Genomic DNA, 68,080 nt, shown 5'->3' with positions numbered 1-68,080 from the left:
GGGCTGGCAGGGGTGGAGGGGGCTGGGGCTGGCAGGGGTGGAGGGGGCTGGGGCTGGCAGGGTCGGAGGGGGCTGGGGCTGGCAGGGGTGGAGGGGGCTGAGGTTGGCAGGGGCGAGGGGGCTGGTCCTGGCAGCAGCAACATCACTACCAACCCTCCCACCCTGCCCCGTCACGGTCTTGACCCTGGTGACCCTGAACAACCCCCACCCACCCCACCCCTACCTAGGAGTTTGTTTAGTTTGGGGTCACACGGGCTGTGCCCAGGGCTGACTCCTGGCTCTGCACTCAGGAAGGACTCCTGGTGGTGCTCAGGGGACCAAATGGGATGCTGGGGCTTGGACCCGGGTTGGCCACATGCAAGGCCAGTGCCAGCCCCTGTCCCCGAGTTTGGACCCTCAGGGGCTGCTCTTGGAGGGGCAGCGAGGACTCGCCAGCCCAGGCCTGTATCAGGCACCGTTGGAGGAGCCGGGAAACAGCATTGTGGGGACAGACAGATGTGCCGGGCTCCCCACAGACACAGACAGATAGACAGACAGACAGACAGACAGACAGACAGACGAGCCTGGCTCCCTACACGAAGACAGAAGACAGACAGAGAGACAGAGAGACAGACAGATAGAGAGACGGACGTGCTGGCCTCCCCACAGACAGACAGACAGACGTGCCTGGCTCCCTACACAGACAGCAGACAGACAGACAGACAGACAGACAGACAGACAGTCAGAGAGACAGACATGCCGGGCTCCCCACAGACAGACAGACAGATAGAGAGACAGACAGACAGACAGACGGACGTGCCGGGCTCCCCACAGACAAACAGACAGACGTGCTTGGCTCTCTACACAGACAGAAGACAGACAGACAGAGACAGACAGAGAGATGAACAGACAGACAGAGAGTCAGACGTGCTGGCCTGCCCACAGACAGACAGCGTGACCGGCCCTGGGTTCCGGAGCAAACCAGGCCCTGCTCCCCTTCTCAGGGCCCGCCCAGCCCACTCCCATGCTCCTGGGGTCCTGGTGACCCCCCTCCCACCCAGGCTGTGACACCCCCCCACAGGCAACCGCGGACCCCAGAAGCACCTCTTCACCCTAATAGGGGGTCCATCCCTGGAAATGGTAGTCCTGGGGTTACCTCCAGGCATGGACAGAGCAGGGGACCCAGAGGGTGTCCCCATCACCCCAGGGACTTTGGGGGGACAGCACTGGGAACTGGACCCAGGTCTTCACATATGCCAAGCGAGTGTGTGACACGGAGCCACCTTGCCTGGGACCCTGGGCCCTCCTGGCACCCTCTCCAGCCAGCGTTCGGTGTGTCCTGGCCTCAGCGTCCCCGAGGACACATGGCGGAGCTGGTGGTTTCTCTGCAGGCAGCGCCTGGGACCCAACGGAACGTGGAGCCTGCTGGGTGACCCGAGCCAGGCCCCGGCCCTCTCTGAGCCCGGCGCCCAGCTGGGCAGCATCTCGTGCGGGAAGTTTCGGTAGGACGCGCAGGAGGGTCCCCTCCGTCCCTCCGTCCACGGGGCGGCGTTTGGTCCCAGGAGGGGACCCCCGCTGCCCCCCCATGATGAGTCAGCTCGAGACGGGCGGGGAGTGTCCGTGACGGATATGAAACGTGACTGATTTAAGAGGAAGCGCTTCACCCTTGTTGCAAATGAAGAAGCGGGGCTGGAGTATTCTCAGCCTTAAATGCTGCCCGTATTTCATCTCGGTAGTCATAAAGTTAAAGGTTAATAGGCTGTACAAATGACAGGGTTTAAAGGGAGCCGGGAGGGGCGGGCCCTGCGGGTGCTCTCCGCACAGGTGGGGCTCACCTGCCCGCAGGAAATACGGGGGGCGCGGCCCCTGCTCCCTCCTGCTCCGAGAGTGCTTTCCCGCTCAGGACCCTGCTCCAGGCAGGGGGAGGGCGCCCAGCGCAGGGGGGCTGGGGCTGGGGGGGTGGTTAGAACCCAGTTTGAGGGGCCAGAGCGATAGCACAGCGGGGAGGGCGTTTGCCTTCCGCGTGCTGACCCAGGTTCAATCCCGGCATCCCATAGGGTCCCCCAAGCACCGCCAGGAGTAATTCCTGAGTGCAGAGCCAGGAGTCAGCCCTGAGCATCGCCGGCTGTGACCCAAAAAGCAAAAAGAAAAAGAAAAAGAAGAACCTCCATTTGTCACTGACTTTGCCCCCTCCCAGGTGACTCTGAGACACACTTTGGAAACCCTGAACCCGCAGAAGCAAACGTGCTGGGGTCAGGACCTCAGTGAAGTGGAGTCCTGGGGGGTCTGGAGGCAGCGCTGCCCCCATGGAGTGACTCTGACTCCAGCCTTTAGGGTTTTGGTTTTTTTTTTTTTTTGCTTTTTGGGTCACACCAGGATGCTCAGGGGTCACTCCTGGCTCTGCACTCAGGAATCACTCCTGGCGGTGCTCGGGGGAACCCTATGGGATGCTGGGAATCGAACTCAGGTCAGCCGCGTGCAAGGCAAACGCCCTCCCCGCTGGGCTATCGCCCTGCCCCCCAACTGCAGTCGAGGCAGCCACCTACGGGGATCCCAGCGACCCCCCCCCCCATCCCGTTCCGCAGACACACGCCTGCAGGAGTGGCCCCCCCAGCTAGGCCACAACGTGCTGAGCCGGCACCTGGCGAGCCCCATGTTCCCAGGGGGTGTGCGTGCCCGCCCTCGCTCAAGGGGGAGCCTCGCCCCCCTTCTTCCTAGGCTCGGGGTCAGCTCCCCGGGCCGCCCTCTGCGGATGGATGGACAGAGCTGGTGCGGAGGCCTCCCGGCTGCAGGTCCTCAGAGAGGAGGCCCAGGACTCACAGCCGCCCCTGATCTGGCGTTTCTGCTGGAGCAGGAATCACAGAGGCTGCTTTGGCGGGGGGGGGGCGGGGAAGGGCTGTTTCCACATGTCGGCGGAAGCTGGGGCTCGGGGCTCCTCCGTGAGAAGACTTGTCCGGGATTTTCTCAAACGAACTGGAAACATCTTCAAAACGTTGCGAAGTGCTCAAGGAAGGATGTCGGTGTCTGTGTGTTCAGAGCAATCACAAGAGGAGAACAGAGTCCACCGTAGTGGGCAGCCTCTGACCGTGAGGAAGCCGGGGCCTCCCACTCCTCGGACCCCTGCTTTGGCCGGGAGGGACCACCGGAGTTCCTCGTGGGACAAAATGTTTGGAGCTCGGGTGTCTGTGCTCTGCAGGGTTACTCCGAAAGCCAACGCCGACGGGTGCAGGGGTGAGGAGGGGCGGGGAGAGAGTACCGGGGGGAGGGCGCTTTCCTTGTATGCGGTCCACCTGGGATCAGTTCCCAGCATCCCCTATGGTCCCCTGAACCTGCCAGGGTGGTCCCCGAGTGCAGAACCAGGAGTCGGCCCTGAGCATCGCCGGGTGTGGTACCCCCCCCACCCCCCGAATAAAAGAGATGATGGCCAGAAGGGATAGTGCGTCGAAGGGACAGGAACCGCTAAGCCACCTCACCGGGTCTGGGGGAGACCTGAAGGCACGCAGCACCCCCACAGGCACCTGGCTGGGTCCCGCACACCCCCTTTTGGTCTTCGGGCCCGTGGTACCGCGGCCGAATGAAGATGTCTCATTTCGGTCACTAAAACATGTGGGAGCCACAATACTGCCTGCACTGTCATCCCGTTGTTCATTGACTTGCTCGAGCGGGCTCCAGTAACGTCTCCACTGTGAGACTTGTTGTGACTGTGTTTGGCATATTGAATATGCCGAGGGGAGCTTGCCAGGCTCTGCCGTGCGGGCACGATACTCTCGGTAGCTTGCCGGGCTCTCCGAGAGGGGCAGAGGAATTGAACCCTGGTCGGCCACGTGCAAGGCAAACGCCCTCCCCACTGTGCTATCGCTCCAGTCCCGAGCCACGGCACTCCCACGAAAGAAAAGTCGAATTGAACCCACGGTTGCTCGCTCCCCAAGACCTGAGTTGGAGGGGCCCGGCCAGGCGAGGGAGGCCCACCCAGCTCCATCTTCCTCTGAGAAAGGAGTGGACAGCCCTTCCTGGCTCCAGCTCGCCTCTCCTCCCGCCGCCAGCCCCGCCTCACCCCTGCAATACTCATCCTTGGCCAAACCCCACCTGAGAAGTGGGGTTTGCCCTTTCCCCCCTCCCCCCTGCCAGCCGGTGTAACGGGGACCCCCGGGGACAGGCAGGAATCCAGGGTCCCCTGCCCCCGCCCCGTCTCGCTGCTCAGGCCAGGGGAGGAGGGGGCCGGGCTGAGCCCCCCCAAGGCCTCGGGCTCTGCCTGGAGGTTCCAGAGCGGGCCGGGCAAGGAGCTTCTCGCCATCAATCTTGCCCGGGTCTCCATGAATTTTAAATCACGGCGGCGCTGTTCATTCTCGCAGGCTCCTGGGGCGCGCCCGACTCCGCTTTTACAAGATCATATTTCTTCACATTTTCATACAATTATTTTAAATGGACAAGATAACGTTGAAATTCTTATTTAAAATGTATGCAGGTAGAGACTGAACCTTCCTGCTTTTGATAGTTAACAGCGGCCAGAGCCGCCGGGGGGTCGGGGGTGGGGGGGAGTTTTAACAACAGCAGCGCCCGGGCCTCGGAGACCGGCCGGCCCTTGGAGCCGCGGGTTTTCTTTGATGAATAAATAATCGCACCCAAAATAGATAGCCGGCCCTTATTAATCTCATTTTCAGACTGCGCACATTTTATTGATTCTTAAGTACAAGAATTTCGCGATTTTCACCCAAGGGGCACTTTCTTAATTAAAATGTAAGTTGAGGGTGGGGGGGTCCTGTCGGGCCTCAGTTCCTCTGGGATGGATCTTTCCAGGCTAATCGCCCCCCTCTGCCCTCTCAGAGCCGTTCCGGAGCCAGCTGATCCTCGGAGCACCGCCAGGCGAGCAGAGGGTCGGCTGAAGGGGGCTCACGGCCTCGCTGCCCGGGGTTTCTGGGGACCCCAGAGCCCAGGAAGGTTTGTCCCTCCCCTCCCCTCCGTCCCCTCACTCGCCTCACCCCTCGCCACGCGTGGTAACTCTGCTCCGGCTCGGTCACTCCTCACCAGCGTCTGCGAGGGAACGCCACACACATCTCGCTAACCCGATGGACAGGCGCTGCTCGTTCACCATTGGAGAGTGTTGTTCCCTACTCTGGTTTGGGGCTGCACGGCAGTGCTCAGGGATGAATCCTGGCCCTGTGCTCCGGGATCACTCCTGGCCGGGCCTGGGGCTTCTTCTGGGGTGCCGGGAATCGGTCCCAGGTGGGCTGAGCGCAAGGCAAAGGCCCTCCCTGGTTCTCTCTCTCCAGGCAGCATTTTAAACTGGCTACTCGGGAAGTCCGTCTAAAGCACTCACCTGGGTCTCAGAAGAACTGTGCCCGGGCCCAGGCGGGCTCAGAGAGGGTCGGACAACCCGAGGGCCGTCTGGGCGTGACCCCCAGCACCACCGGGCAGTGGCCCCGGGCACCCAGAGGAAACCCAACATTCCCGGTGAGACTCCAGATAAAAAAATCATACGCAGGGTCCGAGCTGTAGGACAAGAGGTGGGACACAGGCCCTTAGCATCACCATGGTGATCTCCCCTCCCCTCCCTCTCCTCTCTCTCTCTCTCTCTCTCTCTCTCTCTCTCTCCCCTCTCTCTCTCTTCTCCTCTCTCTCTCCCTCCTCTCCTCTTTCTCCTCTCCTCTCTCTCTCTCCTCTCCTCTTTCTCTTCTCCTCTCTCTCTCTCTCCTCTCCTCTCCCTGCCTTTGCCCTCTCTATCCTCTTGTTCTCTCCTCTCTTCTCTCTCTCTCCTCTCTCTCTTTTTCTCTCCCTCCTCTTTCTCTCTCTTTTTTTTTGTTTTGGGCCACACCCAGTGGTGCTCGGGGTTACTCTTGGCTCTATACTGAGGTCACTCCTGACAGTGCTTAGGGGACCAGAAGGTATGTGATGCTGGGGTTCAAACCCAGGTCTGCTGCATGTAAGACAAGCACTCTACTACTATACTATCTTTCCAGCTCCTCTTTCCTTCCTACCTTCCTTCCTTCCTTCCTTCCTTCCTTCCTTCCTTCCTTCCTTCCTTCCTTCCTTCCTCCCTCCCTCCTTCCCTCCCTCCCTCCCTCCCTCCCTTCCTTCCTTCCCTATTTCTTTCTCTTTCTCACTCTCTCTCTTTCCTCCTTCCTTCCTTCCTTCTTTCCTTCCCTCTTTCTCACTCTCTTTCTCACTCTCTCTTTCCTCCTTCCTTCCTTCCTTCCTTCCTTCCTTCTTTTCTTCCTTCCCTCTTTCTCACTCTCTCTTTCCTCCTTCCCTCCTTCCCTCCTTCCCTCCCTCCCTCCCTCCCTCCTTCCTTCCTTCCTTCCTTCCTTCCTCCCTCCCTCCCTCCCTCCCTCCCTCCCTCCCTCCCTCCCTCCTTTCTTTCTTTCTTTCTTTCTTTCTTTCTTTCTTTCTTTCTTTCTTTCTTTCTTTCTTTCTTTCTTTCTCTCTTTCTCTCTTTCTCTCTTTCTCTCTTTCTCTCTTTCTCTCTCTCTCTTTCTCTCTTCCTTTCCTTCGTTTGGGGCCCTATCCCGTGGTGCTCTGTGCTCTGGGCTCACTCCTGCGTGTGCTCTGGAAACCACCTTTGGTGCCAGGGATCAAACCCGCACACACATCAAGTGCCTCATGCCTGTACTCTCTCTCCAGCCCACAGGCCAGTTTTTAAATGCAGGGACAGGGACACCGCGTAGATGGCAGGGCGCGGGCCGAGCATGCCCGAGGGCTTGAATTCCGTCCACGGTACCCAAGCACTCGTCTCTTCCAGAGAGAGAAGGGACGCCTGCAGCGCCGAGAAAGCCCGAACAGTAGCGTCTTCAGAGGCGTGAGGCCGCAGTTTCTTCGCTCTCGGTAAACGCGGGTTTGTAGGGACTCCGGCCCTGGCTGTCCCGGGGGCCTCTCTTAGTGCTTTCATGCTGGGGGGGCGTGTTCGCCACACAGATAGCAAACTCACTGCTGAGGCAAGTTGCCGCGAGAGTCACAGGGCATGTCCACTGCCAAACCTCACCTTCACGAGCGAGCATCACCCCCAAGCAGGGGAGGCCCCCCATGGCCCCCCCACCCCCCAGAGATGGCCCCATCACAGGTCAGCCTAGCTGGACTCCGGGGACGAGAGGGACAGGAGTGAAAGGATGAGGCTCGCTCGGACGTGAGCCTGAGGAAAAGCGGCGACACCACCTGGGAAGCTCTTTCATTTGGGCACATTCACCCGCCCCTCGGGACAGACCTGCCAGGTCCCCGCCCACCCGGCACAGGTACCAGGTTCCTCTCAGGCCTGGCAGGGACAGCGCGTCATCCCAGAGCCATCCCAGGTTGACCCGAAGAGCCAGCGATTCAGTCACGGCCAAAAGTCAGAGCGTCGCATTCAACGTGAGCGCAATTCTCATCTCTGAGAGCGGCACGGAAACCCAGCTCTTGTAACAACACACACACACACACACACACACACACACACTATTGCATGGACCCAGGCCCCCTGCAGGTAGAATCAGCCTCCGCTCTCTGGCACAAGGCATGCTGTATCGGAAGGCGTGCGTGACCCAAGAATTCTTCTGTGATGGTAAATGACCACGGCTCTGCCCAGTTGCCAACAAATTTTTTTCCACTGAAAAATTTCAATGGGGGGGCTGGAGCGATAGCACAGCGGGGAGGGCGTTTGCCTTGCACGCGGCCGACCTGGATTCGATCCCCAGCATCCCATATGGTCCCCTGAGCACCGCCAGGGGTGATTCCTGAGTGCAGAGCCAGGAGTAACATCTGTGCATCGCCAGGTGTGACCCAAAAAAAATGCAAAAAAAAAAAATTCCAATGGATCACCCAATCTCCCCTTCCTAAAGGGGGCACCTCAGGGTTCCTCTTCCTGTCGCGCGATTTCCCCTCACTCTTCGCCCTCCCGAGAGCCAGTGAGCCAAGGGGCCCGTGGCCAGCAGCTGACCGGCTCTCACAGCCGCCCGCAGAGCTGGCGGAGTTCTGTGCCGCCATCGTTTCTCCACCCAAGGTGCCATCTCCAAGGACCAGGATTTACGGCTGATGCTGACCAAAGTTCAGTGAACTTGGGATGCTGATGGCTGTTTTCCTTTGATGGAGAATCAAACACGTGACTTGAGCGACACTTACCTTTTATTCCCCAGCCCCATCTATAAAATATCTGGTTTATGTGCCAAGAAAAGTATCAACATATGGCTCCGTATCGGCTTTTCAGTAACTTGGTGTAAGCCAAGGGGGCGGGGGGGGGGGGAAACCCCATCCTGACACTATTTATGAGACAATTAATGTCGTCCACGGCCTGCCCTCGGCCGAGGCACACATGGCTGCCGGGGCCCCGACGCCTGCTAGAAGCACCCACGATTCTAAGACGAAGCCGTGGAAGCAAATCCATTGGGAAAGGACTTATTCCGGCGACTTATAAAAGGTGCTGATGGATAGCTCCGGGCTGTGGGCGCCCGTGTGTCCTGTGCTCCGGGAACGTCACCTCGTCATAAAGCCAGCGGACAGCCCAGACGAGACGGGCTGGCGTTTCCACAAACAGGATCTTCCCATCTCCGACTTCAAAGCCATCGACCACCGGGCCGCGGCAGTTATTACCAACTTCGTTCATCCTGAGGACACACAGTTTTCAGGGAGGTCAGGCAACATGTTCAAGGTTGCATCCAAGGGCAGGAGTTGGGCGGCCGGAACAACACACCACAGGCTGGGGCTGTGACGGGGCGGGGCGGGGGGGGGTCACTTACGGATGGTCTGTGGTTCTGGAGACCGCACCTTTGAGGCCAGGGGGGCCCCAACCAACCTCATGGCCTCCCAGAGATGACCCTACCCCCCGACCATCGCGTGCCGGTTTGTGACGTTGTGTGTTGTGTGATGCTCTGGGTGGGTAGGTTGTGTGGTGCCAGATGTGGGTCTTTCAACAGGCAGTTGAGGAGACAAAACATCCCACTTGAATCTGACTCCAAGCCTGTTCCTTGGGTTCTAAGCAGGTCACCCAGAGAGATTGGCGGCTGAGGGTCAGAGGGACAGTGGGTAGGGGGCTTGCCTTACACTCAGCCGATCCAGGTTCAATCTCCGGCATCTCGTAGGTCCCCCGAGCACCACCGGGAATAATTCCTGAGAGCATCGCCGGGTGTGGCCCCCAAATAAAACCCCAAAGAGGCAGGGACTTGAGCCTTAGCTAAATATGTCAGACATCGAGCCGGAGCGATGGTACAGCGGGGAGGGTGTGTGCCTTGCACGCGGCCAACCCAGCTTCAATCCCCGGCATCCCGTAGGGTCCCCCAGCACTGCCAGGAGTGATTCCTGGGTGCAGATCCTCACCTGGTATAACCCAGAAAGACAAAAAAAAATGAGGTTGACAAGGGTTCGAATTCTGGGTTTGCTGCCCCTCTGCTGGGTCTGGGCTGTGTCTCATCTCTAAAGCAGAGGACACTGCGACTTTGGGACCAAGGTCAAGTTTGTGTGAAGCCTGGTGCTCAGGGGCTCAGCAAGCAGCTCCTGGCTGGATCTTGGGTTCCAAGCTCCGCTCCCCCCCACACCTGCCCAATTTCTGGGCCACAGCAGGAGGTGGTGGTGCTCGGGGGCCATATGGGATGCCGGGGATCGAACCTGGGTCGGCCGTGTGCAAGGTAAGCCTTCCTGAGTACTCAGGACTCACACCCAGCGGGGGGGATCCTGTGCAGTGAGGGGGGTCGAACCCAGCCTCCGAGCCCCTTCTCCGTCTCATTCTGGAGCCACAGGAAGAGTCACCTTCAGGATGCCCCTGCTCGGACCCCTTCGCTCACTAAGGGGGCAGTCCCGTCCCCTCCCCGCTGCCGACAGCTCCTGGTTCAGTTCTTACTCTGTGCTGGTAAGGGGGATGTTTTCCGCCTTATTTAGTACAAACCCCTCCCCCTTCTCCTTTCTTTTTTTTTGTTCGTTTGCTTTTAAATCACGGGGGAAATGTGCGTGGTGCCTCCCTCCGCTTCTCACTGCCAAGTGCTCCGCTACTGTAAATCATAAAAGAAAAAATTATGGGGGGGGGCTGGAGTGATAGCACAGCGGGGAGGGCGTTTGCCTTGCATGAGGCCGACCCGGGTTCGAATCCCAGCATCCCATATGGTCCCCTGAACACCACCAGGGGGTAATTCCTGAGTGAAGAGCCAGGAGTAACCCCTGTGCATCGCCAGGTGTGACCCAAAAAGAAAAAAATTATTGGGGGCTGGAGCAATAGCACAGTGGATAGGGCGTTTGCCTGGTACATGGCCGACCCGGGTTCAATTCCCAGCATCCCACAGGGTCCCCTGAGCACCGCCAGGAGTTAATTCCTGAGTGCATGAGCCAGGGGTAACCCCTGTGCATCACCGGGTGTGACCCAAAAGCCAAAAAAAAAAAAAGCTAAAAGCAAAAAATATTTTGGAGGGTCACACCCAGCAATGCACAGGGGTTACTCCTGGCTCTGCACTTAGGAATTACCCCTGGCAGTGCTTAGGGGACCCTATGGATGCTGGGAATCGAACCCGGGTCAGCCGCGTGCCAGGCAAATGCCCTACCCGCTATGCTATTGCTCCAGCCCCCATAAAAGAAAAATTTCGAGAATAATATTCCTTCTTCAGCTCATGCATCAAATAGATGTCATCTTCCTTGCTTAATTGACACATTATTCCCCCACCCCATAAGATACAAGTAGAAATAAATTTCCTCTCCCTGTAGATGTAATTTCATTTTGATCATACGTGTCAGGGGAAACCTTAAAGCATCAATTAAGCCATGGATTCCCGATGGCTACATGGCATTTGATGTCTAATTATTCCCAACCCCACCCCCACCCCGCCTTCGTCTCACCCCCCAGGGCCAAAGCTTCCTGAACCCCTTATGCTCCCGTGTCACCCTCAAAACACCAGCAGGAAAGTCCTGATCCCCCCCCCTCCGAAGCCCTGGGGATGGGTGTCTGGGCTGGCGGGATCTTGTGAGCACAGAATAGTCTTGACTCAAATCTGGAAACAGACTGAGACTCTGTGGGACCCTTTGTGGATCAAGTTGAAATTTCAACCAACTCAAGAGATTCCTTTTCTCTCCTCTCCTCTCCTCTCCTCCCCTCCCCTCCCCTCCCCTCCCCTCCCCTCTCCTCCCCTCCCCTCTCCTCTCCTCCCCTCTCCTCCCCTCCCCTCCCCTCCCCTCCCCTCCCCTCCCCTCCCCTCTCCTCCTCTCCCCTCCCCTCCCCTCCCCTCTCCTCCCCTCCCCTCTCCTCTCCTCCCCTCTCCTCCCCTCCCCTCCCCTCCCCTCCCCTCCCCTCCCCTCCCCTCCCCTCCCCTTTTGTCTTCTTTTCCTTTTTCTTTTCTCTCTTCTCTTCCCTTCTCTTTCCTTCCATATTCTTTCTTTTCTCTCCTTTCCTTTTCTTTTCTTGCTTTTTGGGCCCCACCCAGTGATGCTCAGGGGTTCCTCCTTACTCTGCACTCAGGAATTACTCCTGGCAGTGCTCAGGGACCATACAGGATGCCGGAGATGGAACCCGGGTCGGCCACGGGCAAGGTGAGTGCCTTCCTGCAGTACTAACACCGACCCCCAGGTGATTCTTTTTCTGGTGCACATTGTGAATGCCAGGGGCCTAGGGGCCCTGGGAGAGGGCAAGGATGGAAAAGAGAGACTCAGGAAGCTGCGCACGCATGTCAAAGGTTCTAGAAAAGGGGTAGGTCTGAGAAATGGGCACGGGGGCACCCAAAGGTGGAAGGCAGAGAAGCCCCCACCGGTGCCCTAAACTGGGTAGCACAGGGGGCTTTTTTCAAAGGGGTTTCTCACATCGGTGCCCGAAACTTCAGACCACGGTGGTCCCGGCCCACAGTGTGCGGGGAGGGGGCAGGTGGTGGCAGGAATGGAACTCAGGGCACACCAGGGTGTGAACTTTCTCCCCAGCCCCTGCAAGTGGCTGAGGGAACTGGAGGGCCTGAGCTCTGCCCGGGGGACAGGCCCGGCTCCGAGGGGCCAACTGTGGGGTGAACCCCGAGGGAGCAGAGGAATCGGGGGAGGAGGGCGGGGAGGAGGCAGGGGACGAGGGCGGGGAGGAGGGCGGGGAGGAGGGAGGAGGAGAAACTGGCACCATCACTCCACGTGCATTCAGGGAAGAGTGGGAATTCGATTTCAAGAATTGGACCCGGGATTGTTGGCCGGAGGAGCCGGCCAGAGGCCTCTGCAGGGGGATTTGCTCCCTGGCCGGGCGGGCCGGGCGGGCCGTGGGCTCCTGGCTTCCGAATGGCCGGCCCTGCTGACCCCAGGAATGTTAAATGTTTGGGGAGCCTCGCCACCTCCCGGCGCCCCGCGGTGACTCCTCTTTTCAGGCAAGGCGGTCACAATTGGGCGCTGGTGTCTGGCGCGGGGTGAAATGGGTGCTGAAGTGTCATTTAAGGGGATGTTTAGCTTCCACTCCCTGTTTCTGAAGAGTCATTTTCTGCAGAGACATGAAGAATAATAGGAGGAACTTGGCTCATTTTGGCAAATTGCTCCCATTTTCCCACAATCTCGGGCCCTGGATCACCCGCCCCTCCTGTCTATTTGGGCTACTTCTCCGCTCTGCATTCGGCCCTGATAGAGCCTGTTTGTTTGGCCCCGGCCCAGAGGCTAGGCTTGTTTTCAGGACAGAAGCTGCAAGGAAAACCAATCTGGACATCTAAGTCCCAGCCAGGACTCATTACAGAAATGATATATTTACACAATTGATCCCTTTGCAGCGGGGTAATTAATCCGGCGTGGAGCGCTTAACGATTTAATTGTCATATGTTTAAACCGAAACGCTTGCCACAAATTCCCAAAGACAAGGCGTCGCGCGGGGAGAGGGTCTTAGGGGTCCTCGGAGGAGGGGTGACATCCCTGGTTTCCACCCTGCCACCACGACGGGGGCAGGCAGCACGCCTCCCCCCCACCCCCGGCCACTGGCAAGGGCAAAGACACTGGCCGTGTGTCCAGCTGCACTCGGGGTGGAGGGACGCCAGGGTCCCTGCCGACGGGACCGGGATAGCGCTGTGGCCGGGCCAGGGACACTGAGGCAGGGACACTGAGGCAGGGACACTGAGGCAAAGCTGACATGTTGCCTCAGACCGCCCCACTTCCTGCCCTTCCCTGTGTGCTGTCCCTGGGCCCTGTCCACTGCTGTCCACCCCTTGGACACTCCACGTTGGTGAGCAGTTCTACCACCTCCCTCTCTCCTGGAATGGGCCCCTGCGGTCTGAGGGCGCCCGGCGGGCTCAGCTGGCCTCTTGGGTCTTGGCGCGCCTGTGCTGAGGGCCACAGGACCTTGCCCACAGGGGAGCAGAGAGCACTGAGTGCGGAGGGCCAGATTCATGAGCACACCCAGGGGAGCAGGGGAGCACTGGGTGCTGAGGGTCAGACTCGTGGAGCACACCCAGGGGAGCACTGGGTGCTGAGGGTCAGACTCGTGGAGCACACCCGGGGGAGCACTGGATGTCGAAGGTCAGATTCATGGAGCACACCCAGGGGAGCACTGGGTGCCGAGGTCAGACTTGTGGAGCACACCCAGGGGAGCACGGGGTGCTGAGGGTCAGGTCATGTTCCACCGGTTGAACCTCTTCCCTTGGGGGCTGCTTTGGGGGCCGGGGCCCGAGTCCGGCCGAGCGACTTGTCCTGTACCCAGGCTGCCCCCAGCCCAGCCTCAGGCATGTGGGCACGGGGACCCCCAAGCCCTCCACTCATGGAATCTTGTTGGACGCTCCAGCTGCTCCGAGGAAAACACTCCTGTGGTCCCCAGGGTTCCAGGTGGGGACACTGAGGCACAGACGGGCCGGGAAGTGGCAGAGGGAACCTCAAAGCCATGCAGTCTGGCTGCAGGGGCCCTCTGCACCCCCCTTTGGGCAGACGGCAGCCCCCCCAGCGGAGCTATGGAGGAGGAGGGTGTAGGAGGGGTGGAGGGGGCCGAGGGTCAGGGCCATGGAGCAACCCTCCCTGCACTTCAGTTCACCCGAGGGGGGATGGGCGGGTCTCAGGGGCTCATATGCTGCTGCACTGCCTCCAGGCAGGCCTCCTGGACTAGCAGAGAGTGGCCGGGGTGCCCTACTCTGTATGGCTCAGGGACCATGCGTGCACACACGCGAGCACACACACACATACGCACTCCACACACAAGCACACCACACATGATCACTGTATACACACGGCATACACTCCGCTCACCAGACACACACATCCACATCCCCCACCACTTATAAACACAGACACATACACAGCACATCCCACCCCCACACCACTCACGACACACACCACGTGCAACACCACCACACATGCACATGTGTCACACGCATCAGGCACACCACACGCATGCACACACACGAATGCACACATATGCATGCACACACATGTGCACACACACACGCACGCCCACACACGCACGCACACGTGCACACACACACACACATGCACGCACGCACAACACACACACACGTGCGCACGCACACACAGCCTCCCAAAGTAGCCAGGCCGGCCTGCCCCGCTCTGGGCTAAAAGCATCCGGGCACCTAAGGAAGTCGAGGTCCCCCCAGTGTCTGACCCTGAGACTTGCCCGTAAGGAAAAGCGACCTCGGGCCTCTCAGCTGGGCCCTCCATGGCAGGGGTGCTGAGGATAAGGGGGCCCTGGCGGACTCTCCCTGCCTGTCCCTCCAGGACCCCCAGCCCCAGCCAGCTGCCGAGGACACCCCGACTTCAGGGCGCTGCCCCGAGCTCCGTGGAGCTCAGGCTAAAGGCGTGGCCCACGGGTAGTGCACATACAGCGCTGACCTCCGGAGCCACGGCCCCCTGGGGAGGGCGCCGCCTCACGCACGGCCAGCCCAGCTTCCATCCCCCGCATCCCCCGGGGTCCCTGAGCCCCACCAGGAGCGACCCTGAGCACGGCCGGGTGTGGCCCCAAAACCAAAGGGAGGAGATCAAGAACCCAGGACTGCTCCTGATCTCCAAGCAGGCGCCCCAGGGCCCCAGGGAGTGTTTGCCCCACCTTCACGTCAGTCAAACCCGTGCAAATGGACGGACGGGAGCGTTCTCAGGCTGGCCCCGGCAGGAGGGACCCCAGGGCCCGAGGCCAAGAGCGCAGGCGACCTCGGGGTGAGCAGAACCAGGCCCGGGAAAGTGGTCAGGGACCACGGTGGCAGCTCTGGTCCACGGCGCAGTTCCACGCCACTCTCCCCACGCGGCTTCTGGAACAGAGGAGGGGGGAGGAGGGAGACGGGTCCCAGGGATGGAGGCGTGTCCTCGGGGCTCAGGACAGGCGCACGCACAAGGACAAGGACAGGACGCTGGGCGGGAGTCTCCCCTGGGCCGGCCCCGGGGAGGACGGGGACTAAACGAGACAACAAGACAATGTTCCTTCAGCCCTGACACGGGAGCTGCGGTGGGAGGGTGACCCGGCAGGCCAGGCTTGTGCCTGACCCCCTCCCCCCCTCCATCCCCCCTGTGTCTGACCCTGACACCACGGTCTCTCAGAGGGGGCGTCGCTGGGGGCGGCTCCGGCCAACCCGCCTTCTGTTCAGTTTGCTCTTCCTGACCGCTGGGTCCCCAGTTTGCTTCTGCCCTGGACAGTCCCAGAGGCCAGAGAACCACTCAAACCCCATGCCACTGTGAGGGAAACCTCCTCACCACGCGGAGGCTCCTGTGTTAGCAGAAAGTTGGGGAAAACCAGAAAGTTGGGGTGCCCTGGCATGGCCCCTTCCGGCTGGCAGGTTGCAGAGCCAGGGCGGGGTGGGGGGAGTGGGGAGGAGTCCCCAGTGCACTGTGGGTCTGGGTTCCTCCCTCCCCCTTCCTCCTCCCGCCCTCACCCTTCCCTCCTTTTCTCCTTTCCTCCCTCCCTCCCTCCCTCCCTCCCTCCCTCTCTCTCCCTCCTTTCTTCTTTCCTTCCTCCCTCCCTCCCTTCCTTCCTCCCTTCCTTTTCTTTTCTCTTTTTCTTTCTTTCTTTCATTTTTTTTAAGTTTTGGGGTCATATCCGGTGATGCTCAGGGGTTACTCCTGGCTCTGAACTCAGGAATTACTTCTGCAGTGAGGGACCAATGGATGCCAGGATCTAGCGGCGGGGGGGGGGGGGGGGGGGGGGGGGGGGGGGGCGGGGCGGTATTCCTGAGGCAAGCGCCCTCCACACTGGGCTAATCTCTCCAGCCCTTCCCATTCTGTTAATCCCACTGGAACCCACGAGAAGGTGGAGTTTTCTCCCTGATGTCTCCAAGGAACCCTGTGGCCTCTGTGAAGACTCACTTCAACTTGGAGCCTCTTGGCAAATGAGCTCTGAGAGTTCTCCCTCTCCCTCTCCTTCCTCTGCTGCTCCCTCTCCACTTCCTCTCTCCCTCTCTCTCCCTCTCCCTCCCTCTCTCTCTGTCTGTCCCTCTCCCTCTCCCTCTGTCTCTCTCTCTCCCTCCATCTCTCTCCCTCTCCCTCTCTCCCTCTCCCTCTCTCTTTCCCTCTCTCCCTCCATCTCTCTCCCTCTCCCTCTCTCTTTCCCTCTCTCCCTCCATCTCTCTCCCTCTCCCTCCATCTCTCTCCCTCTCCCTCTCTCCCTCTCTCTCCTTTCTTTCCTCATTTCTTCCTCTCTCATCGCAGTGTTGGGGTCACACCCAGAGGTGCTTGGGAGTTGCTCCTAGTAGTCCCTGGGGACCCTGTAGTGACCTGCCTCTCCTGTACGGATGTGAGTCAGGGTGGCAGGAAGGGTCAGTCCTTGGCAAGCTGAAAGGCAGCTGCCGACTTCCCTGTTTTCCCCCACGGGAGGGGCGTGAGGACCAGCTCAGAGCAAGCGCCCCCAGGGGTGGAACCCACGGTCCTACACTTACCCTGGTGCTGCCTGAGCCACTGTGCCCGGGGCTCACTCCTGGCTCTTTGCTCCTGCTCACTCCTGCTGGGGCCCACGCGTGATGCTGGGCTCAGCTGTGTGTGTGCGTGGCAAGAGCCTTTACCTATCTCCCCGCCCCCTCCCCCGGTGTTTTTACGGGACCCACAAACCTAAGGGCTCTCAAGGCTCGGCCCAGTAGTGTGGGCCCAAAGGTTCTGGGACCTCATGAAGCGAGGCTAGCTCTCCTTTCAGGTTCTGTAAAATGTGCTGTCAAACGGCCTCGGGTTTGGACGGGGCCACTGCTGGAAGCTCGCCACAAGCGGGGACACGGGAGAAGGCAGTTAGGACCAAGACGGGACCACTAGGACTCTGACACTCAGAAATGATCACTCTGACAGGAACTGCACGCTGGGCGGAGGTAACGGGATATACATGCTAACCTTTCAGTGTTGCAAACCATGAAGACGAAAAGGGAGAGAGAGAGAGAGAGAGAGAGAGAGAGAGAGAGAGAGAGAGAGAGAGAGAGAGAGAGAGAGAGAGAGTGAGGGAGAGAGGGGGGGTGAGGGAGAGAGAGAGGGAGAGAGTGAGGGAGAGAGAGAGAGGAAAAGTGCCTCCCAGAGGAGCTAAGCTGGCGGGCATTGGTAGGAGGAAAATTGGAGACATTGATGGTGGATATTGGTGAAGGGACAGTGTTGGAACATTGTATGAACGAAACCAAATCATGAATAACTTTGTAACAGTGTATCCCACCCATGATTCTATTATAAATAAATAAACAAATAAGACAGGAAGACCTCAGGTTCTCATTAAACTTAAAAATCACATTGGGGGGCTGGAACCATAGCACAGCGGGTAGGACATTTGCTTTACACACGGCCGACCCGGGTTCGATTCCCCAGCATCCCATAGGGTCCCTCAAGCACCGTCAGGAGTAATTCCTGAGTGCAGAGCCAGGAGTAACCCCTGTGCTTCGCCAGGTGTGACCCCCCCAAAAAAAACAAAATCGCACTGGGGCAACAGACTGGAGAGCCCCATGAGAGCGGCCAACCGTCAGCCGGGAGAAAGGTGGGTTCCTCCAGAGTCCGAGCAGGCGCGCATCTGCTCCTTGGTTCACTGGAGGCGGGGGTCCTGCGTGCAGACCCTCCCTGAGCCCGCTGGCCAGTCCTGGGAAGTAGGACCCACAGTTCCCCTGTCTTCCGCTCCTGCAGTGCACAGGCCCGAGCCCGCTGCCAGGAGGGCGCCTGTACCCTCAGGGGCACCCCAGGACCCCAGAACAGGAGTGGAGCAGAAAGAGAGAGAGAGACAGAGACAGAGACAGAGAGACAGAGAGACAGAGAGGAGAGTGAGGGGTGAGCAAGAGAGGCCACTTGCTCTCAGTGGCCAGGTAGAGACGGGCCGAGATCCGAGGCCTTTTCTTTCTCCAAACCTCCCGGAATCCAGAGAAAATGAGCCTTTGTCCTAGGCAAGGGTCAAACCCAGCTGCCTAAAGGTTCTGCGCAGGGCCGGCTGCAGCCCGGCCAAGGGCTGCGGTCTGCGGATGTCCCTTAGAGGGCGCTGTTCGCCTGACTTTGCTGGGAATCTGGGCAAGCGGCAGCAGAGGCCAGACCCTCCGCCAGGGCGCGAACTCAGGGCTGCCGGGCCCGGGAGGGCTCCCCTCTCCGACGCCAGGCCAGCATCCCTGAAACCCAGGGGGCTGGCATGCTGACACGGAGAGATCCCTCTCCTGGTGCACACGCACACGCTCGCACATGGGGGGGGCAGATGTGGGGATCCCCCCTTCCCAGCCAGCCTGAGTCCCTCCCACCCGGGTGCCAAAGTTGCTATCCGCCCCGGAGCCTTTTCCCAGCTAGAACTTTCCTGCTGGAGATGCCGGCCAGGCCGGGGCCCTCTTTCCCACCAGAGAGACGGAACCTTTCCTGCTTGCCTTAGTGGGAAGGCGGCCCTGGGCGCCGGCAGCTTGGCTGAGTTTGCAGGAGCGCGCAGGGATGGGAGGGGTCCCAGAACGCTCACAGGCAGGCCTGCTGACAGCCCAGCCCACGCACCTGCTCCGGACCGGCCGTTTCTGAGTTGGGAAGAAAACGAACTGGGCTGGGGGTGCGGGTGGGGTGAGGGCGAAGGCCCAGTCCCCGAGGCGGCCAGAGGATGGGCCCCTCTCCAGAAAAGCCTGTTTCCGGGCTGTCACTCGCTCCAACTCAGACTCTGAGTAGCAGTCGTGCTTTGCATTCCAGAAAAACCCTGACCAACTCCAGGGAGTAATGAGAATGAGAATAACAATAATAATTGTTTACGGAAGCACCCTTTACAGTAACTCCAGGCTGCCCAGTCAGGGCGAGGTTCCTAACTGCAGATGAATGTTTGCAGAGAGGCTTGAAACGCATCCCCTGCAGGTTGGGTGGGGGGGGGGGGATGAGACGCCCCAGATGGGGAAATAAAAACACCCGTCCTCAAGCGGGGAGCCAGAGCCGGCCACCTGGAATTCCGATTCTAACCCGAGAAGGCAGTGGGGGCGCGAAGGCCGCAGGAGACGCTCGTTCGGGGGCCGGGGGGGCACTGCGCGTCCTTTGACATTGGCCCCTAGCCCGGTCAAGGGACGCCAGGAGCAATTCTGATTCGCCCCCTGCCTAAATCTAGAGTCCGTCCTAAGCAATAGCTGACGGGCTTCGCTCCATCCAATGCGATGATGTCCCGCGACCCTCAGAGGCCCAGCTGGGTTCTCGAGGAACCCGGTGGCAGCCGGACGCGCGTCGGGTGCCGCGGCCAAGGAGGGCGCGCGGTTGGCGCCTTCGCGTCGCCCTGCCCGCATCTGGGCGACGGGCAGCTCCAAACGCGGACGGGAGACGGGAGACGGGAGACGCCCCAGAGTGGGGAGTCCCGGGGGTCTCCAGCTTGAAACGGATCCTGGGCGCGGGCCGGAGCGGAGGAGCCTTGCCCGGACGCCGCTCCCCGGGCCGCCCCGCCGGGGGACGCGCGGGAGTCGTTCCTGGGGCGCGCACACGCGGGTACGCGGGGTGCGCAGAGACCCACGCCCACTCGGTGGTGCGGAGCGGGTGGGGCTGAGGCTCACCGTTCGCTTTCCCCGGGGCCAAAGGCCAAGGCCAGGCGGATCGCTGAGCCGTGAACCCCCACCCCCTGCCTAGTGACTAGACGGCGGGTGGGGGCCCGAGCCCCCCGCTTCCCCCCCACTACCCCGGTGGGGTCCTTCTCCGCAGGCTCCGGGGCGAGAGCCGAGGCCGTCAGAGTTGCGGAGTCCGCCGCGGGCCGAGGTCGCGTCCTGCGTCCCGGGCTGGCGCGGCCGGGCGCTCCAGCTGCGTGGGGGGTGGCGGGCCCCGGGCCAGCCCCGGGGGGCGGGGGAGCGGCAGCTGCGAGCGCGTGTAACCCCGAGGTGACCCGGGCGGGCCGGCCCGCCCCTTCCCCCCTCCCGCCGGCCGAGCGGGCCGGGAGCGGGTCCCGGAGCCGCAGGGGGGAGAGCGCGGCGCGGGCGCGGGGCGCCGCGGCTGTCGGAGCGCTCGGGCCGGGGGCGCCGCGGGCCCCGCAGCCCTCGCTCGCCTCCTGCGCTCGCCGGCGCGCTCCGAGTGCCTCTTTAGCGGGAGCCAATATCCTTTTGTGCTAATAGGCTTGTCCTCATTTGCTGCCTAATTGGACTATATAAAGCCAATAACAGGCGGGCTCTTATAGCCCGAAGCGAAAGCGCCAAAATCCGCGGGCCGGCGAGGAGGGGGCGGTGGCGGAGGCGGCCGCGGGGCCCCGGCTCGGCCGCGCCTTCGCCCGCCTAATCCCATTTGCCATTGTACGCGCCCAATCGCCGTATACTCTCCGCATTTAACTTGGATGACATTTTGATTTCATCATTAGCATCCGGCGCCGGATTGACGCAGCCCCGAGCCGGGCACCGCTCCGGCCGCCGCCGAGCCGCCGCGCTCCGTCGCTGCCGCCGCGGCCCGGCCGCTCCCCGCCCCTCGGCCCCCCTCCCCCATGCCGGCCCGCCCCGGCCCGGGCCTCACCCCGCCCTCCCGCCGCGGGATCTGCGCCTGGGGCGGCCCCCGACTTCGCGCCCCGTAGTTGGGTTCCGCTTATGGTCTGATTTCCGGCCGCCCGCCCGCTCGCCCGGCCGCGCGCCCGTCCCGCGCCCTCCCTCCCTCCCGGGGACCCGGCGGAGAGGGGACCATGCCGGAGCCCGGGCCGGACACCCCCGGCACGGCCAGCGCGCAGCCCCCGCCGCCGCCGCCCCCGCCTCCCGCGCCCAAGGAGTCGCCGTTCTCCATCAAGAACCTGCTCAACGGGGACCACCACCGGCCGCCCCCCAAGCCGCAGCCGCCCCCACGGACGCTCTTCGCCCCGGCCTCGGCCGCCGCCGCCGCTGCCGCCGCCGCCGCTGCCGCCGCCGCTGCGGCCAAGGGGGCCCTGGAGGGCGCGGCGGGCTTCGCGCTCTCGCAGGTGGGCGACCTGGCTTTCCCCCGCTTTGAGATCCCGGCTCAGAGGTTTGCCCTGCCCGCGCACTACCTGGAGCGCTCCCCGGCCTGGTGGTACCCCTACACCCTGACCCCCGCCGGCGGCCACGTCCCGCGACCTGAAGGTACCGAGCCCTCTTTGAACTTTTGGGGTCCTCCCCGCGCGCCGCCCACCTCCTCCCTCCCCGCGCGGCCTCCCCGCCGCGGCCCCGGGACCCCCCGCGACCCTCCCACCCCGCGCGCTCTGGTCAGTTTCCTCGGTTCACCCGCTGCCACCTCCGGCCGGGCGCCGGGACACGCAGCCCGGGAAGACAATCCCACTTGGGGAGAAAAAGACGTAGCCTCGCTGCCCCCCACGGGCGCGGTGCTCCCCGGGACGAGTGCTCTGGGGCCGCGATGGGGAGGATGCCCGCGGCCGGGCCTGGAGGGAGGGAGTGACCCGTGCCCGCCCCAGCCACGGTGCGACTCCGCGGAGGGGGCCCCTGCCTGGCCTGGGAGCGCCAGGAAGGAAAAGAAGGTGGGCGCGCGCCCCGGGCCGGTTCTCTCCCCACCAGTCTCCCCCGGGAAGAGGGGATGAAGGGGGACCCCACGGCCTGAGCCCCTCCCGTGGCCGGGAGGGAAGGAGAAGGCCCGCGGGCGTGGGGAGGCTCGGAGGCCCCAGGCGGGGAGACCGGCGCGGACGGAGCGGTGCCGCCCGGTCCCGGCGTCGGGCCTGGCTGAATCCGTGTGTCCGTGTGCGTGTGTGTCCGTGCGTCCGTGTCTCTCCCCCGCAGCCTCCGAGAAAGCCCTCCTGCGAGACTCGTCCCCGGCCTCGGGCACCGACCGGGACTCCCCAGAGCCTCTGCTCAAGGCCGACCCCGACCACAAGGAGCTGGACTCCAAGAGCCCGGACGAGATCATCCTGGAGGAGAGCGACTCGGAGGAAGGCAAGAAGGAGGGCGAGGCGGCGCCGGGCGCGGCCGGGGCGAGCGTCGGGGGCGCGGCGGCCACGCCGGGCGCCGAGGACTGGAAGAAGGGCGCCGAGAGCCCCGACAAGAAGCCGGCGTGCCGCAAGAAGAAGACGCGCACGGTCTTCTCGCGGAGCCAGGTGTTCCAGCTCGAGTCCACCTTCGACATGAAGCGCTACCTGAGCAGCTCGGAGCGCGCCGGCCTGGCCGCCTCGCTGCACCTCACCGAGACGCAGGTGAAGATCTGGTTCCAGAACCGCCGCAACAAGTGGAAGCGGCAGCTGGCGGCCGAGCTGGAGGCGGCCAACCTGAGCCACGCCGCGGCGCAGCGCATCGTGCGGGTGCCCATCCTGTACCACGAGAACTCGGCGGCCGACGGCGCGGCGGCCGCGGCCGCGGGGGCCCCGGTGCCCGTCAGCCAGCCGCTGCTCACCTTCCCGCACCCCGTCTACTACTCACACCCCGTGGTCTCGTCCGTGCCGCTGCTCCGGCCCGTCTGAGGCCCGACGTGGGAGAGGGGGAAGGAGAGCCCGGCCCCCCTCCCCAGACCCCCGGAGGAGACTGGGGCGGCCCAGGGCGCCCGGACGTCCAGCGGCCTTCGGGAACCGAGGGGCCCCCGGGCGCGCGCAGCCCCGGCCTCCCCTCCCCCAATCGGTAGCGTTTTTTTTTTTTTTGTAAGTATTTGCAATGCATTTTCGTGCAATTCACCCCTAATGGATTTGAGGCGCTTCCCTCTTACTTTTGGTTTTGGTTTATATATTGAGAGAGCAGGAGGGAAAGAAAAGAAAAGAAATAAAAGGGGGTGGGGGAATCAAGCAAAATTCCCGGGTCAACTATTTTGGCTGAAAGCTTTGATAAAACGTCCAACGGTCTCCCTCGCAGACACAGAAAAGCTTTCCCCTGGCCTTGAACGTGGCTTTGGGGTTTTATTTCAATGAAAAGAAATAAGCTCAAACCCCGAAACCCTTCTCATTTGCCCATTTTTTTTCTTCTAGAGGATGGTTTTGTTTTGTTTTCAGAGGTACAGGCAAACCATCGCCTTGGTAGCCCCTTTATTTCTGGGCCTCTGGGTGTGGTTCTTCCTCCCCTCGCCAGATCACTGGCCACCCCCAATCAGTTACCCTACCCAATTTCCACAGTCCGAGCCGCCTTTCATCCGAGGCCTGTGCAGCTGACCTCTTCATCTGTCCCTCCCTCGCCAGGGCCAAATCCTCTAATTAAGTGTTTAAAGGGATAGACTTGACAGGCAAAAAAAAAAAAAATCAGAATTCTGATCATTCTCGATACAGCTCCGCAGAAGGACCAGTGGAGTGCATCTCTTTGGGGAAGAGAGTTCATTTGTTGCCGAATCATTGTAAACACGACTGTTGATGCATTGTCCCCTGTTTTCAGAGCAATTTCGATATATTTTTAAAAACCTGTCTTTTGTCCTCTCCCTGCCTTTTTGTTCCACAGGAATGGTTCTAGCTTGACCTGTGCAATATGGTACACAATTTCCCGAGAGGTCCCTGCTTCTTCCCGCAGGAGAAGCAGACTTTCCTCTTCTTCTTTTTTTTTTCCTTTCGCTGTATAATCCTTTCATTCCTATAGGAGGAAAAAACTAAGATGGGACAGGGGGAAGGAGGGAGCCCCGGGTAGGCGGCTGTGGTGAGTGAGATGGTCCTACTGGAGCGCTTTAAGTGAAGGACAATCAATTTAGGAGAATTTTAACTTATTTGATAACTGTACAGATTTCTTGTAAAGCCCCCCACCCCCATGGGGTCTGGCCCCGGCTCTACCCTCGCCTACCCCTCGCTGTTTTCTTCCTGTCACCCACACCTGTTGTTCTGTGATAGTTCGTCTCCCCTGACTCCTCCACCTCCCCCCCTGGGTTCAATCCCTTTTTAAGAAAAAGGAAAAAAGACACAAAATATTGTTACATTCAATGTTGTTGTGAAATGGAATTAATTAAAGAGGAAAAAAAAAAGGAAATTGGAGCGTTTGGTGTGCCCGGAGTGAAGAGCGCCGGATGGTTTTCCCAGAGCAGGTGTCTGGGAATTTCTTCTGCCGCCGGGGACCTGGGTGCCCCATCCCGAGGCCCTATGGGCCCTTCGCGGGGACAGGGTGGCTTTGTTTGCGCCCAGGGCCCTCCTCTCTCTGGATCTGGGGCGGCCTGCGGGGCCAGCCGCACCGGGGAGAAGGCTGGGCTGGCGGGCTGCGAAAGGAAGTCATCTCCTTCGCCCGAACTGAGCCCGCCGGCAGCCGGGGCAGGGCTGGAGCCCGGCGGGGCACCCTGCGGACAGGAGCCCTGAGCTTCCGGCCAGTGCACCCTGGCCCTGGGGAAGCAAGTCTGGAGCCTTCTGTGTTCGGGCTGCCTCCAGGGTGGAGGGTGAGTGTGAGGCCCGGGAAGGGCTGGGGTGGGAGGGGGGAGTTAGACTTGAGCTTCGGCCAATCCAGACTTCCAACTGCGAGAGGCAAGCGGCGGGTCGGTCGGTTGGTCAGTCCCCGGGAGGAAGTGGCCATCTCCAACCCTGGAGGTTTCCCCAGCTCTGGAGGAATGCTGGCTCTGGTTGAGCAGGACGAGGGTGGACACGGTCCTGGCTGGCGTGTCAAGCACCAACCAACCGAGACGTCCTGCCTGCAGCAGCCGCCACACAAAACACCTGGCATCCCTTCTGGAGGTGCCCGATTCCGGCCGCTGGTGCCCGGCTGCACCCCACCCGTGCCACAAAGCGCAGCTCTGGGGATCCCCCTGCACCTGCTGGGCACTGGGCACCCCTGGTGGGCGGCTCACCCAAAGGCTTGTGCCTAGAGCGGCTTAGAACGTGCCGGACAGCCGGGCCAGCAGAGGGCTGCACAACCCTTGCTGGCGCAGCGGGGCGACCTGACTTAGAGTCCGGGGGCTACGCGTGCCCAGCTCCTGGCAGGGCAGCTGGGATCCGGGGCAGCGCTGTAGCGGGGAGACGAGGTGCAGCTCGGCGCGGGGTGAACAGTGCTGGGCATCTCCGCTGGGGACGCGCGTGCTCTCGGTCCCTCTGGCAGGCGCGCTCTGCTGGTATCCGCACACCCTCGGACACCACTGATTCTGCTCTGACCAGCGCGCCCAGCACCGTTTCCTCCTGATGGGAAACCGCCCCCCGACTAAACGGGCATGCGTATTTATGGCGAGATTTTTAGCCTGGACCTTAGCGAAGATAGATTTCCCTTTATATCCCCCTGGTTTGGAATAAAAACGAGGGCATATGGCACGAATGAAAAATAAACAGAAATTCCGGGTCAAAATATGTTGTTCCTGGTGTTACCTGCAACACGGTGATGCCGTTTACTGTTGCCAATACTGGCCGCGGGAGAGGCCAATAACAGCTCATTAAAAATAATGTTGCAATAGCAAACACATCCCTGATTTTACAGCCCGGCCGCAATGTTATCAAACACCAAGAAAATACTTCTTTATTTGTGTTTGGATTCTAGAAAACGGTTCTCAACTGACCCGGTCTTTACAAAGTCGAGAAATAACTGGTTCTCCGCTCACAGTTTATTCTTTGTCTTGCTTCCCACTCTGTCCCTGTCCTTTCTCTGTGGAGCCCCGTGACCCTGGGCAGAGTGTCCCTCCCTGGAGACTTAATGAGGGGAGGCAGCCGCGGTGGCGCTGCCGGGAACCTGCTGGTCCCCTTCTCTGGGGCAGGGGTCATGGGGTTTCTCATGGCAGAGAAGAACCGCAGGTGTGATGTGGGCTGAACCCTGCGGCGCGCCTGCCCCTGCAGGTGAGTCCCAGGACGGTGGGCTAAGAAATCAGAGGGTGAGACTGGCTGGGGTCATCATCTCCTCCCCCATCCTGCCCACCCCCTTTAGCAGGGACCCACGCTGGAGGGGGCAGGGGGCGGGGAGAGAATGGGGTGCTTCCAGCTCGGTCTCTAGCCTGGGAGAGCAGAGCTGCCTGTACCAGTTTATTCCCAGGCTCCTTCAATTAATCTTCAAGTCCATGCAAATGCCGCCCCTGGCTCGGTGCCTGCCCGCAGCCCCGTGCAAACGTGTGTGCACACACAGGTCAGCGGCTCCCACCTCAGGGAGGGCTCCTGACCCCAGGGCTGCCTCCAGACCCCCACCCTGTGCCCCCACCTACCTTTGCCTACGTGTTTAGCCTCACAGTGGCCCTTATTACAGATGCAGGCACATCTTGTTGGAGGTGACCCTGGACAGCTGCTTTTCTCGGATGGCCTCAGGCTAAGGCAAGCTGAGAAGAACCTTCTAGAAAGGACTGGGCAGGCAGCAAGGGCGGCTCTCCTTCTCTTCCCAAGCAACCCTCTCTTCTCTTTTGGGCAGGGGTGCTTCCCACCCCCTCCTCATTAGCCACCGGGAACTGACAGCCCGCTGCAGCCCAGCGCCCCACCCGCGTGGCGGACCCCCAGACTCTTGGGGGCTGAAACCTCACTGGGAGCGGCTCTGACACCCCAGGGAGCGCCTGGACCCTGGGAGGCCGCGGAGACGGGGTGGCTGTTGCCGTTGACAACACAGATGTATTTCTTTTATTTGGTACTAAATAGAGTGCGTGTGTGTACCGCAAACAGCAGCAGGACAGATATAAACTGGCCCCCGCCACGCCACCGCGCATTCGGGCCAGGACACCACGCGGGCAGCGGCAGAAGCGGGGCCGCGGGGCCGAGAACCCAGCGCGCTCCCCTCTCCGGGCGCGCACCAAGGCGAGGTTGGTTGGGGTTCGCCCTCGAGGGGTGGGGTCAGAACAGTGGGGCTCAGAGGGGCAGCCTCGGGGACCTGAGCGAAAGCCCTGCGTCTGGGGGGCCACACGCCCCAACTTCCACCCCTCCTCGCTCCTGGGGCTCCTGAGCGCCCCTCGAGGCTGGGGGCCGCCCTGGCTGCAGCCGGCTTGGGCCCCACCTCGCCGGGTTGGCTACACCCTGGAATGCATAGGGCGAGGCCTCGTCCCCGCAAGTGGCCCTAAAGTGGGGTTCGGAGAAGTGGCCCCCGAAAGACTCCTTGGCTGACGCAGCCAGGTGAGGGCGAAGGAAACGGAAACGCCAGAGAAATCCCAGCCGTGGGGTGTGACGCGCGCAGCCTGGCAGGGCCAGGGGACGCAGCCCACCCTGGCGCGTGCACATGGCCCCTCCTGCCACCCGCCTGGCCGCCAACTTCCCTGGCTTTCGGGTGCCCCCCAGCCCCCAGCTGGCCTGGGTGCGTATGCAAATGTGCGTGCCTGGAGGGCGGCACGTCCATCTGCGCCCAAGGGCCAGGGGCCACTGGCCCCACACGCAGTTGGGGCCGGGGAGAGAGGAAGGAGATAACTAGATGGTCTCTGACTTGCCGCTCTGCTGGCTGGGGGGGGGGGCTTCTCTTCCCAGCGTGCCCCTCCCTCAGAAATACCCTGGCCACCTAAGCCAATGCAGAAAGGCAGTTTCTGTGAAATGGGGTCTCCAGTGCCCCTGACGGACCCCCTCCCCCGCACCTCTCCCTGCCGGGTTTATTGATCCTCCTGGGGTCTCTTCCCCTCTGTCCCCAGGATCAGGCCGTGCTCCGCTAGAGAGGCAGGCAATCTGGGAGAACAGCACCCACCGGACTCCTGGGGTCCGCCTGCATCCCCACTGGTGCTCCCTTGCTGGCACTATGCAGGTCGCTTCCTGGGCTGCTGCGCCAAGGTCCAAAGCCCTCAGCCCCTTCCTTCCCGGCTGCAGAGCCTCCCCAGGGTCCCCTCTGGTGGAGACAGAGAGAGGAGGGGAGCAAGGAAGAGAGGCAGATGCGGGCGCCTGGGCTCATCCTTGAGTCAAGGAGTGGCCGAGGGGATGTCACCTGCCCCGCCAGGCCAGAGGTAATATCTTAAAGAAATAGAAAGAATCCCCTTCTCCCACGAGCGCCTTCACACTCGGGCCCCCCTCGGTGATGGAGTGCAAAGCATCAGGTTTTCATCAAAGTTCTATTAAGTGAAACATAGGTTGCAGGGCACCCTTTGATTGAAACAGTTTAAATTTTAATTGTGTTTTTAATTTGACATATAGTTGCAGAAAGGAATGACACTGCGTCGCCAAGGGGCGGTCGATTTTCTTAATTTCTCCCAGAGGAATTGATGAGTCTATCAGGCCACTAGATTGGAAACCCATTAAAGCTCTCTGGTTAGGCTGTTAATTGGAACTTGATGGATGGGGGAGGGGTGTCGGGACTCGTCTATGCTGATCCAATCTTCAGGACTTTCTGTTTTCCAATAAATTACACGATTCATTTTCCAGCTGCAGATTACATAAATTGTACACCTCTGGGGCGCTCTTTTTCAAAGAGGGAGCCCTTTCCCCCAAAAGCCTATTGCAAGATGTCATTTGCACCAAAGAACGAACAGCAGAAGCCCTTGAATGAAAATCGAAACATAATCAACGTTTATACTTAGAAAATTTATTGAGATCATTTTCTCTGGTATTTCCTTATTTTAAAGTTTGGACGCGCCATATATCATAATCCACTCGCATAAGGGTGGGGGGGAGGCTGTGTTTAATATTTATCGAAGCTTGATTCCAAGATCAAACTTGTTTATGACTTCATCTGTCATTTCGGAGGGAGCCTTCTTCCACCATTCCCCGGCTCGGCCAGCCTATTTCCCGACCGCTACCCGGCAGTGAGGATCAATTTTTATTAGACTCCTCGGCAAGTTTGCTCGGGGCCGCTTTAGTACGGAGCAGTGGCATAATCTGCAGACCTAAACTTTAAGCGTCCTTTTAGTCTCGGGAAGTTGATCATTCTTTGGAGGTGTGTGCCTGCGGGGGGGGGGGGGGGGGCAGGTGCTACCTCAAAGTACGCAGGGGCTGTCCTGGGGGCAGTCCTGTATCCCAGCCTGGAGTAGAGAGGCGGAGCCATCAGAGAGGGTGTGTGTGTGTGTGTGTGTGTGTGTGTGTGTGTGTGTGTGTGTGTGTGTGTGTGTTGTGTGTGTGTGTGTGTGTGTGGTGTGTGTGTGACTGAGCTGAAGGATTGCCAGCCTTAAGGGCAGAGACCAGGCGCCTCTGTGTGCTGGTTCCTAGCACTGAGGGTTCCAGGACTGTGCTTGGCAGCCGCACTGGACCTCAAGATAGGGTTCAGGGGTCAGTGCTCTGGACAAAGGCGGGCGAAACCCCAGGATGGCATAAAAGGAGGTCAAGTAGCTCCAGTCCTGGCCCTTCATGATGGCCTTTGGTGCTGGGAAGAAAAGGAGAGCAGGGGTTGCAGGATGGGGGTCAGCGCCCTCCTCCCCACTTCAGTGTGGTGTCTGTGGGCACCTGTGTGTGCTGCAGCGTGGACTCACCTGTGTGAGCACGTGTCTGCAGGACTGTGGGTGGAGGAGGCCGCTCAGGACTCCTCGGGGCGCACCTGCAGCAAGCAGACGGGGCGGCCCGCGAGAGTGGGGCGTGGGGGGGATCCTTCCCACTTTCCCAACAGGAACGGGCGGGGAGGAGAGTGCGCGACACCCCCAAGCTGCTGGTTGCTTAGCTGAGGCTGCGGGTTCCCCGCCCGCCCCGCGCTGGTCCTAGGCGCTAGCCAGGCTTGGTCCCTGCGCAGCTGAAGCCGCTCCCGGGGGACCCTGTTCCCCAAGAACACATCCTCAGGCCGAGTCCTCGAGCACCCGGCTCCCCGCCGCCCCCGCCCAACTCCCGGCACAGCTTGCTCCGCCCCTCCCTGGGCTCGCAGGGGGCTGGAGTGAACGGCCTGGCCGGCCTCGGCTTCTCTCCTGCCGGCTCAGCCTGCATTGGCCGCTTTGATTTCTAAGCCTCAGTTTCCACGCCTGTACGCGGAGGGGGCAGAGACCGGGCCCGCGCGTTTTGGTGGGAAGGTTCAGGTGGAGCGTGAAGACTTTCCCAGCGTTTCTGGCTGCGGACACGAAGTATTTACAGCCTCTGAAGGCTCCAACCAACGCTTCCCGCCCCCGCCCGTCCGTGCCAGCGGGGTGCAGGGCACTGAGCTCCGGGCTAGGCGATTTGGGGTGCTGGGGGCGCTGGGCGTGGCCGGAGAGGCGGGGCGGCGTTAGGGGTGTGTGTGGGGGGGGGTGGGCTTTTCCTGCCGCCGGAACCGGGCGGGACGGCGCTCGACGGGCTGCGACGGGGCCCAGAGCCTGCGCAGCCGCCGCGCCCAGGACGCACAAATTGTATTTCAGCGCCGGGTCCTTCCGGGTTAATGAGCTGACACCAAGATTAAAGCTGACCATTTGTAATGTGTCTCGACCCCGCCGCCGAGCCCTGAAGAGGTTAATGCGGTGACGGAGGCCGGCACCTGCCCCTCGCCGGCCTCCCGGGCCCCGGCGCGCACCCCGGCCCCCCGCCCCGTCTCCTGCCCCGGCCCTGCCCGCGCCGCCGACTCCTAATCAATTAGCCCATTAACGAGGCCTTGGAGGAGTTAAGTAGGGAGCGGCTCGGCCTCGGGCAGGGCTGCAGCCGGTCACCCGCCGCGGCTAATGATATTATAAGCGCTTTGCTCAGGAACCCGGGCGCGGCGCACCGGCACGGCGCAGCGCCTGGAACGGGGGGCGCGGGCCCCAGCCGCCTCTCGCCCTGGGCTGCCTTCGGGCGACACCCCAACCCGGGCTTCGAGCCTCCAGGGGTGAGCAGCACCCTCAGCCCTGATCCCTCTTTCTTTCCTCAGAGCTCCGGGGGGGCCCCAACTGGTTTGCTTGAGCTGGGGCGGGGGTGGGGGCGGCTAGATCGAGGGAAAGCGATGCGGAAATTAAAGGGGGAGGGAGGGAGCCCCAGGACAAGGGAGGGACTGAGGTCTGACAGGGCTCTTACAGCTCTGCGAGGTGTTTCCCCCGCCGTGTTAGAAAGGGAAACTGAGGCTGGGAACCTTTTAGAGATTTGGATCAACTTCTGCCGATTCTAAAGCCACGAGTCCATTCTTACCCCCTTTTCCCTTTCCTGACGTGCTTCTCTTTCTAAATAAAATCTATAACCAATTTTTTAACCCAAAATTTTACAACCCCGTCCCCCCTCTCTTGTTCCCCCCCACAAATAACAAAAAGCAACGTTAGCAAAATCTCTAACTAGGAGTGCTCCACTCTTGCAAGCTTGCAGGAGCCTTTCCACCGCTGCCTAAGGCAAACCTTCAGACGAGAGGCGTGCGTGGGTGCGTGGGTGCCGACGGTGGGTGCTGAGAAGTGCTTGGTTGCTGGGGGTGGGTGCTAATGAGCTCCTGCCAGTTAGAGGGCCGGGAGGCCGCACTGGGACCGGAGGGGTCTAAATTTTCAGAGCCTGTATGTAAGTGGTGGGGCTGGGACCCGAACCTGGATAGCTTCAAACAAGAGCTAGAGCTCCAGCCCCCCTCTCCCCACCCCGCAACCTAGCAGGTAACCAGATGGGCTTGGGACAGAATCGGGGGGCGATGTGTGGGAAAGGGAGGGCAGAAGTTGTTCATTCCCCGGGCTGCAGCCGAAGTACATTTCCTCCTAGGCGCCCGCACCCCTGCACCCCTTCCTCCTGCGCGGGGCGCAGCGGTTGGGGGTGACGGGTACCAGCGCAGGAGGAGGCTGAGACGGGGGGGGGGGCGGAGGGGTATTGCGGGGTCGTGGAAGAGCCCGGGCCGCCTGGGGGAGGGTGCAAGGTCCGGCCCGAGGGAGGCGTCACCCTCTCCGGTTGTCGCCCGCCTCGAGAGGGCTGGGGTCCGAGCGGGCCGAGCCGTCGCAGCGACGCCCCGGGTGACCCTGCTGGGCCGGCCCGGATGCCCGGGAGGCCGCGGCCGCTCTCCGGGGCGCACGGACGCCGCCGGCCCGGTCGGGGCTTTTTGAAATTTTCCGGGGCCGCTCGGCGGCGCTGCGATTGGCCGCGTCCCGGTAACCTCTATGCAAATGAGGCCGCGCCACCTCCGCGCCGCCGAGACTCCGCGAGCCGGCGGGCCGGCGAGGGGCATTCGCGCCGGGGCTGGGTGGGCGCACCCAGAACCTGGCGGGCAGGGACCTGGGCGCCGGCGTCCGGTGCCCGCGTGCGCCCCGCGCCGAGGGAACGCCTCGCCGGCTCTGCCGCCCCCTCCCCCCGAGCCCCCTCCCCTCCCCTCTCCTCCCCCGCGCCCGCCTGTCGGCACCACCTTCCACCCAGATCGTCTCTAAAGGGAGTTCTTGGTTTCCTCCGATTTCTTATGAACCCAGGATGGGCAGCAAGGAAGATGCGGGCAAGGGGTGTCCGGCGGCGGGCGGCGTCTCCAGCTTCACCATTCAGTCCATCCTGGGCGGGGGCCCCTCGGAGGCGCCACGGGACCCCTCCGGCTGGCCGGCCAGGAAGCGCAGCCTGTCCGTGTCCTCGGAGGAGGAGGAGCCGGACGACGGCTGGAAAGCGCCCGCCTGCTTCTGCCCAGACCCGCACGGTCCCAAGGAACCGGGCCCCAAGCACCACCCCCCCATCCCCTTTCCTTGCCTGGGTAAGGACCGCACGCCGCCCGCTCGGCCGCGAGCTAGCTCTCGGGGAGGGACGCGCGCCCGGACCCGCTCCCGGCCCGACCGGGGCGCCCGGAGTCCGTAGGCGACAGAGGGGGCCCGCGAGCGGCTGTCGCCCCTGCCGCCAGGCGCTCGGGAGGAGGCCGGGAAGGCAGAGCCGTCCCCGCGCGCGGGCTTGGGAAAGGTGGGGTCGGAGGGAGAGTGACCACAGCGGGCTGGACACAGGCCCGCACGCGTGGCTCTGCCGTCAACGTCCCCTTTGCACTTGGGATACTCCCCGAACACGAGGTCTGGAAGCGGTCTGAACGGCTGACTGTCTCTGCTGGATCTCTCTGCGTCTTTTCTCTCTCTCTTCCTCTCTCTCCATTCCTCTCCCTCTCCTCCTCCTCCTCCTCCTCCTCCTCCTCCTCCTCCTCCTCCTCCTCCTCCTCCTGCTCAGAATGATTAGCACTCCACGATGATTGACAATGGTGCCTTTCAGAGACGCTTCCTCTTCACAACATCTGATCCAGGCCAGCCCCGCTGGTCCTCAGCGGTGGGTTCCCGACAAGGCCTGTGCGCGGGGGACACTTCCAGCGCCGCCCTTATCAGGCAAAAGATCGCCTTCAGAAACGATGCTAGACTGCCCCGCAAACCTCACCTTCTTGCCACTGATCCTTTCAGGACTCTGGGGGGGCGTGGAGACCCCCAGACTCCGGCCAGGGCTCCCTCTCCTACTGCTTTTCAAAAGCCAGGGTGCTGATCCGTCAGTGCCTGCGAGAGGGAGAAGAGGAAGGGGCGTTCGGACCACCGCGGCGGCGCCTGCCAACTTTCAGAGAGCTGGAGGAGGGGGTCCGCCAGGTCCCCCAACTCCACGGCCTTCCCGTCTGTTCTCACTTCCCAGGTACCCCCAAGGGCGGCGGAGGCGCGGGGCCGGCGAGCTCGGAGCGCGCGCCCTTCCTTTCGCCCGCGCACCCGGACTTTAAGGAGGAAAAGGAGAGGCTCCTGCCCGCGGGCTCGCCTTCGCCGGGACCCGAGCGGCCGCGGGACGGCGGCGCCGAGCGGCAGGCGGGCGCCGCCAAGAAGAAGACGCGCACGGTCTTCTCGCGCAGCCAGGTGTACCAGCTCGAGTCCACCTTCGACATGAAGCGCTACCTGAGCAGCTCGGAGCGCGCCTGCCTGGCCTCCAGCCTGCAGCTCACCGAGACGCAGGTCAAGACTTGGTTCCAGAACCGCCGCAACAAGTGGAAGCGGCAGCTGTCGGCCGAGCTGGAGGCGGCCAACATCGCGCACGCCTCGGCGCAGACTCTCGTGGGCATGCCGCTGGTGTTCCGGGACAGCTCGCTCCTGCGCGTGCCCGTGCCGCGCTCGCTCGCCTTCCCCGCGCCGCTCTACTACCCGGGCAGTAACTTCTCGGCCTTACCGCTCTACAACCTCTACAACAAGCTGGACTACTGAGCCGGCGCCAGAGGAAGCAATACACCATGTGTGTCCATACACTGCTAGCGCAGGCCTCCGTCCCGCCTCGGGTGGGCCGCTTTGGGGCACTTCCTGGCGGTCCTCGGCCCGCAGAGCCCGCTTGCCAACCCCCCAGCACCCTACACCTGGACGGGGTGACTCTATTGGCAGAGGGTGTTCTGGGGAGGGGGCAGAGAGGTCTGGCCCGGTCAGCGTTGCCGAGGAAGGGAGGGGGGCATCAATAAAACGCCGACCTAGTCGGGGGCGCTTCTCTCCCCAGAGACACACACCTGTACATATGTACATGCACCCTGGCGGCCGAGCCCGCCCCTAGGGACTCTGGACACTGACCTCGACGCCTCTTTCGTTTTCCCTCCGTCCTGAGGATGGGTAAGGGACGAAAGGGGCCAGGGGCAGATGTCAGATCTGTAAATATTTTTAAAGAGGAAATAATAATAATAATAATAATAATAACAATTAATAATAATAAACCGTTTTAAGCATCGTTGCTAACTTTTGCTGGGCCCGACCTTCCGGCGTGCAAACCCGCTGGGGGGTGTTTCTCCCTTGCTCGGTGGGCGCCGGAATCTGCAGCCGCGGGTCGGTTGGAAGAAGGGTGGACGGTGCAGGGGGCGATCCGGCCCAGGGGCTGAAGTTCGGGGTCCGCGTACCGCTGGGCGGCGGCTGCAGGGGGTGGAGCCGCACCCGCTCCCAGCTCCCCGCTGACGCCCGAAGCCGAGCCAGCCCGGGGAGCGGAGCGTACCGGGACAAAGGCGGCGCGGCGGGTCGGGCGGGGGAAGCGGCTCCGGGCGCGCTTAGGGGGCTTGTCCTAAGCCGCGGGGCGTCGTGCGACCCAGTTGGTTCCTTTGTCACCGGCTCCTCCGGCCTCCGGGTGCTCGGCAGGCGGGGCGGCGCCGCCCGGGCCGGGAAAAGAGCCCGCGGCTCAGCTCTCCCGAACCTGGCCCCGCCGCGGGGCCGTTGCGGCGCGGAGCTGGGCGCGGAGAGACGGCCGTTCGGCGGAGCAGGGATCGGAGCGCCGAGCAGCGGGAGGCGAGCACGCCCGCCTCGCTCCGCCCCTGCACTGCGGCTGGGCAGCTGGCATCACTCTGGGCCGAGCGGGCCGGATTGCGGGCCGGCACGTGGCTGCCGGAGCGGAAGGAAACGGTGGCGCGTGGCCCGGGCGCCCCGGGCACCTGCAGCCGCGCCGGGCCTCGCGCGGGGCTGCCACCTGTTCCTCGGGAAACGTCGGGACAGGAAGCCTGGGCCCGCGGCAGCAAGGGTCTCGGCGTCACGTGGGTGCCCGGGCCAGAGCTGGGGTCTCCAGACTCCTCCCGGGGCCCCCCCAGCTCAGCCCGTGCACAAGCGCCCGAGTCCGCGGCGCCCAGGCCTTGCGTCCCCATTTGCGTTGCTAGAAGCGTCTCTGAATTGAGAGGGAACGAGATTTTTCTGCATCTCGTGAAAATGCACAGGATTCTTTGCAACATACCGTTGTCAAATGCCTGTTCTCGTCCGCTTGAGGCCCTATTTTCTTCTTCTCCTGGAAGATGTCACAAAGAGCACCATCTCCTTCAAAGTGACGTCCCAAGGATGGCCTCAGGAATTCACCTGCCAGCGCAACTAGTTCAGTTGCTTTTTTTTTGTTTTTCCACTCGATAAAAATCCAGTGGGCCTAGGGACTTGCAGAGACCTATGTGAAATATTGTTAGGAAACAGAAAACAAAAGTGTCCAACACTGTGTCTGTTTTCTGCTGATTTGGAGTGGGGACATTTTATTTCAGTGAGGTTCTCTCTTTCCAGTTGGCCCACTTTGAATTCTCCTTTTCCTCCAGCGTGGCTGTTTGAATATTCCATACAGTGAGAGTCAGGCTATTTTCAAAGGAACTCCATGTCAGCTTTGTGTACATTTCAGTACACTGCATTTTTTTTTCAAGAGATGATAGTTTGAATAGTGTTGACTCAACTATCCTTGGGCTTATGTGTCTTAGAGGAAGAGATTTCCTCTAAGCCAACCAAGCAAGCAATCAACATCCCAGTGATTTTGCCTTTAAACTTTTCTTGGGGAGGAGGGGGTGACCTTCTTCTAGTTTGTCACAGTAGGTATTTCCTCTTCTTACTAATCCAGATGTTAGCAAAGGTGGCCCCATAGGATAACTTTTATAGGTCCCTGTCATTGGTAACTAAGTCCTCCCTCTCTCCCTCTACTCCCCTCCCCTCTCTCCCTGCCTTTCCTACTTTCTCCTGCGTATTTAAAATGTTATTCAAGACTCCATTGTTACCAGGTTTCCTCAGGACTATCAATTCATTTGAATAATCAACAAACTCAGCCTCCTTGCAGGCTCTAAACTGGATTTCAAAGATTGACGTTTCTTAAAACTCAAATCGAGTCCGGCTGCCCAGAGGGATCTGAATCATACACACACTAGATAATGAAGTACACTCAGATTTTATTAGCGGGTAATTCATGCTCAGAATCTCCAAACACGAATGGAACTAAATAAGCAACTGGGAGAGAGAGAGAGAGAGAAAACCAAATGAAATTACTTGCAGCTAATTTTTTTAAGCCATTAAAATATAGGCAGAGCACTGCAGTTTTACAAATTCTGAACTTAGCCCTGCTGTTGTTGAGAGAGAAGAGACAGAGAACCAAGGACCATATTTGGTGGGGAGGGAAGAATCAGTCTTTGGGCATTACTGCATTAACTGGCATGCAGAAGGGGGTATGTTTGTTGTGCCAACCATTTTTAAAGGAAGAGCATACCACCCTCCCTCCCAGTGAAAGTGAATACATAAAGAGCAACAACACTTTCCCTATTGCTGTACCTTAAAGGTTAAAAACTTTCACCCCAACAATTTCCTTCCACTTCATAAAAAAATTACATAATAAGATTCTGCCCCCCTCCAAAAGACAGTGGAAAGAGATTACAGCATAGATTAAATTGAAAAATTTCAAGAGTAATTGAATCAGCGAGCCAGTTACAAATTATTGCTTTTCTTGTATGGAGATAATTTCGTCTGTTTCTGAAGTATTCTAGAAAGAGACAATGGGATGAACTGAGTCTGCAACTCCAGGGAGTTGTTGGTGCCTGGTGGCATGGACAGGGAGAAGTGTGTAGTTGTCGTTTTCAGGACTCTCCTAAAAAGTAGATCCAAAGGAAGATTTCCAGTATTCACACGTTGCAAAGTAATGATTTGTCCTCCACCCTGGGCAGAGGTCCTACTGAGTGAGGACTGGGTTGCTAAATGCATCTCCCTGGAGACTTCCCAGGTGCCTGGCGCACAGGACTATAGCTCAATAAATGTTGGCAGAAAGATGAAACCGAGAGCTAATAAGGATGCGTGTCCATGCACTCAGCAGGTCTTCACAAACTGGGACATGTAAGGCTTTGCTTTACAGATAGAAACTCCAGGAAAAAAATCAGAGGGGGGAAATCACAGTAAAATAATGCAATTAATTACAGCACATATTTCCACCTCACTCTCAGTTTTGAAAATCCTGATGGGAGTTTTCATTCCTTTTCAGTGAAAAGGAGAATAATGTAGAATAAAATAAAAGGAGAATAACATAGAAGTTCTGAACCAGATGGAATTCTTGCTGCGGAGGAATGAACTGAGAGGAGGCGGACGCCAGGGTGGGACTAAAAAAACGTCTTTTTCCCGCCTCCTAGCCAGTGGACGGGCCGCGCGCTGGGCCGAGCGAAACTACGACTCCCAGCGTGCGGCACACGGACGGCAGAGGGCGGGAGCGCAGCCTGGGCGCGATGCACCCTGGGAGTCGTAGTTCCCAGGGGCGCGGCCCGCACGCGCGGTTCTGGGCCTCCTCCGGGAACAAGAGACCACGTGAGGTGGAAAAAAAAATAAAAGGTCGCGGTTTACCTTTGCTCCGGAACTGAATGCCTGGATGGCCCGCCGCTGGCCTGCGAGCGGACCAATCGGCGGGCCAGAGCGAGACGTTGGCGTTTGAAATCAGCCAATGGCAGGCGGACGCTGGGGCTTCCGCTCCGCCTCCTTCGCTTAGCCCGCGAGTGCTCGGAGGGAAGAGTCGGCGGGCGGCGGCGAGCGGCGAGGGGCGACCGGGCGGCTCCCGAGGAGAGGCCGAGGTAGCGGGCGCGGCGACGCGGCCCCGCGGCGGGTCCCCCGGGGCGTCCTCCGGGCACCCGTGTCCGCTCCTGTGCCGCCTTCGCGGCGCCTCGTGGGGTGGGGGGCGGCAGGCGCGGGGCGGGGGCGGGGCGGGGCGCGCTCGGCGGGCCGGGCCGGGCCGGGCCGGGCGGGGCGCGCGGGGCGGGGGCGCGCGAGCCTGGCGGGCCGGGCCGGGCCGGGCCGGGCCGCTCGGGGGCTCCCGGGGCGGCGGCGGCGGCGGGGCGGGGGGCGGCCGGGGGGCCCGTCGGTGCCGGCGGCGGCGGCGGCGGCGCGAGCGAGTGCGCAGGCGCGGCCCGCGGCGGGCCCTGAGCGCGCGTCCGCCCGCAGATGACGGGCTCCAACGAGTTCAAGCTGAACCAGCCGCCCGAGGACGGCATCTCCTCGGTGAAGTTCAGCCCCAACACGTCGCAGTTCCTGCTGGTGTCGTCGTGGGACACGTCGGTGCGCCTGTACGACGTCCCGGCCAACTCGCTGCGGCTCAAGTACCAGCACACGGGCGCCGTGCTCGACTGCGCCTTCTACGTACGTGCACGTGCGGGGCCGGCCCGGGCGGGGGGCGGGGGCCCGGGCACGCGGGGGGCGGGGTGCTGGCCAGAGCCCCTCCGTGTTGCATGCATGCCTTGGCATCCTGCCTTCCAGGACCCCACGCACGCATGGAGCGGCGGCCTGGATCATCAGCTGAAGATGCACGATTTGAACACGGACCAAGGTAACCTGGCCACGGTTCTTGCACGTTTTTTTTTTTTTTCCATCCACTGGCTTGTGTTGCAGGAGTTACCTGCATGGGTGTAGGAAGCATAGTTCCCCCCCATTTACAGTTCTAAGTTTTATAGCTATGTAGTTACCATGTAGTTTTGCTTTGATGCACAGTGGCATGGGTTTGGGGCCGTGTTGAAAGGGCCCGGGAACGCTATGGGGTGTGTGTGCGGGCGCGCTGCACGGTTAGGGGAAGTGACCCTGGCCCCTTGGACCTTTTGCCTGGGAGCTTGTCAGGACTTTTGAGAAGAGTGATGCTTCCGAGTTCACTCTTTTAGGAAGTAGAAGGAAGGAAGATGAACATTCAAAAACCTGCCGTAAAATAGCAAGTCCCGCCCAGACAGCATATGAGTACTGCTTATTGGACTTAGCGATTATCACAGTGTGCTTCGTGTCTTAGATAGGAAACGACATGAGTTGTTGCATGGTTACTTTGGAGCAGAGTAGAGATGGGAACTGTGATACTCTGGGCCTGCATGGAGCTTTCTAGGGACATGGATATACGCATGGGTTAGAGGGGACAGTTGGGCAGTGTTAGGACGGGTAGGAATTAGGCACAATATTTTGTTTAAAAACCTCCCCCAAACTCAATACTAGTCAGAAGAGGGATTTGCGTGAAAATTGCTTTGCATAATTTACAACAACAGATGTTTGATTTTTGTTTGTTGGTAACTTACTCTCCATAATAAGTTTGCTTATAGGTCTTATTTCTTAATAAAAAACACTGAGAAGCAAGTGTATTCAGTGCTTGAGATCAGAAAGTAATTACCTGGTTATTCTTGTAGGGTCATTGTTGGCACTTAAGCTAAGTTTCCTGTTTAAGGATGGGGACACGCATTCTCTGTTGTGCTTTTTGTATACAAACAGTTAAGTATTTGTTCCATGAATGAATGAGATAGTGTGCAGGTTTGAAATTAAAAGGAAGGAAATTGTGTGTTGGACACTTGTCCCACATGAAAACCATAAAACTCTTGGGGCTAGAACAATAGCACAGCAGGTAGGGCGTTTGCCTTACAAGTGGCCGACCCGGGTTCAACTCCCAGCATCCCATATGGTCCCCTGAGCACTGCCAGGAGTGATTCCTGAGTGCAGAGCCAGAAATAACCCCTGTGCATCGCCGGGTGTGACCCAAAAAGCAAAGCAAAACGAAACCATAGAACTCTCAGATAATCTTATTTTTTTTTAAGAAACATTGGCTTAATGTGATCAGACACAAGACCAGGGGTCTCCACTCATACCGCAGGTGTTTCCTGGGCACCTTCCACATACACATCAGAAACATGCTGGAGATAAGCAACCAGAATTAAGTGTGTTCTTGACCTTTAAGGACTCTAGACCAGGTAGGAGGATAAGCCTGTGCTCTCAGTTAAGTGATTTAAAGGTCACCCGAAGTGCAGGTCTGCATGACAGGTGCCACGCCAGTGACTCCAGTGGCCCTGGGAGGTGAGCTGAGAGCAGTGGGTTGCTCTGAAGCCTGCAGTTGTGTATGCGGACGCTTCCGTAGAGCTGGTGGACGCAGAGTTGTTCATACTGAATGAGTGTGTCCTCTTCTTAACCCGACTCTGAAGTGGAGTAAAGCAGTTTCCCCCCCTCTCCCCTAGAAAACCTTGTTGGAACTCACGACGCCCCCATCAGATGTGTTGAGTACTGTCCGGAAGTGAACGTGATGGTCACTGGGAGTTGGGATCAGACCGTTAAACTGTGGGATCCCAGAACTCCCTGTAATGCCGGCACCTTCTCTCAACCTGAAAAGGTAGGCTTTAATACTCCCGGGGTGGCGTGATGATTCTGGGTGATTTGACCTGATGTGTGTGGGGAATGTCGTGTGTTAAGAAGGTAGAGTTGACGGGGGCTGCGGCTCAGTGGTGAAGCACGGGCCTTGGGTGTGGGTGAGGCCTGGTGTGACTCCTGCACCACAAGGAAGCATCATAACAGCACACACAAGAGTTTTCCTATAAGCCCAAACTAAAATGTTTTGATGCTAATGAAGATTAACTTTGACAGCTTTATTTCCTGTCGGTGGTTGTACTCAGAAGGTCCTACCCAGAGCAAACCCACCCCCATGCGTTGCTAATGCTTAAACCCCAGAGCTGAGAAGCAACCACTGCCTTCTCGGGACTCGTTTACCGGGGACTGGATTGATGTGCCCAGACCAGAGGGGGCTGGACCCTCGCTCCTCTTCGCATAGCCCCCGGGGTGCTGGTCGTCAGCTGCCAAAGGGAGAAAGGTGTCCTGTGTCCTGTGTCCTGTGGCCATGCTCCTTTGATTGCATATTGACAGGTGTCGTTTGAAAGCTCTCACGAACCAGGCTTCCTAAACCGTGTGAAGACTTGATGTTATTCTAACCTTTTGGTGTGTACAACGAAAGTATAATTGAGCATTCTCACTGTTGATTAGACTTTGATCAGGTGGTGGTTCAGAGAGGGATTGTTGCAGCTCTTTAAAGGAATCCTTCACGTCGGTCTGTTCCCTCAGTGTAAATATGCTATTCAGTTTCTGTTGGCCGTCATTATATACTGTAGTGCATCCGAAGAGCTATTATTTTTGTCACATCACAGTCGAATCTACTCCTGGCAAGACCTTTGTTCAGAATAAAATAATTGCATTGTTTCTAGTTTTGATTTATGGTTGTATGTAGCATGTTAAGGGCAGTGATAAATCGCTGACAGAATATCATTTAATGGACAGCCACACTGAATCAAGCTGCTTATTGGTTCAGCAAGGTTCATTATGTCACTTTTTTTTTAATACGTTCTTTGATAAATGTATATACCTAGTCAGAGGCATGACAGTGGTTTCACTTGATTTACGATCGGTGGGGACAGCACAGGGAGGAGCTTGTGTGTCCCTTGTATAGTAAAGATTTAAGAAAAAATTCCCAATCTGATTGTATTGTGAGAAATCCATCTCTTTCTCAATTCTGTAGTTTCTGTTTGGTGCTTCGTATGTCTAGGTAAATTGCCATTTTTCAAGCAACCTTTTGAATAAACTAAATCTTACATTTTTCCTCTCATTGTGCTTTTATCAAATCAATTCTTTTCTAATCATATTGCAGAGATGGTGGGGTAGTGTATTGTTTTTTGACTGGTGGTTTGTACTTCAGCATGATAGTGGTTGCTAACTCTGGTTTAATTATTGAATCTATAGAATCGTATGTCTTAACATGTGTCTTCAAGAAAACTTTAATGATTCTAGTTTTTAAAATATTACGAGTTGCTTATTAATTGAAAATAATCAGTTACATATATGTATATATACATATATATGTGGTCTAAATTTTAAAAGAACTGTTTAAAAGTAATGAAATGACTTCGCCAGTGTTTTTATGAATTTACTCTCAGATTTCCAAGTAACATGTTTGGGGGGGGAACATTTTAAGTGCTTGTTAGAAATTTTATGATTTAGTACAAATAAAATTTTTTGTGGAAGTTGTTTCAGCCTTACAGAAAAGAGAGAGAGTTTTAAAATTTTCCCTCAAGATAACTTTTGTCTGAGTGTTTCGGTGTGACATCAGGGTCGGGGTATAAGAATTTGCCTTGTCAGATGCCAGACCGATATCCTTGTCTTCTAATTTTAAGTTCATATATCACCCAAAACATCTAAGCGGATAATCACCTTTGTGCAAAGACCTATTGATTGTGACAGCTGGATAAATCAGGATGCTTAGAGTTCAGTGAATTCTTCTAAAAGCAAAATAACTGAAAGTGACTGTTGTGTGAAAGGCCAGAACCCCACTGAAAGTTGTCTTGAGCTGAAGACTTTATTGTCTTTTTAAAATTATTTGTTTAATAATTGCTCTTGGTGATGAAAATAATTATCTAGAGTGTTTTTACTCAATTGAAATCTCTTGTAGAGTGTTTGAGGATGTCTTGGGTTTTGTTACAAATAAAGGTTTGAGTAATTGAGTTAAAATTTGGCGCCTGAGTTTGGGAGCCTGGCCCCCGGGGCTTTATGACTGGTGCCCCTGGTTTTCCCCGAAGGGCCATTTTCAGGTAGGTAGGTGGATGCTAACTTTGGGCCTGTTTTGGAAGGTGTACACCCTCTCCGTGTCGGGGGACCGCCTGATCGTGGGCACCGCAGGCCGCCGCGTGCTGGTGTGGGACTTGCGCAACATGGGCTACGTTCAGCAGCGCCGGGAGTCCAGCCTGAAGTACCAGACCCGCTGCATCCGGGCCTTCCCCAACAAGCAGGTGCTGCGCCCCCGCCCCCGCCCCCTTTGTTCCCTTGCTGCCCATTCCAGCGACTAATTTCGCCACTGCTTTTAGACCTTTGTTTCTTCTGTTTTCCTTTTGAGTGATGATTGGGAGTTCCCTGCTGGTCCATATTTTCAGCAGCCTTCTGTTAAAAGGCGTGGGAAGTGGTAATCCAATTTTAGGGAAGATCTTGATGTTCGGGGCGGCGACTTGCCAGTGGCATATGGTTTTTCTGGTTCCTTGTTGCTTTTACAGGTATAAAGTCATCACAGTTAAGAAACCAGCGAATTTAAATTCAGATGTGAAAATTAAAGATTATGGAGTTTGCTGTTTCTAGTTTTGGCTTCTCCATAACCCCAATACTAACTCAGTTCTCCCAGTTGTTATACGGCCACACCTGACTGCTCGGGCTCCTTCCTGGCGGGGTTCCGGGGACCAGATGTGGTATTGGGGGTGGAACTCAGGTTGCCTGATCACGGCAGACACCTTACCCACCATGCCCTCGGCCCGCTAATAACAGTTTCTCCCCACGGTGATCCCTAAGCTTGGATCTTTCGAGAATGCTGCCGAGGTTGAGTGCAGGGTCCCGCTAAACTGAGGAACGAGGTGGTCATCTGTGATTGTCATTGCTAACCGAGATGATTTCACTGGTGAATTTCTTCTCCCTCTTAAAGTGTCAGGGCAGGGGCCGGAGCTGTAGTACAGTGGGCAGGGCGGTGGCCTTGCACACAGAAAGTGTGAGGGTATTGTGGTGCGGTCAGCCGCTACCAGAATTTTTCAGGAAGAAAATTCATTGCGAATAACAGGTTTATTTAGAAGTTTTATGATTGATTGGCCTTAACTCGGTATAGGGCTAGAAGTATTTATATTTTTCTCCTGACTCTTTACCTTCAAAAGCTAGTCCCTGATTTTTTGGGTAGGAAGTTGTATGTTTCTAATGAAGATAAAGAATTACATTTATGTAAACGTAACAGATTTCAGTGCCTGACTGGAATAAGTTACATGTTTTTAATATTAAGTATTTTTATGTTTATCTACAACTTTTCCTCAGAACATATCTCTGGAGAGCATCCCTCCCTACATATTTAAACAAACATATTTACAGTCCGTGTTTAAAATACTTTTTTCCTCCACAGGTAGCTTTTCGGGAATCCATATCTTAGAATTTAAAATACTTAAAATATAGGTCCAAAGAGATAGTACAGTGGTTAAGACTTGCTGGCACGCATTTGGCTTTCCTGGCAAGCAAGGTTTGATCCCTGGTACCACGTATGTACCCTGAGCACCATCGGGAGTGATCCCTGATTCAGCTTGGAATAAGTTCTGAGCACTGCTTGGGTGTAGCCCCAAACAAAAACAATTAAAATATAGGCCTCCTATTTATCTTAGCTCACCATTAGAGTGTCGTTTCAAGAACAAACGTGGATTTGAAATTATAAATCATTATTATTGCTGAAAAAGTCTAAGTTATCATTGCTGGAAATCTGAATTTGATGTCCTGAGCATAGGGAAGGTAGAAGGCTGCTTTTCAGTTGGTTCCTATTATTGATACCCCAGTTGAAGTAAACAGTTCTTAGAGATGCGGAGGCATAAAAGCAAGGAAAGCATGTTTCTGTGGAACAGCTGGTTCCTTTCAGGACAGAAAATAATAATTGAAGTTTTTTGGGACCACACCTGGTGGTGTCAGGACTTTTTGCTATGCACCCCCATAGTGAGTGAAGATCTGAAACTTACGTTTAGGTTTGACAAAGTAGTGGACACACAATGAAGAGAACTAGTGATAGTCTAATTATTTTCTTACATAACAGATTTTAGCATTCTTAAACTTTCAAAGTGATCATTAACTATATACTACCGTTTAAATACTTTTAAAAAATGTTTCTTTAATTTTTGAAATGATCTCTTTGTGTGGTTGGGTATGGGAGTTAGTGACCTTCTCTTTGGAGACTGGGTTCATCATTTTTGGTCTGCGCTGGTCCCCCTGGCAGGGCTACGTGCTAAGCTCCATTGAGGGCCGAGTGGCAGTTGAGTACCTGGACCCCAGCCCTGAGGTGCAGAAGAAGAAGTATGCCTTCAAGTGTCACCGACTGAAAGAGAACAACATCGAGCAGATCTACCCAGTCAATGCCATTTCCTTCCACAACATCCACAACACATTCGCTACAGGTCAAGTATGGCGTATGCTTGCTAGAGTAGTAAGGCCACGTAATTGGGGATGACTCCAGGGGCTGGAACACATGGTTTAGGTGAGGGGGGCTCAGGTTTGACTGTGTGGTCCTGGAACAACGCTCTGTGTGGCTCAGAACACCCCCCCCCCGAAGAAAAGCACCTTCTACCCCATGACATTTTGCTACTCATTGAATACTAAATTCATGCTAAATTTATATTAAGAGCTTTTTTGAAATTTTTTATTATAAAGTGCGCTTGATGCTTTGGAGGGGAATCTGATGGGCTGATTCCTGGGAGAAATTGTGGCTTTTAGGACCTTAAAGGTGAACCACTAAGGTAATGGTTCTTCCTGTATCTTTTAAGAGCCTTGTTAACGCCTAGGAAATTACCTGCAGGTGGTTCTGATGGATTTGTAAATATCTGGGACCCCTTTAACAAGAAGCGGCTGTGCCAGTTCCACCGGTACCCCACCAGCATCGCCTCCCTGGCCTTCAGCAGTGATGGGACCACGCTCGCCATCGCATCATCATATATGTATGAAATGGACGACACGGAACATCCTGAAGATGGTATCTTCATTCGCCAAGTGACAGATGCCGAAACAAAGCCCAAGTGAGTATGCTTCACCTGTGTTTGAGCCTTTTCTTGCATTCAACCCAGGATTTATTAATTTTTCTAAATTCATGAATAGCATTGTTGATGCCTGCTCGATATTGCAGCCGGCTGTAGGGTTGGAGTTGATTTTATCTTGTTCGCCCAAGCTTTCAATATCCGTAGGTTGATAGACGTCTGATGGATAAAATTGTGCCTAGTTGTTTTGTAGAGAAGAATGTCAAACTCTCATTCTTCTTGAATAGGCACTATTATTTGAACCTCTGGAGTTATTACTAGCTCATTCCTTTAAAATTAAGTTGAAGAATTCAAGAATAATTTATTTTAGCAAATTCTATTTAAGATATGTAAGAATTTGAACTGCCAAAATTCTTTCCTCTCCACGGAGGTTGTTTCTTTAGTATTTACACAAAGCGAATGACCTTCAGGTCTTACTGGAAAGCCAGAGTAATAGGCCCGTGTCTGAAATAGCAAATTTCCTTAGTTTGGAAATTTTCATAGATGTCTTTGGCTCTTGGTCTTAACTGTTGATAGAGAGGAACCATTTACTTTTTCTTTTTTTCTTTGGCATCGGAAGGGCAGAACTCTACTGAGTTCCCTGCATCAGACTTAAGGGAAAACGAATTCTTGGGCACGTATAAAAACCCTGGACTGACCGACCCCAGGTGTGTGAGTCCGTCTGCCCAGTCCGTGAGAAACACGGATGCGGAAGCTGTTCCAGGATTCCTGTGCAGAGAGGAAGGCTGTTTCCCTAGGCTAGCTCGGCTACGCCCCGCGCGGGGAGGGGGCTGCAGGGGGCAGGCGCACTGTTCTAGGCTCCACTGTAGCATGTGGAGCCTGTCGGATAAAGGGCTGTGTTTGCATTTAATCGCTCACTTTGTGTCTCCTGTCCTGGCCGGCCATTTTGATCTCATGCTGTTCTTTTTTTCTTTTGAACTTGTAGGTCACCATGTACTTGACAAGATTTCATTTACTTAAGTGCCATGTTGATGATAATAAAACAATTCGTACTCCCCAATGGTGGATTTATTACTATTAACAAAGAAACCAGGGACAAATACTAATTTTAATATTATAAGAACCTGAAAATAATGGAAAAGAGGTTTTTATTGAATTTTTTTTTTTTAATAAATTCTTTCTTAAATGCATGAGATGGTTTGATGGTTTGCTGCGTTAAAGGTGTTTGGGCAAACAATATTGGAGGGCAGTAACTGCACTTTTGAGACTCAGCTTTGACCTTGATTTTGTTTCCATTGTGGAAATAAATGTTTGTAAATAAATATGGGTAATACAAATCCCCTTGCATTCTCTGTGGACTTGAAATGGTAGAGGAAAAGGCTCTTGAACCATTTGTTTCTCTTGCTGGTTATAGTTGCTAATTCTAAAGATGCTTCAGACTGCCTCATGAGGAGGTTAATCTACAATTAAACAATATTTCCTCTTGGCCGTCCATTATTTTCAGAAGCAGATGGTTCATCATTTCCTGGGCTGTTAAACAAAGCGAGGTTAAGGTTAGACTCTTGGGAATCAGCTAGTTTTCAATCTTATTAGGGTGCAGAAGGAAAACTAATAAGAAAACCTCCTAACATCATTTTGAGACTGTAAACAATTATTTATTAGCAAACAATTGATCCCAGAAGGGCAAATTGTTTGAGTCAGTAATGAGCTGAGAAAAGACAGAGCATATCTGTGTATTTGGAAAAATAATTGTAACGTAATTGCAGTACATTTAGACAGGCATCTATTTGGACCTGTTTCTATCTCTAAATGAATTTTTGGAAACATTAACGAGGTTTACATATTTCTCTGACATTTATGTAGTTCTCTTGCCCATTGTAGTTGCCCAGCCGCTGGTGATTAAGGCTAGAAAGAAAAAAAATTATAATAGTGAGAATGAGATTCATTTCTCCGTAATGCCCTGGAGCAGAGCACGAACTTAGCTTGGCCTGTTCTTGGTAGTCCCAGATAGTAATGACGAGCGTGTGTCTCTGAATAGGCTTGGACCTTGATGAAATTAATTTCGTTCATTTGAAAAATAGGCTTTAAAAAAAAAAATTGTTTCGATGCAGAGAAAGGTTGTGAGTTTTTTAAATACTTCAGTGGAAACAGTGTCAGTCTGAACCCATCTTTTGAAATGTATTTTCTTCATTGCAGGTCCACCTAATCATCTCGTGAAAGTGGTTTCTCTGTGGAAAGCTTTGTTTTGCTTCCTACACATGCGTGTGTCTCCCTGAGGGGTGTGTGTCCGCATTGTGGCCTTGTCGTTGAATGTGTGGATTTCTCTGTTGTTTTTTTTTTTTTTTTTGTCTTCTGAACACTGTGTGTGTGTGTGAGTGCATGTGGGTGTATACACGCATGTGTGTGTGGGCCAAGGCGCCTCTGTCCTCGTGTGGTGTGAGTCTGGGAGTGCCCCCGCCAGCCCAGCTGCTGTTTAGGGGTGACTTGAGTTTTTGCTGTGAGAGTGACCTGTTCTGGCCCTGCCCTGTTACTGCTGTGCTGTCCAATAAATCCGAGATTCCGAATCCTTAACTGTTGGGTGTTTTTAACTGTGCTAGTTACTGCAGTTGACTTCACAGAAGGGCTCTGCAGAGCAGGACCCCCCTGTGCAGGGCCTGGTGGGGTGACATCGTGCCTTCAGGGCTACACTGCCTTGGGCGATGGCGTCTCCTCGAGGCCTGGGTAAAGGGAATTGCTGGACAGCGGCCATTTCCCTGTGCCCGCTGCTGGGCTGGCAGTGCCTCGAGCCCTGCGGCGTCCCAGGCCAGGCCCAGGCAGCCTGGTGCCCAGGCGGAGTGCGGCTGCGGGGAGCTCCGCTCCGCTCTGCACGCTCGCGCTGGGCCACCCTGTGCTTCCTGTCAACACCCCTCGCCAGGTCAAGGTCAAGCGATGTGTTTAAAAGGTCACTTAGTGAAAGGAGAATCCATACCAAGGTGACCAAACAGTGTTGGGTGGGGTTCGTTCTTTCTGTCTTGGGCCACACCTGGCAGTGCTCAGGGATCACTCCTGGTGGTGTTAGGGGGACCGTATGGGGTGCCAAGGGTCAAACCCAGGCTGGCCTTGGGAACTTGAGAGACAGCCCCGCCGTAAGGCGCTGGCTTTGTATGCAGCTGACATGGGTTCAATTGCTGGCACCGTCTGGTCCCCTGAGCCCCACCAGGCGTGATTCCCGAGTGCAGAGCCAGGTGTGGAAACTCCCGGCCCCCCAGAAAACTAACAACAAAAACCCAGGTTGGCCTCTGCTGGCCTCTTGCCCTTGGGTGAGGGGCAGGGTGTCAGGTTTGGGGGTTATGGTTTGGGGGCGTGAGTCTCTCCGTGGCATTGCCTTGAGGGGGTCCTCCAGCCCCGCTCCACACTCGCCTCCTCAGTGCCGCACCCGCGTTGGCTCTGACCCAGACACGTACCTTGGCGTCTCCGTCGTTTCTGTCCTGCAGAATTCTTGTGTTATTTCTTATATTTTAACGTGTGACTCTTCTGTTTATTTTCTTTTGGGGGGAGGGCCCCCAGGCAGTGCTCAGGAGACCGGGCCCCCGCCTGGCAGTTCTTGACCAGCTGGCCAGTGGCTCAGTGTGAGCCGAGAGTGCAGAGCTGCTCGGGGCCTCCAGGCTGTGCCGGGTGCCGCTCCTGGGACCAGGTACCGGCCCGGCCTAATCCCTGGACTGTCCGGCCGTCTGCTGCCCAGGCCCCACTGCCTTCACGGCTCCCCTCTGCCGGCCTGGGAGCAGCCGCCGCCAGTCTTGTTGATCTTTAATTTGGGTTTTGGGCCACACCCAGCGATACTCGAATTTCCTCCTGGCTCCGCACTTGGGAATCACTCCTGGGGGTTTCCTGGGAGCGAATGGGATGGCGGGGATGAGCCTCGATGGGCCAAGCGCAGACCCAGCGCCCTCCCCGCTGTCCGCCCTCCGGGCCCGTCTCTGGGGCGTCGGCCCGTGTGAGAGGAACACATTGGGCCTCCGAGTAGACGGGCGGTGCCGCCTGGCCAAGGCCCTAGGAACTGCGCATCTGTGCGTGTGGCACCACTGTTCCTCTCCCCCCTCTCCCCTACCCTCTCCCTCCTCTCCCCCGGCCTCTCCCTCTCCTGTCTCTGAGCTGGCCAGGGAGGAACCCGCCAACCTGGCTGCACGTGGCTCAGACATCCTGGCGTGCCGTGGGCCGTACTCCCGCGACCCTTCTGTCCCTCAGGTGTGCTGCCAGAGGCCTGAGGTGGCCAGGGAGGAGGGGCGGGGCAGTGCGGGCCCTGGGTGGACGTGTCCTCACGGCCGCCCTCCCGGTGCCAATGCCCTGTGCACCAGCGTCCTGCTGCTAGCAGGTCCTGGTCCCTGCTGTCCAGGACCAGGCACCAGTGTGCCCTCTCCCCCAGCACTGACGGTTGAAGTCGGGGTCTCCTGAGCTGAGCACTTTGGCATGAATCCTTGCAGTGAAAGGATGTTGCCAGGCGGCCAGTGTCCGGTGTCTGCACACGGCAGCCTGTCGGCCTGACTCCTGGCAATACGGAAACAACTGTTCACTTGCGTGCGCCCAGACTCCCCCAGACTCTGACTTCAGGAACCCTCTCTGGCACGGAGCTGTCCCCCTTCCTGGGAAAACACGGGTGCCTCGTCACCACGCAGAGGCGCCCGGCGAGGCTGGGGTCCGTCTGCTCAGTGCGTCCCTTCTCTGATTTGCGCTTCAGTTTTCTTCGGAGTCTTGTGCAAGGTCCTGTTCCTGGTTCCATATTTCTGGCTCCTTCCTCGCTCCAGCTCACGAGTGCCTGTGCTCTTCCTCCCAGCGTGGATGAAGTCTGTCCTGCAGTGGGGGGCGGGGGGCTACTCTCCCCTACTCTCCCTCTCGGCACGGGAGCACTCCTGTCAGGGGCAGTCACTCCCTCTTTCCTCTGTGTTTGAACACTGGCCACTTGGCTAATGCTGCGTAATAAGAGATGGTCTCGTTTTCAAAATAATTTTCAGCACAATTTGGGAATAGAGTTATCCAGTGTTCAGTGCACGGGATGTAGGACTTAAAAAATAAAAACCGAAAAAATTTCAAATCGCTTTTCGTGTCACACGTGGCGATGCTCGGGGCTTGCTCCTCACTCTGCGTTCAGAGATCATTCCCGGTGGAGCTCGGGAACCACCTGGCGGATGAAGGTTCGAACCCAGGTTGGCCACACGCAGGAGAGCACCTTCACCTGAGCTGTCCTGTCGCTCCAGGTCTGACACAGGATTTTTAACTTGGTCGATTCATTAAGAAGCATTTAATAAGTTCAGTGTAGAAAGCTGTAGCTAGCACCGGCCGGGAGATCCCGCTTTGGCTCGTGCCCGTCCCTCAGAGCTTTCTGCGCACGTTTCCCTGTGGTAGCAGTTAACCAGGCCAGCTGAAAGGGCCCGGGTAAACCAGTGGGGGTTTTGTTTGGGGGGTTTGCTTGGGGGGTGTGGCCTGCAGTGGCGTTGGGGGGGCCCTTCGGGCTTACCTTGAAGGAACAGGTTCTGCTGCTCCCGGAGGCCCCGCAGCGTGTGGGCAGGAGACCGGCTGTCGCTGCTCAGAGGCCTGTCCCCGGGAGCTGGGTGACCCGGGCTTCACCGTCGCACCAGGTGTCGCAGGGGCACTTGCCGCAGAGGGCTGGCAGCGGGCTGGCTGCCTTCCACGCCTCGCTCGGTGCCCCTCGCTGTGAGCGGGGCAGCTGGCGTGGCCACATTCCCCGTGGCTCAGGCTCCCGACAGGCCGGGGCCCGGCAAGGGGGCGCAGTGTTCTGAACACGGTCAGGCACGGGAGTCCCCGGCCTCGCGCACGGAGCTCGGGAGGAAAACTCCCTCCCGGCCTGTCTTGGCCCCGTACGATGGTCGGCTGCGGGTCCCGGTGATGAGTGGGGCCAGGGCCTTTGCGCTCCGGTCCCAGCAGGCGGGGCACGGACAGTGGGGCGAGGGCTGTGGTACCAGCCGGGGCCAGAGTGTCCCTCGCTGGCTCTCGACTGACCTTTGGGCCTCACGTCTGCTTCGTGACGGCCAGGTTCCGTGGTTGGTCCTGAATCTAAGCGCTCGGGACCGGTCACGTGGTGCCGTGACAGTACGGGCCCTGGGCATAGCAGGGTGGAGCGCGTGGCCTGTTCCAGAACTCTCCGGCCAGTTCTGCGTCTGGGACCCCCGAGAGGCGGCGCGATGCTTGGGCCTCAGCCTCTGAACTTGGGTTTGAGTCCTGACTCTGCTGGACTTTGTCCCTGGTCACGTTAGTCTCTGATCTAGTTTTCTAGCTATACAACCCCCCAGACCAAAAATTACATCCTTCCTGGAGTTAGAACGAGTACTTTTTATTATTGGGTCACACCCAGCAATTCTCAGGGTTTCCTCCTGGCTCTGCACTCAGGAATTACCCCTGGCGGTGCTCAGGGGACCATATGGGATGCTGGGAATCAATCGAACCCGGGTCGGCCATGTGCAAGGCAAACGCCCTACCTGCTGTGCTCTCGCTCCGGCCCCAGTACATGACATCCTTATGAAGGGCTGGAGAGAGGGTACAGTGTGCGGGTCACTTGCCTTGCCCAGGCCAACCTGGGGTTCGATCCCCAGCACCCTGTCTGGTCCAGGAGGCCAGGAGTCAGGAGTGCTCCCTGAGCACCGCCGAGCATTCCTCCCCGCCCACCCTGAATGGTCACTAAGGTGTCTGACGTCAGTGAAGGAAGCACCTCCAGACTCAGGTGAGGAACATTCGATTTGTTGTTCTCTTACTGGCGGGCTGTTACTCGGGGAGCCACCGCAGCCGGGGCCAAGGCGTGGACTCCTGCGTGCAACACAGTCCTTTCAAGCATCCCTGACCCACTTTCCTTGAGTAATTATTTATACATTAATGTGCTCAGATTCTTAGTATTTTTTTTTTTTAAAGCAGTGCCAGGAATCACAGTTTCAGACATGCAGATTCGGGGCCCAGTGTTAGTAGAGCAGGGAGGGTATTTGCCTCGCATGAGGCCGACCTGGGTTCGGTCCCCAGCATCCCCTCAGCTCACCCACACCCTGCCGGGAGTGGTTCCGAAGTGCAGACCAGGAGTAGCCCCTGAGCGTTGCTGGGGGTGGGCCCAGAACCAAAACAAAGCAGAAAGCGGGCCACAGAGCAAATAGGCAGAGTAGGTGCCTTAGTACCTGACCGCATCTCAGGCCCCCGTGGGTGTCTCGTCCCTCAGTTTACCAGTCGGCTGAAGCTTTGGAGGCAGGATCCGGGTCAGGAGTGCCACTCTGCGGGTGAGTGCTGGGAGTCGCTGTCACATCAGACCTGCCACGTTTCCTCGGTGACTCTGGCCTGAAATGAAACCTGTAAAACCTCATTCATTCCTGCTTACCCCATTCCCATTTTCCGTTCTGTGGTGTCCGTTTATGCATTCACGCCCGTGTGGTTTTCATATTGAGGTTTTTATTTTTTTTGCTTTTTGGGTCACACCCAGCAATGCATGGGGGTTACTCCTGGCTCTGCACTCAGGAATCACCCCTGGTGGTGCTCAGGGGACCATATGGGAGCTGGGAATTGAACCTGGGTCGGCCGCATGCAAGGCAAACGCCCTACCCGCTGTGTTATCACTCCAGCCCCCATATTTAGGTTTTTAAAAAAACTGTAGAGCGGGGAGAAGGTGGCTAGAGGGCGGGAGAGAGTGGGGAGAGGGCGATAGCTCATCAGGCGCAGGCTGGCTGTGCCTGTGAAAGGCTCCGGGCCTTAGCAGGACACGGCCCCCAGCTCTGGGGGGGTCCCCGAACCAAAACCTCTCCCCCCCAAAAAACCCAAATAAAACCCCCTGTAAGTTACTCCCTGCGAGGAGCCGGCCCTCCCAGCAGCCCCAGGGTGTACGCGGGGTGTGTGCCCGGCACCCCAGCCTTGCTCTGGCACCAGCCGCTCCCCCCCAGGGGCAGACGCTCCTGTGACTTGCTGGGGTCCTTGGAGGGCGGAAGCCGCTCACCCTACAGGCCCTCTCCAGCTGGGAAACAGGCGAACCTCTCGGTAGGACTCCCGGACCCGGCAGCCGACCGTGGGCCCCTGCCCTGCTGCCCTCGGCTTCCCGCGGTGGCCTTGGCGTAGCCCGCCTCTTACTCGGGGATGAGCTCTTCCAAGCAGCTTCCTTTACAAGGGACACCCGGCGCACGCTGTCTTGGACCAGCAGTGGGAGTCTGCGGATACGCCTGTACCGGCCCGGCCTGCCATCATTGGAAGGCCCTGACCTGAGTCCACTGTTGCACTGGCGTCCCGTTGTTCATCGATTTGCTCAAACGGGCACCAGTAACGTCTCCGTCGTGAGACTTGGTACTGTGTTTGGCATATCGAATACGCCACGGGGAGCTTGCCAGACTCGCCGTGCGGGCGGGATACTCTCGGTAGCTTGCCGGGCTCTCCGAGAGGGATGGAGGAATCGAACCCGGGTCGGCCGCGTGCAAGGCAAACGCCCTACCTGCTCTAGCCCCAAGAAATGTTATTCCTTGGCGTCTGCTGAGCAGAGAGAGCCCGTGATGCTCTGGTGTTTCTCGGTCCCGAGGGCGCCCGCTGTGGAGCGTCAGGCAGGGTCTGTGGTCGGCCGAGCTCTGAGCACTGCCAGGAGGAGCGTCAGGGATGCTGCGTTGGGGCACGTGACGGAGAAACGTCTTTTGGCTGAAAGAATGAAGTGGGGCTCGCCCACCCCTCTGAGCTGGGGATGGGGAGCAGCCTGAGGAAGTACGCTGAGAACGACCTTCTGCAGATGCCCTGGGAAACACCAGCGTGAACTAGAAATAGGGCTCTCGAGGCAAAGCTTCATTTTGGCCACTATCGAAATCTGGAGCCTGGCGAGCTCCCCGTGGCGTATCCGATATGCCAGAAACAGTAACAACGAGTCTCACGATGGAGGCATTACTGGTGCCCACTCGAGTAAATGGATGAGCAACGGGATGACAGTGGCAGTGATTGAAATCTCAGGAGAAGTTTCTTTAAAAACAAAACAAAACAACAATCTCATAGACCTGAGGTAAATAGCATTTAGAGTAAAGGGTGACTTTGCTTGTTTTTCGGGGGTCACATTCGGCTGTGGGAGGCCTTTGGGGCTCCTGGTCTCTGGGCACGGCTGCTTCCGGGGGCCCTGGTGGCCGGGCACACGTTCCCAAACCCTGTCACTTTGAATATTGAACAGAATTAAAAAAAAAATTATCACAATTGTTTTTCTAACTTAACTCACCGTGAACTACAGTTATTCATGATTGTGTTTCAGGAACACAGAGGTCAGCACCGGCACGGGGGTGGGGGGCCCCTCCCCCCCTCCTCCCTCCCTCATTCCCCACCCTCACGCCCCGCCTGCGTCTCCACACTGGCTTACAGTCCTGTCACCAGCAGCCAAGCCCCGCCACTTTGGTTTTGAGGTGGGGTTTTGGGTCTCACCCGGCGATGCTCAGGGGTTACTCCTGGCTCTGCACTCAGGAATGACTCCTGGTGGTGCTTCGGGGACCCTATGGGATGCTGGGGATCGAACCTGGGTTGGCCGTGTGCAAAGCAAATGCCCTCCCCACTGTGCTATCGCTCCAGCCCCCAGAGTGTTTTTTTAAACGCCCCAGTGGGTCCTTGTGAGGGGCCCTCTGAGGACCTTGGGTTCCCTTTCGCCCTATTTCAGTTGTGGCTTTAATCAGGTCCTCAGCCGTTTGAATTATTTAGCGTCTGTTTGAGGTTACATTTTTTACTCCTAATTACAACGCAGAGATGCGTACCGTGAGCGATGTATCCTGTCATTCTGATGGACATGTCCAGCCTCCCCGAAGAGGCGCCCAGTGTCCAGCAGGGGTGTGGCACGGGGCTGGCTCGGCCGCTTCGGGCCCACACGTGAGGAGGTAAGTTGAGACAGGGCAGGAGCGTGTCACGGAGGGCCGAGACCATGGGGACATGGAGTGGACGTCGGGGCGCCAGCGAGCCCTGGGGGTCCAGGCTGTCTTCTGGGCCTCTCCTTCCCCCTCCCTTCCCCCTCCCTCCCTCCCTCCCTCCGTCCCTCCCCTCTCTCCCCCTCCCTCCCTCCCTCCCTCCCTCCTTCCCTCCCTCTCTCCCCCTCCCTCCCTCCCTCCCTCCCTCCCACCTCTCTCCTTTCTCTCCCTCTCCCTCCCCCCTTCTCCCCTCTCTCCCCCTCTCTCCCCCTCTCTCCCCCTCCCTCCCCCTGTGTCCCTCCCCCTCTCTCCCTCCTTCCCTCCCGCCCTCCCTCTCTCCCTCCGTAGCCCCTCTCTCTCTACCCCCCACCCCCTCCCTCTGGTTTGTTTTGGGCCGCCCCCCACAGTGCTCAGGCTTCCTCCTGGCTCCGCACTCAGGTCTCGCTCCTGCGGGCTCGGAGATCCTCGGAATCCGCGTGGGCTGCGGTGAGGGCAGCTTTCCCGCTGTGCCCTGGCCCCTGCGCCTTTGTCCACTCTGTTCCGGCCCGAGGAGCCAGGGCCTAAGTCGGCTACACGTGTGTATCCTCTCTCACCACGCATCTTTCTCGTGGGGTGGGGGGGCTGCTGGGGCCGTGTGCAGAGCTGCAGACGGGGCTGGTCTGGCCGTGGAAGCGGCAGGTGCCTCCCCCCTGTGCAGCTCTTTGGTCTGTGAGGTTTGTATCGGGGGTGGGTGGGTGCCACCTGGCAGTGCTCAGGGCTTCCCCCGGCTCTGCACTCGGGGGTCGCTCCCGGCTCTGCACTCGGGGTCCCTCCTGGCTCTGCACTCGGGGGTCCGTCCCGGCTCTGCACTCGGGGGTCCCTCCCGGCTCTGCACTCGGGGGTCCCTCACGGCTCTGCACTCGGGGTCCCCCCTGGAGGGGCTCGGGGGCTGTGGTGCGGGGATGGGCCGGGGGCGGCTGAGCTTACGGCAAGGGCCTTCCCTGCTGTCCTGCCTCTGGCCCCAAGCTTGAATTCTGACAGGGACGCTGACACCGGGGAAATCCCTGACGCCTCAGGCACAGGTGGGACCCCCAGGCCCTTGTAGGTAGGTCTGTGTCCTGACGGCCCCACCCCGGGGCTGCTTGGTGGGCAGCTCCCTAGCCAGAAGCCACTGCACCCCCCCCCCCCCGTGCCGGATGCCGTTTAGGGGGACACAGGAGCCGGGCTTTGCTCTCCCACCCCGCACCGAGGGCAGCTCTCCGGGGACGGGCGCCGGGTTCCCACGGGAGGGCCACAGCGCTCAGGGACGCCCAGTGGGCAGCCTCCGGCTCCGGCTGCCGAGATGGGGGTGGGCACGTGTGGGTGACAACGGCCAGACCCGCCCGTGCTGGGGACGGGCCTGGCCTGAGTCAGGGACAGCTCCCCGGTGGGGCCCGGGGGCCCTCGGGGAGCGCTGCCGGCTCCTCTGGGCTCTCCTGGCCCTGGCTAAGGAGCCGCCAGGTCCGCGTGCCCCAAAGGCAGCTCAGGTGAGGCTGCTTGGACCCAGACACGTTTCCTCTTCCGGCTCCGGGGCCGGGGGGCCGTGCGGGGAGGTGTGTGTCATGGGGGGACTTGTACTGGCAAGTCTGAAGAGCGGGTGGGACTCAGGTCAGACCTGGAGGCTTTTGCGTGACTCGAATAACGATCGCGTGAAGCCCCTTTAAGTACCTTCTTGTCTTGTTTCCTGCCGCCCCGGTGGTGCTCAGGGGCCAGGCCTGCTGGGTCCATGTAGGCTTGCTGCCTGCCCACGGCCTCCCCAGCACCTCACCATTCCATTATTGCTACCGTTACCTTTTGAGAAGTGGGACATCTAGCTGTGCCCAGCATGTACTCCGGGATCACTCCTGGCGGTACTCAGGGGAACATTTGGGATCGAACCCGGGTCTGCGTGTGCAAGGCAAGTGCCCTCCCTGCTCTGCTGTCCGGCCACTCGTCAGTTATTTGTTTTTTTTTATTTTGCATTTTGGGTCACACCCAGCGATGCTTAGGGGTTACTCCTGGCTCTGCACTCAGGAATGACTCCTGGCGGTGCTCAGGATGCCGGGGATCAAACCCGGGTCAGCCGCGTGCAGGGCAAACGCCCTCCCCGCTGTGCTGTCGCTCCAGGCCCCCCTCGGCATTTTTTATTTTTATTTTTTTATTTATTTTAAAAAAATATTACAGTTTTATTATATTCTTGAGTTGTGTAGGTCAAACATTCACAAATAGCATATCAAAAATGGTCTGATTCTGCTTTCGACATTTTTTAAAAGAGCATCCGCCCCTGTGACTGCCTTTATGTCCCCAAATCTGAAAACTTCCTGTGTGACTCCTGACCAGCCCCCGGGGGCAGCGCAGCCCCGAGCCCGCAGTTGCGGGGTCCCCCTCCCCGGCGAGGCGGAGGGGCGCATGAGTCACCCCGAGGCCCGGCGTCTTCTCCTCAGTCCCTTTCAACAGTTGTTTATGGCAGTTCCAGCCTCTTTCTGCCTCTCGGAGCCTCTTTATTTTTAAAGCAAGGCAGACAAGGCCTAAAATTATTCCATTAAAGAGGGGCAATTTTTGTAATGGGACTTAGAGTGCTTTGCAGAAGCGCAGGCAAGTTTCTTCAATATCCTGAGCATTATTCGCTCATTTAGTTAAATGATGTTTCTAATTCCCTGGTAATTACGTGTAATGAGGCACTTTTTCTCTTCTTGATGAGACTTTAGCCTAATATGAGATGGCGTATTTTTTTCTTTTTTCTTTTTTTCCATGGGGATAATTACCCCTTCCCAGGAAAAGCAGGGTTTGTTGTGCAGAATATAGCAAATTATTGTACTTCCTGCCATCTTGACTGCCAGTAAATTATAAAATTAAGTTTCAGCGGCGCATTAGCACCATTTTAGAAAAAACCCCAAGATTCTATTCTTTTTCTGCTTTCTCTCCTTCTTTCTTCCTTCTCTTCCTTCCTTCCTTCCTTCCTTTCTTTCTTTCTTTCTTTCTTTCTTTCTTTCTTTCTTTCTTTCTTTCTTTCTTTCTTTCTTTCTTTCTTTCTTTCTTTTTCTCTTTCTTTCTTTCTCTCTCTTTATTCCTTCCTATTAATTCATGTACTGCCGTTCCTCAGGGACTATAGAGGCTATTATTCATAGAATGGATTTTTTTTCCTGCCAATTCCTAGTATTAGATGGATTGAAGCAGCAACATAGGTTTAATTTTTTCTGGCCGAGCGCCAGCGTGGAATGTTCTTGTCAGCGTCTTTGTGTTGGGTAATTATCAGCACAAAGTTAAGTAATATGCTCCCTCTTCCCTCTGCTCTCCCTCACTCTTGCTTTGGATGTCAAAATTACCTTTTTTGTGTGCAGTCCTTCAATTAGATGCAAAGCAGCGAGATTTGAATCCCGTGGAGGTGGCGATACCGGCTGGTAAAAGGCACCAAATTCCCAGTTAACAGCCGCCGACCACGCTTCCTGCGGCGAGAAAGCACATTGGGGCGAGAGAAAATGTGAGGCGAGCCTGATTAATTGGGGACCGAGGCCCCGAGGGTGCGTCCCGGGGCCCCGGGCTCACCCTCCCTCCAGAACTGCCCGGTGAGCGGGGCCGGGCCTGCACGTCTGTGTCTGCGGCTGGTTCTTTGGGCCTGGCCTCTGGAGAGGACGGAGGAACCGGGAAGCACCCAGCGGAATGAAGGCCGCAAGCAGAGACCCTCCGACTGGACTCGGCTCTCGACCGGCCTCGCCCGGCCTCTGCGCCCGCCCGGCCCGGGCGAGGCACGACACCCCCAGGGGCTCCCCCAGGGCCACAGTGTCCCAGGGGCCCTGACCGTGGCCTCTCCCAGCGGCCTCAGAGTGCAGGGGCGGGTGGAGGGCCCCGGGGCTGTGGGGCCGTGGTGGGCACTGTCCCGGGCGGCGGGGCCAGGCCCTTCCCCGCTTTGTCTCTCCCCGGCTCGGCCTCCTGGTCCGGACGGCGAGAGGCTGGGTTCTGCTTCCTCGTGAAACCCGCCCCTGGGTGGGAGATAGTGCTGGGGGCCGAGGGTCCCTGTTGGGGGTGGAGATGTTGATCAGGGTCCCCAGGGACTTTGCAGAGGCTTTGTTTTTGGGGGGTCACACCTGGCAGTGCTCAGGAGCCCTCCTCTCTCTGGGGCCCAGGGTCTCCCCGGGAGGTCGATTTCTGGCAAAGCAAGTGCCGGACCCTTCTGTCTCTGGCACCCAGGGGCGTTTGGTTAAGACACTGATTTTCTTTTTTCTTTCTTTTTGGGTCACATCCAGCAATGCATAGGGGTCACTCCTGGCTCATGCACTCAGGAATCACCCTTGGCGGTGCTCGGGGGACCGTATGGGATGCTGGGATTTGAACCCGGGTCGGCCGCGTGCAAGGCAAACACCCTACCTGCTGTGCTATCGCTCCAGCCCTTGATTTTTTTTTTTAAATTGAGTCACCATGAGATACGGTTACAAGCTTTCATGTCTGAGTTTCAGTCATACAGTGATCGAACACCCATCCCTCCACCAGTGCACATTCCCCACCACCAATATCCCCAGTATTCCCCCCGTTCCCACCCTCCCCCTGCCTCCACAGCAGACAATTTCCCCCAGACTCTCTCCTTTTGGGCACTATGGTTTGCAATATAGACACTGAGAGGCCGTCACATTTGGTCCTTTATCTACTCTCAGCACACACCTCCCGTCCCGAGCATCCCTCCAACCATCACTGACTCAGTGACTCCTTCTCCATCCCAGCCGCCTTCTCCCCAGCCCGTGAGGCCGGCTGCTGGCTAGGGGGCAGTATTCCCGGCCCTTGAAGGCTGATTCTATTTCTTTTTTTTTCTTTTTGGGTCACACCCGGCAATGCACGAGGTTACTCCTAGCTCTGCACTCAGGAACCACCCCTGGCGGTGCTCAGGGGACCATATGGGATGCTGGGATTCAAACCCGGGTCAGCCGCGTGCAAGGCAAATGCCCTCCCCGCTGTGCTATCACTCCAGCCCTAAGGCTGATTCTTGAGGGAGCTGAGGTCTGTGCCAGTGGCGTCTCGTTCCTCCAGAGTCACCCATCAAGCTCCCTCCCGAGGGCTCCCCCGCACACATTGCTCTGGGCCGGACATGGTCAGATTCCGGCCCCGGGGGACGGGAGGGGGCTGGGCCAGTGTGTGGCCAGACGCCACTGTCCTTCCCGCTGTCCGTGCCTCCCCAGTCCCGGGGCCTCGGGGACTCCGCTGCCCCCGGCCTGGCCCCCTGATGGCCCCTTTGGCGGCGGCTGCTGGCCCTCTCTGCCCGCCTGGCCGGGACACCCCCTCCCAGGTGGCCTCTCGTGCCAGGCTGGGACCAGGGTGGAGTGACATCAGAGTCTGGCCCGCAGCCCCACTGCCCCCAGCTAGTGCCGCAGGAGCCCCCTTTCCTGAGCCCCTGGCTGCAGCCCCCCGTCACGCTCTCCCTCCTCACTCTCACCCCCTGCAGTGTGCGGGCCGCTGACCGGCTCCCAAGTCCGGCCCAGACCTGCCCGTGGCCTTGGGCGGCCACAGACTCTGCACCCCAAGGGGTGTTGTGCCCTGGGCCCGGCGGGGGGGTCGGCGCCCAGGGAAGGCCTGAGGGCTCGCTGCGGTGGCCGCCGGCGCCTCCTGAGCCCACTCCGGCCCCAGCCCACCCTGCCCTGCAGCCGGACGCCCCGGCCGGGTTGGTCGTGCTCGGCTCCTGCTGCCCGGGCGCCTGGCGAGGCCACGGCCGCTGGGCCAGGGCCCCTGAGCGCTCGGTCGCCCCTGAAGCCTCGAGCGCAGCCTGGCCGGGGGCCAGAGCCTTTGCAGGCGGGAGGAGGTGACGGGAGACGGTGCTGGTGAGGCCCGGCCCGGGCCCAGCACGGCCTGTGTCCCAGGGACGGGAGAGGGGCTGGCGCTGGTCGGACGGGGAAGATGGGGGTGGGGAATCTGCTGCCGGGGGCGGGGTGTGGGGGTCTGTGGTGGGCTTCTGCCTCTGGGAGTGAGAAGGCCAAGCTTTTTCTTTTCTTTTTTTTTCTTTTGCCTTTTGGGTCACACCCAGTGATGCTCAAGGGTTCCTCCTGGCTCCGCACTCAGGAATCACTCCTGGCAGTGCTCGGGGGACTCTATGGGATGCTGGGAATCGAACCCGGGTCGGCCGCGTGCAAGGCAAACGCCCTCCCCGCTGTGCTATCACTCTGGCCCTGAGAACTGAGCTTGTTGCTTGGAGTCGTGCATTTGCCCTGGACTGTAATAGCCGTCGGAGAGTGGCACGGCGGGCAGGGATCAGCCAGGAGACGGGCACGGCGGGCAGCGGGCAGCCAGGAGACGGGCACGGCCGGGCAGGGTCTGTGCCTTGAGGCCTGTTTGTGAGGAGTTCGGTGTATCTATACAACCTGTACAATTTTTGCTTTTAAATTAAAATAAAAAAAAAATTCTTCTGGGGCTGGAGCGATAGCACAGCGGGTAGGGCGTTTGCCTTGCACGCAGCCGACCCGGGTTCGATTCCCAGCATCCCATATGGTCCACTGAGCACCGCCAAGGGTGATTCCTGAGTGCAGAGCCAGGAGTGACCCCTGTGCATCATCGGGTGTGACCCAAAAAGCAAAAAAATAAATGAATAAAATAAAAAACATTCTTCTTTCAAAGGATATTGGGGCCATCCCTGGCGGTGCCCAGGGCTTACTGCTGGCTCTGTGCTCTGGGCACCCTCTGGGGTGCCAGGGAGTAGACCTGGGTTGGCTGCGTGCAGTGTAGACACCCTACTCGCTGTACAACTTCCCTGCACACATTTTAGAAAAGAATTTACCTCTCAGGGAAAAAAAAAATGTATAAATTAAAACTTTTTGTTGTTGAGATTTTTCCCCTCCCTAGAGAGATTGGTCGAGGGGTGGAAGTGCTTGCCCGGCCTGGGGCGCCCCCAGGCCCCACCTCTGGGCACCCCCATAGGGGCCCCTACACCACGCCAGCAGCGACTCCTGAGCACCGCCAGGTGTGACCCAGCCACGCCCCGAGGGGAGGAGAGACGCTGCTGTTGGGCCCTTCCGTCCCCATAGCCAGCGTGGCCCCGTGGCACCCTGCGTGGCCCTGGGAAGGCTCTCAGAGCCCGGCACTGTCACCGTGGCTGGCTGCTGCCCTACTGTGCGTCCCACTTTCTCGGGCGTGGGACGTCGGGGGCCCCACGTGGGGGGGGCGCGGAGGGCCCTTTGTCTCTCCAGGGGGAAACGGGGCAGCTTCAGTTTCAGCTCGGGGGGCCTCCACCCGTGTTCTCCGCCAAGGCTGCCCCCACGTGCGTCCCCCTGCTCCCCGGAGTCCTCACCCGCCCCGGGCCAGCTGTGGGGGTCTCCGGGGCCTGGGGTGCCCTTCCGTCTCTGGGGACTCTGGCCGTCTGGATTCGTCTTTCGAGCCGACAGCTGAGCCCGGGGTCGGGCTCGGGGCTCCTGTGCTCTGGCCAGCGTGGCCCGGGCCCCCAGGGCTGCCTCTGGCACGGCCCAGCCCGAGCTCCAGCAGTTTGTCGCTGCCCGAGGAGTTCGGGACATCCCGGGGCATCTCCGGGGAGGCACCAGGCTTGGCCCCCGAAGTCCTCCCTGCCCTGCGGCCTCTGTCTTCCGTCCACGCACAGACAAGGTGTCGGAGGGACTCGAGCTCGAGGTGGCGCCTCGAGTCACCCTCAGCGCCGTTGTCTGGCCCTGGCCTGCCGGGGGCTGCTCCCCGCCCTGTGCTCGGGCCACTCCCTGGCATTGCTGGGGGGTATAAGGCCCTAGGCCGGTGCTCGGGCCTCCAGACCCGCTGCCCTTGGTTGGCCCACTCGGGCGGTCATCGGGAGCCTGAATTACGGCTCTGGCGAGTTCCTGAAGGCGACGGACTTTCAGATCTCCAAGTGTGAAAGCGGGGGGAGAGAGAGCCCAGCTGGCCCGAGCCAGGACTGGGCAGGCCCAGAGGGGCCGGGACTGAGCTCACACAGCGACCCTTGACCCCCTTGTGGCGTGGTCAGGGTGCCCAGGACGTGGCCCCAGGAGCGGGTAGGAAGGCGGGGCCGGACGGTCCCCATGGCCGGGAATCAGCACAGATCTGAAGAGGCCGGGCTTGGCCGGTCCTCCAGGCGGGAGTCATCGCGGGTTTGAATGTGCTCCCGAGGGCTGCAGTAATGGGAGTTTTCATTGATGGGTAAGCGCGCCGCGTTTAGTACAATAATTAGTTATTTGATTACTTTTGTTTTAGCCTGAAGTAGAGGACAATTGACAAATGTGAATACCTCTGAGACGGATGGGGCGCAGTAAACTAACTTTATTTATGACAAAATGCAGTTTTATTAATATGAATTGACAGTAATTAATTTGCTAGTGTTGATGTTGTTAATAATTGCGTGTAATTTATGAAATATTTATGCTGGAGCGAGTAAAATAATGCCTTGGTTCTGCAGCTCATTTGTTTAAAAGTCTGAATATTTCCACAAAGCCTTTCTGATTCAGCCTTTGCGTGTTACAGTGGCCCAGCCTCTCACAGAATGACATGAAGGATGTTCACTGTGTTCGTGCCTCTGCGTTCCTTGTTGTGTTATTATTGTTCCTGTCCTGTTTGTTTTTCTGGGTTTGGGGTCTCACCTGGCGCTGTCCAGGGCTTTCTCCTGCTCGGAGCACGGGGGTCCCTTTGGAGCGTTGTGGTGTCACTGGTGGGGAGACGGACCTGGGTGATCCAGGACCACCCTGCACGCGCCCCCCCACCCCCTTGTGCCAACAGGCCCGTGGGAGCCGTGGGCCGCCCCAGTCCCTTATTTCACGAGGCTGGTGGTGACCGCTGCTCCGGTCACTCATGGAGCGTGCGCCCAGGAGCACAAGGAAAGGACAGCCAGCCCTGCCCTTCCCGGGCTATCTGGGCCCTTGCCAGTTCCCCATAGACAAGAATTTCGGGAGGAGACGAACACTGACGTGTCTCCCTGGAGTCAACCGTGCGGGCAGCGCCTCCGCGCACAGGGCGTCGGGGTCAGGCTCTGGTGCCAGGCGCTGGGCGTCCCATCATGGCCCCGGCTCAGGGCCTGAAGCTGGACTCACTGGGAGGGGGCGGAGTTGGAATGCCCGGAGCCAGGTGGACACGCAGACACGCATGTGGCTAACGTGGGTACAGACATGGGCACAGGTGTGGGCACTGGTAGGTGAGCACAGGCGCATGGATGGAGATGCGGGCACAGACACGCACAGTGGATGCAGACGTGTGGGCACAGACATGCGGGCACAGACACATGGGCACACACACGTGGGCACACACACGGGCACAGATGCGGGCACAGACACGTGGCACTGACACGCGTGCAGGCTGCACCTGGCGGAGGCCACCTGGGATGTTGTGCTCTTCCTGCCGCCGGGCCTTGGCCCCCAGAGGGGCAGCGGGGACAGGGGTGTCTCAGCCTGGCCTCCCCGGCACAGCTGTCCCCGAGCCCACCGTGGGTACGGCTCGGAGGCTCGTGTCAGGAGACCCCTCCCAGAGACGGGGCCCACCCAAGCCCCCGGGGACCCCTCCCCTGGGGACAGCTCTGAGCAGTCTCAGCGCCCAAAGGCGGCAGAGACAAGGGGCCCAGGGGGCCGGTTCTCTTCACCAAGAATCAGCTCCTGGCGCTGAATTAACACCTGCCGAAGCCACCAGCCGAGCGTGCGGGCGGGTGAAGCCGGGCTCGGGCTGCTGTGGCGGAGGGCCGTGCCCGTGTGCCCGCAGCAGAGGGCCGTGCCTGGCCCGAGGTGTGGCCTTAGTCTGGGCGCCCAGGGGGCTGAGTCTGCAGCCCTTCTTGGGCCAGTGCTCTCTCGGGGCTGGGAATTGGGGCGTTCTCAGAGCAGCCTCAGCCCTGCCGGCTGTGGCCCGTCCGGGACCCCTCCTGCTGCTGGGAGACGTGTGGGGGACCTGCCAGACCAGTTATGATTGGACAGGGAAAGGACTTGAGTGGCGGATGGGAGCAAGAGGCTGGGGTGAATCCTCGAGGACTTCCTGGAGGAGGCAGGGCCCTGACGGTCAGGGGAGGGGTATGTGGCTCTGGGGCCGGGCGAGGGGTGAGGAGAGACACAGCCGAGGCACAGAGGGGAGAAACGGCTGCGTCCTCACAGTCTGGCCCTGGCTTGTGTGCGGGTGTGTGTGTGGGGGGCAGTGACAGAGCCTGGTCAGGGGCCCGGGGCCGGAGAGCAGGGGCCCGGGAGGGAGTGGGCGCCCGCACCCCGAACTCCGCCCCTGGGCCTGGGGTTCCTGCCAGGCTCCGTGAGGCTGCCCCAAATTTCAGGGTGACAGCCCGGTACGCCCAAGACGCCCGCGGACAGCCAGAGTCGCTTTGGCTCTCCCGGGTGCCTCGGGGGCTGCCGTGGGGAGATTCCGGCACCAGGGCATGACAGGCCGGGTGGACCCCTGCCCGACCAGTCGGGGCGGCCACCCTGTCCGCTGCTCCCAGTGGGCACGGGACGGGCCAGGGGCCAGACCTGGGCCCTGGTGACAGCAGGTCGAGGGTCGAACTCGGCCCCTACGGCCGGGTCCTGGGGAGAGAGAGAGGGCGTCAGGTGGTCGCAGCTGCAGCGAGGAAAAGGCCCACTCAGGGCCGGGGCGGGGGGGAGGGGCAAAGCCGCCCCCGAGGGCTCCGGGTCCGAGGTGGGTGCGCCCGGCACGGCCGTTCCCGAGGACCCCGTCAGGCTGAGTGACTTTCCGAGTCTGCCCTGCCCGGTGGCTGGGGGTCCCTGCACGGCCGCTCCCGCCCCCTCTCTCAGCTTCACCGTCCGGGCCGGCCCGGGAGACGGGAAGGGGGCTGAGGAGAGCGGGCGGCGGCCTCGGAGGGGGAGCAGGGCCCCCGCCCGGCTCCTGTTCCCGGGGAGATTCCGGACTCGGAATGAATTAAACCCCCGAAGGCGAGCAGCCCGCGCGGAGGAAAGAGCTTCCCCGCTGGCCGCCCGGACGCCCCGCGGGGCCCTGGCAATCTGCCCGCAGGAGGCCCGAGGCCAGAGAGGGAAATGGCCCAATCCTGGGCCGCTTAGAAATTGGGCTCCCGGGCCGGCCATTAGGGAACTTTACTGGACGGCGAGAAGATGAGAACTTTCTGTGGTTGCTAAAGAGAGCGCCGCTCTTACTTTGGCCTCTCCTTGGCCCTGGGAGATGAGCACTTTATCTGAGTCTTAAGTGCCCAGAGCAGGAGGAAGGGCTGTGGGGGCGGGGGGGAGGGGGGCCGTGTCCTCTTTTCCTAAGCCGCTGCCCAAAGTCCCTGTGGCCGGCAGAGGGGAGGCTGGAGGGTTCCAGAATGTCAGGGTCGGGTGGGGGCTGGTTCCCGGAAACGAGGGGAAAAGGAAAAGCCTTGTCTGTCTGTCTGTCTATCTGTCTGTCTGTCTGCTTGGGGGCCAACACCCGGCAGTACTCAGGGCTGACTCCTGGCTCTGCACTCAGGGATCCCTCCCAGCGGGGCTCGGGGGACCTTATGGGGTGCTGGGAATCGAACCCGGGTCGGCTGCGTGCACGGCAAGCGCCCTCCCCACCATGCTGTCTCTCTGGCCTCTGTTTTCTTTCTCTCTTTCTTTTTTTTAATTTTCTTTTCTTTTTTATTGATTTCACCGTGAGATACAGTGGCAAAGCTTTCATGTTTGAGTTTCGGCCATGCAATGATCAGTCCCTTGTCCCTTCACCAGTGCACAGTTCCCACACCCAAATCCCCAGTACCCCCCAGTCCGACCCTCCCCCTGCCTGAGTGGCAGACAGCTTCCACAATACTCTCCCTCTGCTGTGATTACGTTCAGTATTTCGACCCCAACCCCACCACCACCCAGACCTGCCGAAAAGGCAACGCTATACAGCTTGTTGCGTACTGCGTGTTTTGGGTATCATTTCACTCTAGGAATTCTAAAATTTTAATAATTAGCATCTGGAGAGATCTCGGCAGATCTCTGCTCGTTTCCGAGATTCGTGTGTGTGTGTGTGTGTGTGTGTGTGTGTGTGTGTAGTGTGTGTGTGTGTGGGGGGGAATCATGGCTGTGTAGGAGCTTAAGTAGGCGGTGGCGTGTGTGGGCGTCATCTCAGAGTCCATCGGGGCGGGGGAAGAAGGGCCGGCTCCTCCCTGTCCCATGAGACCCGGCGTTTGCTGCCGCTGCCACCATGTGCCTGGAGCTCCCGCTGACTTCTAGAAGACGGCGGCTGCCGGGATTCCTAGGGGGCAGGTGGAGGGACGGCACCTGCCCCCGTCCAGAGTGGCCCTGCGAAGGTGGCCTGTTGCGAAGTCCAGAGCCATCTCTGCAGCAAGCTGCTCGGGTCCGAGATGTGCACGCGTGCATGTGTGTGTGTGTGTGTGCTGTGTGTGTGTGCTGTGTGTGTGTGTGTGTATGTGTGTATGTGTGTGTGCTGTGTGTGTGTGTGCGTGTGTGTGTGCTGTGTGTGTGTGTGTGCGGTGTGTGTGTGTGTGCGTGCGTGCGTGTGTGTGTGTGTGTGTGTGTGTGTGTGCTGTGTGTGTGTGTCTCCTGTTTTCTTGTTTTTGAAGGTTGTTTCTTTTCTCTTTTCAACCCTGCTCCTGTCCCCCAC

At 58.6% G+C, this 68,080-nt stretch overlaps 3 protein-coding genes across 4 annotated transcripts; all 3 read left to right on the top strand.

The window, feature by feature from the left end:
- Positions 1 to 20,887: 20,887 nt before the first annotated feature.
- Positions 20,888 to 22,618, top strand: HMX3 (H6 family homeobox 3). Its single transcript, XM_012934815.2, has 2 exons — positions 20,888 to 21,296; positions 21,945 to 22,618. Exons 1-2 carry the CDS (start codon positions 20,888 to 20,890, stop codon positions 22,616 to 22,618), a joined length of 1,083 nt encoding a protein of 360 aa, XP_012790269.2.
- Positions 22,619 to 32,197: 9,579 nt separating this feature from the next.
- Positions 32,198 to 33,918, top strand: HMX2 (H6 family homeobox 2). Its single transcript, XM_055118655.1, has 2 exons — positions 32,198 to 32,465; positions 33,365 to 33,918. The coding sequence occupies exons 1-2, from the start codon at positions 32,198 to 32,200 to the stop codon at positions 33,916 to 33,918; spliced, it is 822 nt and encodes a 273-aa protein (XP_054974630.1).
- A 3,990-nt stretch (positions 33,919 to 37,908) lies between these two features.
- On the top strand, positions 37,909 to 48,307 carry BUB3 (BUB3 mitotic checkpoint protein). Of its 2 annotated transcripts, none has more exons than XM_055119466.1 (8): positions 37,909 to 38,015; positions 38,383 to 38,577; positions 38,695 to 38,764; positions 40,413 to 40,564; positions 42,843 to 43,001; positions 44,993 to 45,170; positions 45,569 to 45,785; positions 47,940 to 48,307. In XM_055119466.1, the coding sequence occupies exons 2-8, from the start codon at positions 38,383 to 38,385 to the stop codon at positions 47,947 to 47,949; spliced, it is 981 nt and encodes a 326-aa protein (XP_054975441.1). In that variant the 5' UTR covers positions 37,909 to 38,015; the 3' UTR covers positions 47,950 to 48,307. The 2 variants fall into 2 exon arrangements, with proteins under 2 accessions (XP_054975441.1, XP_054975440.1); XM_055119465.1 differs by having other exon boundaries at positions 46,729 to 48,307.
- Positions 48,308 to 68,080: the final 19,773 nt, after the last annotated feature.

Source organism: Sorex araneus, chromosome 11, assembly GCF_027595985.1.
Source record: "Sorex araneus isolate mSorAra2 chromosome 11, mSorAra2.pri, whole genome shotgun sequence".
NCBI classification, from domain to species: Eukaryota; Metazoa; Chordata; class Mammalia; order Eulipotyphla; family Soricidae; genus Sorex; species Sorex araneus.
Note: the sequence above shows the minus strand (reverse complement) of the source record. Positions and strands in the feature narration are given on the sequence as shown.

What these genes read in the sequence shown, in the direction of transcription:
- HMX3 (XM_012934815.2), top strand. Translation starts at nt 20,888, where the DNA reads ATGCCGGAGCCCGGGCCGGACACCCCCGGCACGGCCAGCGCGCAGCCC. An exon ending in CCACGTCCCGCGACCTGAAG is followed by an intron (nt 21,297 to 21,944) that starts GTACCGAGCCCT and finishes TCTCCCCCGCAG; the next exon opens with CCTCCGAGAAAGCCCTCCTG.
- HMX2 (XM_055118655.1), top strand. Translation starts at nt 32,198, where the DNA reads ATGGGCAGCAAGGAAGATGCGGGCAAGGGGTGTCCGGCGGCGGGCGGC. An exon ending in CATCCCCTTTCCTTGCCTGG is followed by an intron (nt 32,466 to 33,364) that starts GTAAGGACCGCA and finishes CTCACTTCCCAG; the next exon opens with GTACCCCCAAGGGCGGCGGA.
- BUB3 (XM_055119465.1), top strand. Translation starts at nt 38,383, where the DNA reads ATGACGGGCTCCAACGAGTTCAAGCTGAACCAGCCGCCCGAGGACGGC. An exon ending in GGGCCTTCCCCAACAAGCAG is followed by an intron (nt 43,002 to 44,992) that starts GTGCTGCGCCCC and finishes TCCCCCTGGCAG; the next exon opens with GGCTACGTGCTAAGCTCCAT. An exon ending in CCACAACACATTCGCTACAG is followed by an intron (nt 45,171 to 45,568) that starts GTCAAGTATGGC and finishes AATTACCTGCAG; the next exon opens with GTGGTTCTGATGGATTTGTA.